Raw genomic sequence first — 72089 nt, 5'->3', positions numbered from 1 at the left:
CAGGACTGAGCGGCAGTCATATTTTGTACAGCTATGCGGTACATCTAGTTTGTGAAATTGTGCAAACGACAGCCTTTTCAAGGCATTTCAAGGAAGGAGTGGTAGCATGCAAGCTCCTTAATTGACCCAGTACGGAAGGCATCAATAAATTGTTGGGGAGGGTCATGCGTTTTTTCTCAATCACTTTGGAGGGTCATAGAAAAATTTCTTGCTGGCGAGGGAGGGTCACGTCTTTTTTGACTAACGCTCCCAAAATTCCTCCGGTGGCCCCTTAAATAAATAACGAACAGTCCCTAATAAGAGGGAAGAAGTAGAGGCGGAAATCATTTGTTACACCATGTATCAATCTGGAATAAAAGTAGTCTGGAAGCAGGGAATAAATAGTTGAATATACCATAATAATTTATTACGCCAGGCCAGACCTTCAAACTAGGAAACACACATTTAAAAAAAGAAACTAAAAGCAAACAAATTAGGCCTACACACGGGCAAAACAGCAACCAGCTGATGGCACCCCTAAAACACAGACACCCAGATAAACTTGACATAGGGCAAGGCAGTCAACATTATAATTAGGCAGCAAGGAATCACTGCAATCTTATGGAGCATATTACCTGAGCCGTCAATATCTACCCACACAAAATGCGGAAGTGTAGCTGCCAATGAGTCATCTAATGAAACAAAGGAGGACAGTATAGAGACCTGCTGCTGAAACTTAAAGGTGAACTGTATAGACCCTTTCAACAATAAAAACAAAAACAATGCTTGAACGTTCTATTTGGGCCCCAATCTACTTCCTCTGCATTAAGATAACATATGGAATGTTAAAAAGGAAGTCTTGTGGGGCCAACTATGATGCTGATAATGGAACTCTCTTGAAAGGGTCCATAAATACCTACAGCAAAGTCTGTGATCGATCTGATGCCAGTAGATGCACACCTCTACCGCCATTCACCTCCGTGAATGCGTTCGTGCTAGAGCGCCATAGAAGGAAAATGTCCTACAAGTGGAGTACCAAGGCTGGTTTAAATAGCCTCAATCTAACAAGCAATCAGCTCATCCCTCCCCCAATCAAGGTTGCCTGCTCGATTATGCTACTATGCAGTATTCCACTACACTAGCGTCATGGTAACCCAAACAGGACAACAGTGTTTTTTAAGGACATCCCACTCTCTATACCTGGCAATGAGTCACATTATCAACTGCCCTGAACGTAAATGGGAAAATATTCCAATTACAATGGGCTGTTAGCTTCATTCTGATATTTCAAATTAGAGCGCAACCAATTTTAAAGGGGGAATAAAGGGATTTTAAGGGCCGATATACCGACTTCGATGTTTGAGTGTGTGTGTGTGTGTGTGTTTGTGTGTGTGTGTGTGTATGGCGGTGGGGTTATGGATCCTGCCTTTCTGTTAAGATCTGACCACAAGTCTTTGTCGACATCAACAGGTGATGTCCTCATGGGCTAGGCAACGGGGAAAAGATCTCCTTGTGTGCCATATCCACCCTTGAACTGACCTCACCTCAATGTCTGCATGACGTACTACACTGTGCATGGGTACTCAATGTAAAAGTATAGACTTGAACAGGTACAATAACTTACCTGAAGTATATTTGTAGTGCTAAGCCTCAGACTGATTCGTGTTCAGTTTTCTCTGTAAGTGTTTTCAGGTATGTGTGTGGGTTTCACCAATTATCAGATGTGCTTGCAAGTGTTTTTCCAGTGATAGTATCTAATGTAAGAAGTGTGTAGTGGTTCACAATAAGTGTGTTGCAGAATTGCAAATAATGTGCAAAGCAGAAAAAGTGTATAAGCTATGTTTACACAGTGTTTAAGGTACTGTATGCTACAAGTTTAGGTATTGAGGCTTTGGTCTAAGCATTCATTTTTACTGTGTAAGCAATGGACAAAACTGCAAAGGGGGAAATGGAGGCCGCATGTGTATAAAGTAGCAGAAATTGGGTGACCAACCACCAGACTCTGAAAGTAAGGACAAATTGACAAAAATGAGGACACCCTCCAATTTCTGCTAACTGTATCTTTTATCGCCTCTTGTTTCTATGTCCGATTGTCATGTCTTTCTGTGTCTGTGTTCTGCGCCTATGCCTTTCTGTGAGAACTACACAATGATTGGCAGGGCAGACAGGGAAACTCCAAATAAAATGTCAAAAGTCAAATGTTGAAACTAGGCCTATGACAAAAACTCTTGTTTATGAAAGAGCATTTGCAGCTATAAGAAATGTTTAATGACACGTCATAGTGACCACATGAAAGTAGAGTTTAATGTGAAGAGCTTCACTGCAGGATGTTGCAAAAGACCAACCGTGCCATATCCATCAGTAATTCTTTTGAGGCGTCTAATAGTCTCACCTTGCTCAAATAAATTGCTATTGGAGATGAGACTGCATATGCACTATTTATAAATAGAATAAGGGTGTTGTAGGCTGCAGTGGGTTTTCTTGTCATGGAACAGCTAAATCAAGTGGGTTACACACACTCATCTGCAGTTACACACCTCCCATTCCTTTAGCACTTGGGCTAACCCACGACTAAACCCACACTTACAGCACTTTCACTCTGCAGCTACAATTTTGTATGATGACCCCCCCCGCCCACACACACACACACACACACACACACACACACATAGAGTCAAGTGTTCACGTGAGTGAAAGAACAAGTTCAGACCCAAGAACCACATACATTTTAACAGCATCGTTTATTAATAGGAGCATTCTACTGCGTACAGGATAGAAGCTAACAAAAGAGACATACCACAGTGAATGGAAAGGAACCGGTAATTAAAGGTGCATGTTAAACTTTCTCAGAATCCTTTGCGTATTATGTGAACTTCCGGCTGAAGGCACCGGACATACATCATGGCCTAGGGTTGTAGGACGTAGGTGGAGAAGTGCACTCAGTGGAGCCCTGAGGTATTTCTGACTACCTGACCACCAGCACCCCACGCTCTGGTTAACCAGAAGTTCAGTGAAAAACTTGTCAAGATGAGTATTCTAGTGGTTGACCAGCTCTCCCAAAAGCTTCAGAGCCTGAATGCACATGGAAATGTTGAGGCTATACTCTATAGTTAAAAAGAAGTATGGGTAGGCTCTTATGTTGGTAAAAAAGACAATGAAAACACATATATATATATATTCATATATAACATATATGAGGTTTATATATATATAAACCTTTTAAAAGCAGCCCACTTTTGCTATGATGACAGACTCTTGGCATTCTTTCAACTACTTGAGTTAGCACCTGGAATGACTTTCCAACAGTGCTGTAAGAGTTCCCATGCATGTTGAGCACTTGTTAGCTGCGTTGTGTAACATATGTAGTTTATTTTTGTTTCCATCAAATTAAGCTCTGATGTACCTAACTTGTAAGACTCTACCACACGAAAGATGTTTCACTGAAAATAAATGCCACATGGCAGGAGCACACATTAAGACATAACATTGCAGATGATTGAAGGATGCTGGATGTAACATGGTGTGATATTTAAAAGTTGAACCCAGTACCCAGTTGGGGTTCGAGTGCTGATTTATCTAAAGCTGTTTTTATCCAAAGCATCTTACAACAATCAAGGTACAATAAAGGTACAATAGGGGCACTAGGATATTGTTGTTGTTGTTGTTGTTGTAAAGTAATAATAATGATGATAACTTAGATTTATAGAGTGCCTTTCAAGATACATATGATCGCTTAACAAAAAACAAAAAAGGAGGGGTAGGGAAAGGGGGTTAGAGGCCAAAGGCCTCAGTGAATAACTGTGCTTTTAGGAGTCTTTTGAACACGTCTAGGGAGTGGGCACTGTGTTGAGGCCTGGGTAGTTTGTTCCATAGTGGGGACAGCAGCACAGAAGGCTCTGTCCCCAAATGTCTGATGTGGGGGGTGGTAAGCTGATCCTTGTCAGACGACTGCAGGGAACGTGACTGAATGTAAGGGTGGAGGAGATCAGTGAGATACTGGGGTGCAAGTGTGGGGTGCGCAACTTGACTGGCATCCAGTGAAGCTGCATGAGGATGAGTGTGACATGCTGCCAGGGTTTAGGCATGTTACACATAATGATAGCATGTGTCATTTGCATGTTAGCATCACATGAAATAGTTAAATATTGAGTGGGGATTTCCTCATGTTTGTCCATTGATCTGAATAGGTTAATTCGGTTGCACATGTCCTCATTCAACAGTAGGCCCTTGTAGTCATCCCTTTCATTTACACCAAGCAACCTACTCGTCAGGTGGTCCAGTCCAATTTGAAATCTGATGTGTTACTCAACTATATTTTAAGACCTGACCTGTCCAGGACCACCTGACCTTACTTGACCACCTGGCTGGAGTAGAAAATGACTAACCAGGTGCCAATTAAAGGAAAATTCCGGTATTTAGCACTTTGAGTCCCTTTTCTGGTTTGTTTTGGATGAACTAGAGTGGTGGACACCAAAATGTTGACAATTGGTCCTGTGAGTGATGAGTTTGAATAGCATGTGTTTGAGTTAACATCACAAAAATGATTGTGGCATTGTGCTAGGACAAATTCATAATTTAGACTTAAGTATTTAAAAGTATCCCTAATTTACAGTAAATGGAACCCCAATCTTTTATCAGACGCACAGCTGACAACAGCACTCCTGATGACACTCGACAACATTAAATAGTAGGGACACTTTCATGAACAAGTACTATAATGTGGGGATGGTCACAAGTCACGTTTTCCAAACTCGTGGGAGCATAGTGTAGTCTTTCAACAGACATACTGTAATGAAATTATTACAATGACCCTCGATGTACTCTGTGTCAGTGACATGTCCATGCTATCCTATTGCCCCTAAAAACACATTGACATTCAGGAATTCAGCAAATGTGTACATTATAGATAAATTAGCTATTATTTCTTTACTTTTGTCATTGTCCTTATCTGCAAAGGGCTCTCTAGTACCCTTGCCAATGATTTTAGTCATGTTTGCCAACATGTCCCTGATCAAACGGGCATTTATGTGAGAGAGTGCCAGTTTTCTTCAGTCAACTGATGACAGGAAATGACAGTGATATACAGTACAAATGGTTCTCTGTAGAAACCTGACTTTAATCAAACACATTACAATAATGAAGTAGCTTTCACAAAGCATAAAAATAAAATGTATAAAAAATATTATATACAATACATTTTTAAAATGCATTTCAATACCAAAAAAAGGTGTATGTGCAAAGAAAAAGTTTGGGATTTTGGAAACAGGTTTAACCCTTCAGTAAGAATATGCCAGCTGCTAAGATCTGCTTCCATCCCCCAAAGTGCAAATTTTAGGAAATCCCAGTAATTAATTTACTTTAAAAGATCTGCATATATGAACAGTATGCAACACGTTTCCTGAGGACACAAAACAAACTCAGGATCTAAACTTGTTTGAATGCAAAATTGTATATTTGTCACAAATGATAACTGATGTTATTTTAAGCAGCACTTTCACAAAGCGCTGTTACATAGTGTACATCTGAATTATGTTGTATAGTTAGAGCAGTGAGTCTCTTCTCCTGCACATAGCTATGCCATTGCTGTGGCATTCCTTGTTGACTCTGTGCCATTGGTGGACAGAACCTCTGTTGTCACTGTTGTAGTCTGTGTTGTAGCCTGTTGTTTCTTTGAGTCAATGTACTTCAGAGCTTTTTTCACCCAGGGCTTCTTAGGGCTGGAACAGACTCTGATACCTTTCACTGTGGTGAACCTGAAGTATTGAAGACACATCAATATATTAAAAGTGTTATCCTTTTCTTATAAGATATAGCCTATATTAAAATGTTTCATATAGATAGGCTATAGTACATTATATACAAAATGGTTGGCTCTGTATGAGTTCAAGTATGTATGATTAAAACTTTGTTTATAACTTACACAACAGCCTCAACTGGGCAGATTCCAACTGCCTGCCTGTGGTAGCCTACAATATTGGACTGGCGCAGAACTGTTTGGGTGGTTCCCTGACAGCATGCTGTGGATATGCCTGCTGGTAACAAAAAATAAAAAATGTATATTATAACATAAGAAAATTAAGAAAGTGAAGGCACACTATTCACAAGACACAAATTATATTGCATTGATTGAGGCCTGAGAAAAACAAAAATATATACAAGGTGTAATAGATAGGAGCCTCTCACCTCTCCCCAATGTGGCAAAGAGCAGCCCGGTGGCAATGCAGAGACAAAGCATTCTCAAACAGCGTTCCATCCTTGTCAGGCTGAAGACGTACCTCCTAATATGATCAGCTTTGATATGTAGCAGTAGTTTTTTAAGCATTCAGCAAGACAGGAAAAAATGCATCACAGAATTAGTCTTCCGACCTCAAAGTACCTTGTAGTCACCCACTAAGCCCCCCCTCTCAAACCTTCCACTCCCCTCTTCCTGTGGCAACCCACACAGCAGTGAGAGTTGGCGGTAGGTTACTGTGTGTGAAAGGCTCATGAGGCTCATGTTAAAATGTTCCTAAGCACAACAGTACTCAAAGAAATCAAATAAATGATTGATAAATGAAATTGATATTACACGATTACATAAGAAATTAAGATAATAGAAATTGATATTACACGATTACATAAGAAATTAAATTTTTAAATATTAACAAAAGTGCTTCTGAAGCACAGAACCCTGTTAACAAAACAACACATTACTAAAACAACACTACTGGGCATGTTATGTATGTCAGCACACCTTTATCTTGTCTCTTATCTCTTGTCGTGAGCAACATGGTGACAAGAAGCAAACAAGGCTTCCGCTTGTGTGATCAGGCTGCAGAAGACAAGCTCAACATGTGGTCAGCAGGGCCATGAGCGGAAGAGACGCACATTTTCTAAGAACCCACTGCACTTAGCACAGTATTGTGCGTTTGGTATTAATGTGATCTAATAGCGCTTGACGTATCAGAGACATCAGAGAATGACACTTAGTGAGTGAATAAAAGTGTTTAAAGGAACATATATGACAATAAACTACTGACCATCATAAGACAGAAGATTTTTAGATCATCAGATAGATAGATATTTTATTTACCACGGGGAAATTCCAGACTAAAGGTTAAAGTAAACTTGTAAACTAAAGGTTGGACCATAAAGTAAAGACTCAGAAAGCAGAATCCAATCCATGTTCAGGTGTTTGCAGACTAGGTCAAGACTGGACAGGCAAAAGCTAAGCTACAGCAAGGAGCAACAAAGGCACTCACAACAGAAACAGTTAACAGTCTAAAATCCCCTAATCACGAGTCATGAGTCTATGTGTAGTCCATCCCTGTGTATTAACCTCATAGCAGACAAACATTTAGCAACATCAATGTATAAACCTTGTTTAATAGGCAGGAAATGACAATATCAGGCATATGGGATGGCCCTTGTGATTAGGGTTGCCAACTTCCTCAACCCCAAATAAGGGACACTTCACTTCCAATGCAGGATAAGTATATTAAGTTGGTATAAACATCCTTCATTCCTGTGGAAATAGAAGCTTGTAAAGATGCTAGCTTGATATTTTCTGTTTGCAATTAAAAGCGAATTATGAACCGATAGCCACCTAGCTATCTGAGTGGAAAATGTTTCAATTGGCATAGCCTATTCATGTAAATGCTTAGTTTAAGGGAAACAGATTATTGAAGACTTCAAGACTCACCAATTCAATTCCATTACACAAAGGCAAAGACCACTCTTCATATTCTATCACAGTGCCTGCAGCCTATGTCAAAGTGCCTTCACATTTTATAAATGGTCAGTAGCCTAGTGTGAACTGGATAACTCCCGCAATCTCCTCGCATTGTTTTTGTTGTTCTCATGATTTCCTTTTAAAAGTTTCTTATATTAAAAGCTGAAATCAATTACCATCAATGACAAGCCAGCTGGAAACTCCAACCCTCTCTCCCTCTCGTTCCCAATTAAAATGAGTAGCATAACAATCAAGTTAGATCTGGTGCATAGGCTAATGGGGACTGAGAGGACCCAAAAAGTATCATTATTACTGTATGTAAGATGCTGTTGCTGCGTTTTGACATTGTAATCATTCTCTAAGAAGAGTGAAAAGCAGTTTGCAGTAAAGCTTCTCTGGCTAAATTGTGGTGCCCCTTCTGTCCCTTGGTGTTGTGGTGGTTGCGGCGGCACTGGGCACTTTGTTCCAGGGGCATTTACGGTAGCCTAGTTAACAAGCCCGATGAGCTATGATTGAAAACAACCAGGAATGAAGGGAAAAACCTGGACTAGGGAGCCTTGGCACGGGATCAGAGTGTAGCAGAGATAGATTCACTTGTAAATGTGCACAGTGCCATGCTGACTTCCAAAGAAACTGTCACCTATCTTGAATGTTTATGGGCCCCTTTATGTTACCAAGCTTTGCTCTTTTTTATGAATGTGCAGAAGGATAGACAGTGATGGCCTTGACTTGAGCAGGTGACATAATGCAGTGTATGGGCTGCTCTAGGTGATAGCAAAACCATGTGGCTGTATTTGTTCATTAAAGATGTCATACAGCTACTTTTATGTAACCTGACTCTCGCCAGATGAATTTCGTTCCGCCTAGCTCCGCCTAGCTCCACTCACATCTATCTGGGATTGCTTCCGTTGAGAGTGATTTCGGCATCAGATTTTATGGTAGAGCCAATCAGGACGCAGGGTGGGAGTTTCATAGATGTGAAGTAGCATAGAAGCGACTGTAAGACTGTTCTCAGCGTCACGGGTTGGCTTCGATGTGAGTGGTTGAAGTAGCACGTCAATAGATGACAGACAAGTGGCTTATCAAAGTCAAAGTCAAAGTCAAAGTCTGCTTTATTGTCAATTTCTTCACATGTCAAGACATACAACGAGATCGAAATTGCGTTTCCTACTATCCCACGGTGGAGACAAGACATATTTTACCAATTAGGTCCACAGACAAACATAACATTCAAGTAAACAATATAAAAAGTAAAAATATAAGAAGGCACATACAATGAAGAAATAAGAGCAGCAAAATTTGGTAGAAATTGTGCAATTGTGCATACAGTAGACAGTCAATATAATAGTGCAAAAGTCAGGCCAATAAATGGCTGAGGTAGTTTTGTTTGACCTAAGTATGCAAGTGGCATTGTGGTGCAAGTTATGTAAGAGCAGCAGAAGTGTGTTCAGAAGTGTTCAGGACAACAGGACAACAACAACAAGTTGCAAGTGTGCAAGTGTATAAGTGGAGTAGTGCAAGTGGAGTAGTGCAAGGCAGCCATTGTGGGTCTAAAAGTCCAGGATGTTATGTAGCTGAGGGGGGAGGGGGGAGGGGGGGGGAGAGAGTTCAGGATCCTAACAGCCTGGTGTATGAAGCTGTTGGTGAGTCTGGTGGTGCGGGAGCGCAGGCTTCTGTACCTCTTCCCAGAGGGCAGTAGATCAAACAAATTGTGAGCGGGGTGACTTGCATCACTCACAATTTTGGTCGCCTTGCGGGTGAGGTGGGAGGTGTAAATGTCCTTCAGGGAGGGGAGTGAAGCACCAATAATCCTTCCAGCTGTGTTCACTATGCGCTGCAGGGCTTTCCTGTTGTATTCAGTGCAGCTTCCGCCCCACACAGCGATACAGCTGGAGAGGATGCTCTCAATGGTGCCTCGGTAGAATGTGGTCATGATGGCTGGTGGAGCACTTGCTCGCCAGTGATGCAGTGTTGGTGGTCCAGGAGAGGTCTTCACTGATGTGCACCCCCAGGAATTTGGTGCTGCTCACTCTCTCCACCACAGCACCGTCGATGGTCAGTGGCAGGTGTTGGGTGTGACCTCTACGGAAGTCAACAACAATCTCCTTGGTCTTGCTGACGTTCAGCAGGAGGTTGTTGTCCCTGCACCACGTGGTCAGAAGGTCGACCTCCAACCTGTATTGAGTCTCGTCGCCCTTGGTGATGAGACCCACCAGAGTTGTGTCGTCAGCAAATTTCACTATGTGGTTGTTGCTGTAGGTTGCAGTGCAGTCATGCGTCAGCAGAGTGAAGAGCAGCGGACTGAGCACGCAGCCTTGGGGGGCCCCCGTGCTCAGTGTGATGCTGCTTGAGATATTGTTGCCAACACGTACTACTTGACGCTGTCGGCAGAGAGGCACAGGGGCTGCTCGTGTGGAGGTGGAGGGGTCTTCTGTGGGCAAGTGCTGTTTTGTGCTTCAAAGCGAGCAAAGAAACGGTTCAGATTGTTAAGCAGAGGGATGTTGCTCTCACAGCTCTGTGGCGCGGGCTTGTAGTCCGTGATGGCCTGAATGCCCTGCCATAGGCTTTGTGCGTTCCTGCTGTCTTTGAAGTGGGTGGTTATCTTGCGAGTGTATTCCTTTTTTGCTTCCTTGATGCCACGGAACAGGTTGGCTCTCGCTGTTCTCATGCCAGCTTCATCCCCAGCTCTGTAGGCTTTGTCTTTGTTTATCCAATCATATGCAAGGATTTTTGATAAGGCCCAGCCTTCTGAAACACCACTCCAATGGATCGATCCCAGATGGATGAGTGGAGCTAGGCGGAACGAAATTCATCTGGCGAGAGTCAGGTTAACTTTGATGTGCTAGAAACAAAAAGTGTTACAGTCAGAAGTTGACTGCAGCTGGATTGCCCCTACAAACTGAAAAATGGACGAATTTCTGAATTCACATCAGTGTTCATGCGTTTGCTCTCAAACTGGATCGGAAGTGACCTCAATGTGCTTATATGCCACATACTTCCTTCCTTTTCAGCCAGCTCAAACATTTCCGATTGACCATCATCTGTATTGTTTTAGGGCTGTTTAATGCTAAAGGATTTATGAGTGTGTCGAAGTTGAATAAAGAGTTGTACCGTGGGCATAAACAAGATGTGTAGTGTCAGAGTGAACAGGAAAGGAGCAGAATATAACAGAAGATGCTGTTGCTGACGCTCCACCAGAAATAAATGTACTGGCTGAAATGGCCCTCTGTGGCATACAGTCCATTCATGTTTTGTTCAGGTTATGTGCAAAGACGTGATATGTCCACTAGATGGCAACAACGTATTACTCACAGATGCTCACAAAGACATGGTCACGTGTCACAATCTCAAATGGCCCATGAGGACACTTCAAAGACACTCCCTGACAACATGTCTGTGTTCAGAATATTTCCTTGCAACATTCCATTCTCACTGTATGACACTTTCCAATTGACCGTTTATTTCTCTTTCCTAAGACCTAAGCTACTCAATAACAATAACATCCATCACTAAAGTTCAACAGAAGCTATTTCATCATGTGTGGACATACCAGAAGAGCCTACAGTGCTTGCAGGATATGCAACAGCACCATCAAAAGTCATTGACCTCTGATAGACACCCATGACACTTGTTCAACTATGTTGACATGATGCAAACTCTTTATGTTCCATTATAAAGAGAGGGGTGTAAACATACTAACACCTTTTATTTTTTTGCCTTGTATATTTTCTAATATACAAGGCCATAATAATGTTTTTTGTTATTTTTAAAACAAAATACTTTTCCAGTATTCTTGTTAATAATGATATGGTCATTTTGGTATTTGTTGTTGTTGTTGTTGTTGTTGTTTTTGTTTTGAGACATTTAATTTTTGTTCTGTTTATTTCTTTTATATCTGTAAAACACTTTGTACATTGTTTAGAAAAGCACTCTAAATAAAGATTATTATTATTATTATTATTAGTTATATTAAAGACAACTTGATACAACTTTGCACTGAATTTCTTTATTCCTTGCTTTACTCCCCCCCCCCCTCTCTCATTCAAACACACACATCCACCCACATATGTAGAAGTGAAAGATTTGTATCTTGCTGTGTTGTGGTTACCCAGATGTAGCGGTAACAAGAGCATGCATTGTGCATTCTCTGGTGTCTTCTGCACTTCTCCACCACACTGCCAGCCTTACATGCCTCGCAATGCTCTCATAATAAGACAGTAGACATGATGACAGTAAGACAATAGACAATGGATGTAAAGACAGTAAAAAGGGACAGGATATTGCGAATGTATCTCTTCAAAGGAAAAAAGTATTTACTTTTGATCAAGCTTGGCCTAAGAGCAACTTCATGACACATGGCATGAGACATGTGGCTTAGAATTGAGGACACAAGCAGAGTTTATATGTTTAACTACCTGTACTGCTTTGTATTGTAGAGCCCAAACTAATCTAATAATTATGGCTTAATTGCACGTTTGGCATCTGTTGTGACTGTAATGGTGTTGAAATGTTTTGGGCCTTAGTAGACTAATGCATTTTAGTTCCTTAAAGTCAATTACCTTTTTTATCCAATCAGTAGGGAAGATTTCTTTTGCAACAACATTGCTATTACCTGCATCATTTTAGTGCACCTGTTTATATGGACCTGGTTGGGTGTCACACCTAGTGAATGAGAACATTGAAATGGTGAAGGATTTATGTGTATGTCGAAGTTGAATAAAAAGTTGTACCGTTGGGCATAAACAACATGTTTTGAGTGAACAGAAAGGTACAGAATAACAGAAGATGTTGTTGCTAACGCTCCACTGGAAATAAATGTGCTGGCTGGATTGACCTTCTGTGAAATATAGTCCATTCAAGTTTTGTTCAGATGTGCAAGGACGTGATACAGTGCAACCAGAAAGTTTTCAGACCCTTTCAAGTTTTCCACATTTTGTTATTTTTCAGACTTATCCTAAAATGGATTCAATTCAATTCAATTTCTCATCAATCTACACACAATACTTCAACACTCCACAAAAAGGTATTTTTAGGCACAGGTGGACTCCAATCAAATTTTAGAATTAAGCAATATAGCACGAGTGAGAGTGGGGTTGATCATGGATATTCCCACGGGTGTTGTTCGGCCGTAGCCACGAGGCCGGAGGCCGAAATCACATAAAACATCAAAAAAAAGGGCTGAAATCACATTCATATCTAGCTTTGCTGCATGCATGTTACAAGGACACTGGGCCATGTTATGTAAGGGACATGGTACTGCAAAAAAACAGAAACATAGCCTACATTGCAGAACCACTCAACTTTATTAATTTATGGTGAATAAATGTTACACTACTGTGCACAGCCCATAGACTGTAAAAAATAGGCACAGCCCCATATGTTTTTCTGACATGATGCTAGCACGTTAGCAGCGGTTAGCTAACTATGCTAACGTTAGTTATCTACAAGTCTCCTCCAAGTGACAATCATATTATAGGCCCTACATCATGCTGGCAATGCTGAGAACAATTAGCATCCTCGTTTATCTTACTTACATTGAGTTGACTGTGTAGCTTAATCCACAGATGTGGTGAAGCACTGTTTCGTTATGGTTTGCTAAGGAGTAACCCATTGCTTAAAATAGTGGAGAGCTGGGATGAGAACATTGTGTCAAATCTTCGCATTGTATCGCGGAGTGATTTATTATTAGCTGTGCAAAGTCTGAGTTGAAATGTCCAGGGATATTCCAACTCATGGAACGTCTCTCGGCCAATCAGAAACAAATAAATAGTTCCATAGAACCCAATTGTTGTATAAGACCATTGATAGAAGTAGGATGCACCAGAGCTCAATTGCAAGCATCATAACAAAGGATCTGAATACTTATGTAAATGGAATATTTCAGTCTTTTATTTTTTATAAATGTTTTTTTTTTTTTTTGTGGAGTGTTGGAGTATTGTATGTAGATTTAATGAGAAAAAAATTAAATCTACCGGTTGCAATGTAGATGACAACAGAGTTAGATAAGTGATACAGTACATACTAAAGATCTTAACACTTGTAAGTGCCAACAACACAATAATTGAGTGCAAATGAGCTTTTTTAAATTACGAAAATAGACACTCTAACACACCTTATGTGGGATTTTAGGGACTATGATGAATAGAACTGAAATAGATGACGATCGAAAACTTATGAAAATGCACAATCTGGACATTTTATCATAACTTGGCTTTTGATGGTTGCCGCTTTGGCAGTAGGGGTTAAAGGGAAACTTGGCAACTATTTCAACATAATAAACCTATTTAGAGACTACTTGCTCAGACCAGCCTCAGACGAGACCAGGAAGTGACGTCAATTCCGGAAATAAGACCCACGTGAAGTTTATTTAGTTTTATTTATTTGGTGGCATATTCATGGTCCAGCGCATATAGCCTAGCCTACTACAGACAACCTGGCACTTCCAATGCCAACACATCATGTTGTAAACCTTTATTAAACAACAAAGCGAGCATCACAAACATTACTATTTGAACTTGAGTTAAACAGACGAATCTGCCACCAGGTATCGGAGGCTAAATCATCAGCTGAACACATCTGAAAAAGAATGGGGCGGTTACGTTAACTCCAGAGGCAAAGTAAACAGTTCAGCCAGGTTAACATGAAACATTGGCCCACGGGTACTTGCCCGGTATGCCAGAGGGCCAGTCCAGCCCTGTGTACACATTGTAATTATACTAGTCACAACATGTAAATAGGCCAATGTCAGAGTTCTTTTGTTGCTTTTCAAAAAAGGTTTTGTTGGTTCTGCCCATCTCAATCTCAATAAGCTACAAGCTAGGCAAATGGTTGGTTCATTAGTCTTAGTTACTGCACTCACAGAGATGAGAGGGGTATATATCTCATTTAACTCTGGGGAGATAGTGAATTAGCTAATTTCCCAAAATGTTTGCATATGTCCTTTTAAAGGAGAAATCCGGCGAGTTTTTACATAGATCTACTGACTACACTCTGGGGGCATGTTGGTGAGCTCCCATTTACATGCCCACAGAGTGTAGCGCTGTAGCTGCCTTGCTGCATTAGCTGCTGACTGTAGCAACTCAAGCTAGGTAAAACAGATTGTTTTCCGTTTTTTTTTTCCGTACCGATAGTACTCTGTGACCTAATGAAGTGGAGATCTATGTGAAAACTCACCGTTTTTCTCCTTTAATGTCCAATCTGAAAGAATGTCAGCTGTTTAAACAAAGTCATTCTTTTCTACCTTCAAACTGTTGAACTCAAGAAATAAAACAGTGGATAACATCAGAAGGAAAATTACTGAAGCTGGGGTTATAATATGGACTCTCCCTGTCAATCTGCAGTATGTTTGTTGCCATTAGGCCCCGAGTCTTATTTTGTTGAGGTTCTGTCAACATATTTCTTTTCATTACCACTGAAACTAGATGTACCGCAGAGCGGTACAAAATATGACCGCCGCCCAGTCCAGCACATTTTTCCCACAAAAATAAATCACGCTGAAAGGCCTATATGATTCTAACTGTCTCACTAAATTGCATTATCAACACTCAATTCTCACTGGTATCTGCTAGACAACAAGTACTAAAACATGATTAGTTCATAGATTTCACATGTAAAATTGATTTTATACAACCCCACCCCCATCTTGCCTGTTCATAATTCTGAGAAATTCTTGAATTGTGTGCATGTGTGTGTGCACACGTTTATGTTTATGTGTGTGTGTGTGTGTGTGTATGTGTGTGCGTGCTTGTGTGCGTGCTTGTGTGTTTGTCCCCTGGAGGCAAACATACGGAAAAAATTGGTCATCCTAGGCCCTACCGTTCTCAAGATATTCACAGAAAACTGTGTCTGCCCTACCCTCCTTTCGGGGGGTCCAGTCCAGCGGGGGGGCTACAGATCAAAACGAAAAACGATGGTTCCATGCTATCCATGTGGGGTTACATGCCCACCAAGTTTCGTGTACCCCGGTCTTTCAGTGTCCCAGGAATCCTTGACGGAAATTTGGACATGCGAAAAAGAAAAAAAAAATCTGACTAAACCTATATGACCGCCGCTTCGCTGCGTGGTTGTCATAATAAGCCTTACAGTAATCTGGATAGAGAATTTGGATAGGAATCACTCATAAAATATTAGCAGCCAGAACATGTGTGTGTGTGTGTCCAAAAGCTCTATCATAAAATGAAAGACATTTAACCCTCGTTTCATGCTTACTAGTTTTGAGTTCCCAGTCAAAAATTACTTTTGGCCTATAACTTAATATTAATATTGCTTAACTTATTATAACTTAATATAATTCTAAATCAATACCACATATTATTATCTAATGTTGTAATATATCTTTGTATCAACTTAATTCTCTTGAATATTACAAGTTTTCAACTTCCATGCCCCCCCACGCGTTGGCGCCGACCCTGGAAGAGGTTTATATTGGGACGTCTAACATGAGTTGACTGTTGACTGATCTGTCTCTTGCTTTCAGATGTTTTTCCAGGTAGGGAAGGGATAGACGAAAAAGGCTTTTAGAAAGAAGTATTTTGTAGTATTTTGAAAATACAAAAATACAGTATTTTATTTTTATATTTTTTTTAGCTGCTGTATTTTGTAGCTTATTTTGATACATTTTTAAGGTGGGTATTTGGTATTTTATTTGGAAATACATTTTGATGTATTTTAGCCCATCCCTGATTGCTATCCAAAGTGGGTTGATATACTCACAATGCATACTGTTAATGAGAATGCCTGACTCATTTTCCTATGACACTCGCTCTAAACTGAATAATGCTGTACGACTCCTCCACCTGCCGATTAATTCGGGTGGTTCCTCATAACACGTAGGCTACTAGTTTGAAAGTAGGTCAGACATGCTGATTCGGAATGCGATACTCACCAGCGTGTTAAACAGTCAAGCAAATTCCTATGCTACAGAGGGTCAGGCTGTGCTAGGTTTTCGCGACCAATCTAGACCATTGCTGGCAAACTGCCCAACGCTGTGTAATGCTTGGTCAGTTCATCATAACTTGCCATCTCCCATTTGATTTAGTTTCTATGGTGGCGATAACTAATCCTAGCCATTCATTGCTAGCAGCGTTACCTAGACTGCTACTCTGGTCAATAAGTAGGCCTACAATAGAAAGGCTATGCGGGTCAGAGCAAGACAATTTATTTGTCAGGTATAAGTTACTCCTCCAATACATTTTAGAAGTACATCTTAATGAATAATGCGAAAGTTACGAAAACAGGTTAAAGAAACAATTAGGAAATCATACAAAACAATCAGAGAATGAAACATACCCAGCTCAGAGGATGATGGCTACACACCTAGGGTGTGGGAATTCTGGCTACAGAGGCTCCTAGTATAATGTGTCAACTTCCCTTAAATAAGCTACTCAGTTTATGATTGGTTGCATTGGAGGTCAGCTGATTTGGGATCATATGAGGAGTACTGCTGATGAGACTTGAGACCGATTGTTGTAGTGAGAGTGAATCAATCAAGACATAACAAGGTATACATTTGATTACATTTCCTGTCCCTATATTATGTTTGAGTACCGACTGCCCACTACTGTTTTACTACTGTCCACAGCCTAATGTCTTACTATTGTTCTACTGCTACACTGTTTTTCATGCTATATTAGCACACATGTGTACAGTCGAGTTTTGTATATTATATTTACCCTTTCTGCTGTGTATATTGTGATGTCTGTAGGCTACTGAGACCTTGAATTTCCCCTTGGGGATCAATAAAGTCAATAAATATCTATCTATCTATCTATCTATATCTATCTATTAACTGATTTGATTAAATTTCCTGTCCCTATATTAACTGTTCCTGTGGACATGTGACAAGCATGTGACAGTAGGCCCACACTTAGTACCTGATCAAGAGTCCACATATGGTTTGGATTATCATTGGTAATTAGGATTCTTACATGACCCAAAACATTTGGGTCAGAGTGGCTTCCCACTCAACCCAGCTCGACACCAGTGGTGTAGTGGTAAAAAAAGAGGTGGGTATGAACTTTGTGATCACGGTAAGGTGGACTGCGTCATGCCGTAACATATTTTTAAAAAGCCATTCAGAACATGTTTGATGATGGTGGAGGTTATTGTCCAATGTTTATAACAATACCAATGGTTTTAAATGATTTGTAGAGTGTTGATATATTGTGAATGTGGATAATACAGTGTGATTTTTATTTTTTGCAATTGGTGAATAAACTCTTTTGAGAGGTGGATAAACTCAAATGAGAGGTGGATAAACTCAATTTCTGAAATTTCAGAGGTGAATAAACTGTGTTTACTTGCGTTTAACCTCCACTACATCCCTGCTCCACACAATTCTCAGGGCTGTTATGAGTGTAAGATGAGTCATAGAACAGGAATGCAGCCCTTGTCATGGCTTGGAGGGACTTTCCTGCAGTGGTTCCTCCTTATGACTGTGAGTAAAGGCCTCTATATTGGGAGCCGAAGTGTTATAATTACACCTGACGCAAAGACAGCTGTGCAGCTGTGGTCACACAGAGCTGTGTGAGGATGGAATCGTTCCAAAACTGGATGCTTCTGCTGCACCAAACAGCATGAATGAAACTTTGCCACACAGGAAGTGTGCATCTTCCTGTTAGACGTAAAGGGAAAAAGGGAACAATGCACTACAAACGATTTGAATAATTTCACAATTGACATCTTCATTCATGTTGATTCACAGTCCTACTTGCAATATCTGTTCAGAACTCAATGGAATGGTTCGTAGAACACTGAATGAATTTCATAAATTGCATTACGCTATCTGAATGACAAGTTCATCCATGTACCTCATTTATGTTACAATACTGACAATTATGTAAGCACATAATGTAATCTGAAAACTGCTGCCCTGGTTTAAAAAAATGCAACTGATCTCAGCTGGTATTCTGTCTATAATGAAGTGGAATGGAAATTTCTAAGTGACCCCAAAAATGTTCCTCATATGTATTTACTTAGTTTGTTGTGCTGTCCCTGGGTCAAAAATCTAACAAATAGGCCCAAAAAAGATCAGTTATACAACTGCAGACCATTGCCCCAATCACGTTAAATTAATGAAAGTGAAACCACATTCCAGTATCTGTGGCACTTTTGCCTTGAAAATTGGAAGTACACCAGACCAGTATTTCAGTAGAAAATAACTGTAAAATAACATGATGGAATGAGGAACAATTCCTAAACGTGATTCACAACAAAGAGGACATGCTTGTCTTGAATCGTTGGCCATTGAATCGTAGAGACTAATTCCCTATTAACATAATTCTGTACAACCTTAGGCAAGGGGAGGGAATAAAACAAAATGTTCAATATTGTTTATTTCTCAATTTTAACCCAAGAAGCTTCTGTACATGTGGTTTATATGGCATCAGTTGGCTAGATCAGTGTTTCTCAAACTTTTTCAGACCAAGGACCACTTAACCAAAAAAAAAACCCTCACGGACCACCTAGCTAAAAAAAGAGTAGTACCTACTTCAAAAGTATATTACACAATAGGCCTATTCACTGAACCACCTTGCTTATTGTCTTTGCACCTTGCTAATTGTGTCAGAGGATTAATATGATTTAAACTGGCATAGCTTACATAGGCAATATTGCAGAACTGTTTGGATTTACATACAAGTTGGTTCAATATTGCATCTATAGGCTACTATATTTTACCACGTCTGCTCACGGACCACTTGGGATAGCTTGCGGACCACCAGTGGTCCCCGGACCACACTTTGAGAAACACTGGGCTAGATGACTGGGAAGGGAACTCATGACTTTAGACTCCTTAAAAGCCACAGCAATAAATCCATTAAATATCCACGCAACCTCATGTTTTTGAATGACGGGGTATATTCTACAGACATGAGGGCATGTTTAGTCTGTTGTGGGGAGGACTTTCCAGGGATTCCAGGAAAAATTTCCAGACATCAACTCCACTGAAACCCCTCCTCTGCCTACACGCAACTCCACTGTTTTTACTCCACATGCCAACTTCATGCTCCCGTGGGACACTGCTGCCAGCCTGATATGCTGACTCTCCTCTTCAGGATCAAACTCAAAGACTGAGGAAATTATCTCATCTCCCACTGCTGAGAGAAGGTCACTTATCACTGAGCAGAGAGGAGGCCTCCAACACAGAAGATTACATCAGATCATTAGGTTGCTAGCCTAGGGGTGTAGGGGCAGTGGCTTGCATGATAATAAGGTAATAAGTAATATATCCATATATGTCTTGTCGGCTCAGGATTCAAGGAGATGCTACTCATCACTTAGTCTTTCCATTCATGACAAGGTGTGGGCTGAGTCTTAGAGTTCCCCATTTCAGGCAGTAATAAAAAGGCAGTTTTCCCCAACCTAACCAAACCACAGGAACTGAACTCAGACAGAGATCATCTGTAAGTCACTGGGTGTACATCGGAGCTACACAAACCACCATGCCATCAACGCCAATCATGCTGCATCTGCTGAGCCTCTTTTGGGTTGGAACACTACTGCTGAGCTGCATGCAAGGTAAGCTATCTCATTTATGTTATGCTATTATGACCATGTTGTGGTATTCGTCTGAAAATCATTGTTAAGGAATACTTGACAGCTTTTATTGCCACGATGTAAACGTCAATGTGCTCTGTTTGATTCATTTTTAAAGTGCATGCTCAGGATGACAAGGAGGTGACCTGTTGTAAGAAAACAAGTGCAGCACCCATAAAGACTGATATCACCAAGTGTATCATCCACCCCAAGACAAATAAGTGCACTGCTGCAGTCATGTAAGTGGTAAATATCAATGCTTAGCTTCTTTATCCTTCATATATCTCAACAACATGTTTTGAAATTGTTGTAATGGTTGTAATTTAGATGAAAACAAACTCTGATTCTGATTATCTTCTGCCTCCCTTGTCTTACAGATTTTTCAGTGAAGGGAAAGTTTTCTGCAGTGGAACACATGCAAAGTGGGTCAGGACCAAAATACATGAACTGCAAAAGGTTAGCACAATAGTATATATGCATGTAATTTGTCACCAGTACTGATTTCCAATATCTATCCATAATCAGGTCTGCGCTGTGATGCACAAGTATGAAAGTACTGATTTGTTTTTATTCTTCTGATCCATCTGCAGAAAGGAAGACCTTGTTTGGACTGGAGGAAAAATGTCACTGCTGTGAACATGTAAACAAGGTTTTTGTTTGCCTCTTTGTTTGTTTGCCTGTAATCTCCAGTGTCACTGTGACAGATTGAGAGAATCTGTTTTAGTCTCCAGATTATTAGCCACAGAGATTACTTGCACCTTGGGGGTCTGTACCTGCACTGACTTTCAGGAGGCTGCTTTGATTTTTGAACAGCTCTTAAGGATTTATTTGAATTTATTTTTCCTCCTGTGTGTAACTGGATGAGCAGCTCTTTCACTTATAGAGCACCAAAGCATTGCACGTTTCATGGCGCTTTACAGAGTCTTAAACATTCAGAGAGAGCCCATGAGAAACAGGGGCGAGGAAAAACTCCCTAAAATTGGAGATACATATAGGTAGAAACTTCAAGCAGATCCACGACTCAAGGGCCTGACCCATCTGCCTAGGGTCAGTTACAAGGCAGTAAGGTCTGTATACATGATAAATGAATAAGTTAGTTAGGTGTAAAGAATAGAACATGGTGTTTAAAGCCACCTGAGGTATATGTTACAAAGAGGTTAAGATGGTTTCATACATTTAGTGTCAGAAAGTTCATATAGTCCAGTGTAGGGAATGAATTGTCCATAGGGATTAGGAGTTATAGGTCACTAGGCTGCGCGGGTCAGACATCCAGGTAAGGGGACAGCAACAGGTGATGGTAGGGCAGTCATAGGGATGGGAGTTCAGGTGCGATGGGGGCAAAACACAAGGATGGCTGATGACTGGTAATGGTTTACCTCACTATGGGAAGCACCAAAGAGGTATGTTTTGGAATTGAGGGAGGAAGATTATTCCAGAGGAGGGGTACGCGGTAGCAGAAAGCTCTGCCTCCTACTGTAGATTTTTAAATTCTTGGTATTACAAGAAGTGCAGTATTCTTTGATCGTAGGGGTCTAGGTGGCTTATATGGGACTAGAAGACCTTTAATATATTCAGGTGCCCAGCCATTTATGGCTTCGTATGTTAGAAGTAATATTTTGAAGTCAATATGACTTTTAACAGGTAGCCAGTGTAAAGATGCTAGGATGGGATTTGTAGTAGTCATGTTGTTTTTATTATTTATGGTCTTATATAAAAGGTCACTTTGACTACAAAAATTGTGTACATACATTTACTTGAATGACATATATTTCTGAAAAGTCTGAAAAGCTATATAAAGTAAAAAGCTGTGCTAACTTGACATTTTACACATTGATATGTTATTTATGTTCGTGTCATCCTTCTATATTTATATTTCCCTAATAAGATGACTGTTACTTGGTATATTTAACTGCCCAATGAAATAAATAAATGTTGAACTGAATGTTTTCAATACTGTGATTTGTGATGGGAGATAAAATAGCACTCCACATACACTATTGGAATGTAAGTAAGTTAGGAGCAGTTGGACTCATATTTATGTAGGAGTGTAGGTGTGGAACTAAAACTCAGAGTCAGAAACACAGTCATAAAAAGTCAACACCCCCAACTGTATTTCATATTGTTTTAGATAACTCCATTACTTTGCATTGATGACTTGATGTATAAGACATGGATGTTGCAAGCAAAGTAGAATCACTAAGTTGACACCTCCCTAACTGGGGTGCGTTTCCCAAAAGCATACTGTAGTTGCTAACCTGTTAGCAACTTATTTGGTTGGCAAGTTGTGCCAAATTTCCCAACTTTTTACTGTATGGTTTCATTATAATAATAATAAGAACACATAGAGTCACGTACAAGTTTCCTGTCTAGCTAGCAACCAAAGATTGCCTGAGATATATGGTCAGTACCTGTTTGGCGGCTTCGCCCCCAATTTCAATTGGCTGTTAAGGGTGAATGGTTTTAGTATGGCTACAAAAAGCACAACTTTTGTGAGGTTTGGCCTGAAGATCATCTGTGTCGAGATTTGTGAAGATCGAACAAAATTTGTGAAAATCTTTTAGTGCTTTTGATGGAATCCGATTGCGAATCGATTACGTTGACTTCACAAGTTGGCATGTTTCAGACTCCCACAATATTAACAGACATCCCTAGTAAGTTTTAATTCCAAATACATCACAGGTACAAGCCAAAATATCCTCCTAATGGAGTCATGAGTCCATGTTTCAAGTTTGGTTATGATCATTAAAAGGTTGCTGAGATATGAGCTCTCTTCCTGTTTGGCAGCTTCGCCGCCATTTTCGATTGGCTGTTACGGGCGAATGGTTTTATATATGGCTACATATATGGCTACATTTATATATGGCTATAAAGCACCACTTTTGTGAGGCATGGTCTGAAGATATGTCTGTGCCAATTTAGGTGAAGATCAGATGAAATGTGTGACCTGTGAAAACGTTTTAGTGTTTTTGATTAAATCCAATAGGTGGCCGAATCAATTACGTTGATGTCACAAGTTGGCCTGTATTGGTCTAAGGATCTCCCGCAGTATTACCACCTGTAAGTTTAAATTCTAAACAAATCAACAGCTAGAGGCCAAAATGTATTTTTGCTCATTGCAGCGTCTCCTAGAGGTCAAAGGTCATCACATTTCTTGAGTGTCTTCCTCATGGGGTAATGAGTCCATGTGCTTAGTTTGGTTTTGATACATGAAAGGGTTGCTGAAAAAATTAGCTCACTTCCTGTTTGACGCCTTTGCCGCTAATTTCGATTGGCTGTTACAGGTGAACGGTTTTAGATTTGAAGACAAAAAACACAACCTGTGTGAGGCATTGTCTGAAAATGATGTGTGTCAAGTTTGGTGTCGAACGGGACAAAATTTGTGATCTGTTAAAATTTAGTTTCACTTTTGACAAAATCAAAAATGGTGGAAAATCCATCATGGTGGAAATTGACGGCATAGGGCATGCGTTGTGTGTTACACGGCATGCATTAAACTCAGCTTGGTCCAAGGATTCCAACGATACCTGATCGGGTGGTGCTACAGCGCTCGAGGTGCTGACATGAAACTTGTTGAAATTAATTTTGGGACTGTCCCCAATCAGTGTGCCAAATTTCACAACTTTTTACCAGACGATTCTATGGGCTGCCATAGACTCCCATGGCGGAAGGAAGATGATGCATAAGAAAAGGTATACACAAAGGGGCTTCGCTGCTTGGCCCCCAATTAAGTCAAGATGGTAAACCCCTGCTGTGTCATAACAGTTGGAGAGGTTTGTCTAAAAGGGAGCTCTGTGGCTTTTACCATGATTCAATCTAAATATTTGTGAAATAACACATTGTTGGTTTGACTCTGATGAAGACCTTATAGTCACTAGCACCATTAAAGCTTGTTAAAATGATTTGTGTGCTCCGATCCTTCAGGGCCGTCGGACTGGGGGTAAAACTACTGATTATAGGGGCCCAAGGAGAGAGAGGGCCCTTGAAAAGTCTGGAATATATTTTATTTTACCTGGATATTTTAATTTCCTAATTAAATTTCATAACATGGGGGCCCATCAGGACTGCCTATGCAGAGGCCCAGGATCTTGTGCTCTGCCCCTGCTTTCCTTCCCTGGGTTCAGTCCTTCGAAGTGGCCTAGGACCTGCTGCACATTGGTGGACATTGGTGTGTTCATTGTAATAGGTGCAGTCTGTAGTTCTAAACCTATGCACTTTTTGTCTGATTCAGCTAATTGGTCATCACAGATGGATTTGGACATTGCTGCCCAATGTGTATCTGACTCAGAGACCATTATCACTAGAAAGTAGATCTTCATACATTTCCATTAGTGCTGTCAAACGATTAAAATGTTTAATCACGATTAATCGCTGAATTCCTATAGTTAATCACGATTAATCACATATTTTATCATATGATTAAAATTCTATTATTTTGCATTTCTGAACTTTCCAGGAGTCCGTATAAAGCAATTATTGTTTATCTTGATTGGGATTCAAATGAAAGTAAAGCAAGTTACTTTATTAACTGAACTTTAAGACATAGTAGGTCTATTTGATTATTTCAAATCAAATTTCAAAAGATGTGCAGCAGACCTGAGGCAACACAATATATTCTTCAGAAATATAGCTGATTTAAACTGAAATAAATGCTACTGCAGAAGTGCATGCACAAAATGTAGGCCTACACAAATTATAAAGGGCATAACAGAAAATATTATATTCATACTATATTCATTATCTTTGAGTTCAGTTGAAAATAAGGAACTTTTCAACATGAGTGCATTGCCATTTTATAGGCCTACAGTCTATGGTGCACTGTCACTTGCCACACACATCAACGCCGAAGTTTTTAATTATTTCAAATGGGCAAGCCGCAAGCTTGTCAAAACGTTAGGCTAGCATTACAGCTGTTTAAAGCATACATGAACGGTATGCTAGAACAAAACTAAAGTTCAATTTTAAATATTATGTTGTTTTGTATTTATGTGTCACTTTGGACAAAGGCGTCTGGTAAATCCATAACCATAACCATAAAGGTAACTTTAGCCTTTATAGGGCTGTATGAAGTTGTAAAAATTTCACAAATTCTAGTGTAAGCTCTACCATGCAAAGAGAAGCAGATATTTTATCTAGACATAATACAGAAATTCTACCATCTTATCTGAGCCTGAGGCCTGAGCTCATTTAAAATGGACTGATATATAAAGTGGAAGGGTCCTGTGGTTAGACCAATCAACATTTGCAATTCTTTTTTGGAAATCATGCGTCTGGGCTAAAGAGAAGAGGGACTTCAACAACCAACGTGTCCAACTGCAACTTGTTATAGTGCTCAGTTAAAAACCCAGCATCCATGATGGTCTGGAGGTGCATTAGTGCCTATGGTATGGGCAGTTTGCACATCTGGTAAGCACAATCATTTATGAATAATGTACACAGATTTTGAGCAAAATGTACTGTCATCCAGACAATGTCTTTTCAGGGAAGACCTTGAATATGTCAGGAAAACATTGCCAAAATTAATTCTGCACATGAAAACAGTATTTTTCCTTAGATGAAGAGTCAGTGCTAAAATAGACTGTCTGTGGTCCAGACCTGTCAAATTGGATGTATGATGGAATGAAAAACATGATTAAGAAGATCCCAGAGTGTTGAGCAGCTGAAATTCTATAGAATGGGTCTACATTTTATTATCAAAACTCTATGAACTGGTCTCCTAAGATCTTAAACATTTAGAGAATGATGTTAAATGAAGTGAGGTGAAGCAACACAGTGGTAAACAATGCCCTTGTCCCAACTTTTTGCTGTCATGCTGGCAATGATATGTTGTCTTTTGACTATTCTCAATTAAACATAATTTGTAAATCAATTTTTAATTCACATTTTACAAAACCTCTAGTTGATACATTTTGTCCTTTACCAGTAAGGGAAAGCTAACTCAACCACCTAAACTATATATTTCACAAGCCTATCATCTAAATTTGATATAGCACAAATTAAGACATATGCATTATAGCCCCCTCTGGCCCTCTGGCTATAATCAGTGTAGCGTAGTGTAGTGATTATAAGGAGCTGGGCCAGTAGCCTGAAAAGTTGTGGGCTCATGTTTGATGTTTACTGTACCTTGAATTCTGAAGAAGACATCATTTTTTCATCTTCAGTCTGAAGAATTTTACATACAAACATGCTTTGACTGCTACACTTGATACAGCTATTCATAACTCACAGTCTAAATAAAAGTTTTGACTTGAGGACACACAAGTATATTTTGCCAGGTGAGAAGTTGCCTCTTGTGGCCATTGATGGAACTGTTGTTTATTAAGCAGAACTCTACTAATCAAAATTATAAGATTTTATTAGCATGAATTTACAGCTCTTTAGCTGTAGCAACTGTTTGAACTGGATTGCTAGTTATAGTGAATCAGCTCTAAGCTATCAGGTAATAGCTTGAACTTAAAGAGCTTAAAGTTGGATCCTTGATCATGTGCATGCATGAGCACCCCTTAGGCACTCGTCCAGCATCAATTACCGCAGCTTTGAGGGACAGCCAGGTGCTACAAAATGGCTTGTTCTCAAACATTGTAACTTGAACAGAACAATTGGGTAACACTTTATAATAACTGTACACAATTCATAATTTGTAAACTATAAGTAAATGGTTTGTTTATCATCTGTATTGCTCATCCATTATTTCTCATTAGTAAAGCATTTGTACACACAGTTATAAATGGTTTGTTCATAGTAAATAAGCCTACAGTATATCTAAAATATGTTTATAAATCACTGAAAATGAACGTTAAGGGTTGTTTTAAGGACATGTTTGTGCATGTCACAATTGTGACCGTCATCATGTTCACTCATGCTAAGAGAACGCTGCACAAAGTTAACATATTTCAATTGCATCCCTCCATACTAGACACCTTAAAGATTATGTGTAATAATCTTTGTCCTATGTTTACATAAACATACTTTTCTAAGCTTTAGTTTGGGAGCTTTTGGGCAAACATTTTCTGGTCAGGGTGCAACCAAAACATAAGCAGCTCTGGCCATGTGACAAATTACACTACACATTTGGCACTGCACATATTTAACTGAGACCCTTTCAGGTTTCTAGTTTTGGGAGAAATGTATTGATAATTCATCCAGTAACAGTTTTAAAGGCACAAGAGCAAGATTTTTTTGTACGGTCACTATTGGATTAAACGGGTTAATACACAGGATTAGATGTTAAAATCCATTGTGCCAAAATCCAAGGTAAAAACACATCCAGAAGCCCCTGCTCAAGTTTAACTTTAAAAAGCACATACCCACAAATCCGCCAACAAATGGTCACAAACACAAGACAAATGGCCCATCCAACAGCAGTATATGTCATTGTGGTTATCAAGTGGGCACCCTCATTCACCGATGTTTCGTTAAGTTAGGCCCACGACACCTCATGAAGGCTTAACAGTGAAACCAGCGTCCTGGAGACACTCCCCTCCATGCTGCCACCATATTACCACAGAAACTAATAAGTAACAAAAGCTTAATAAATGATGAATTGTTATTTGTACCATAACAGTTTCAGTAACTAAGAAAAGTTATTTTCAGAGAAGTTCCCAACTAAAGCTTCAAATGTTGGTTAAATCCCTGTACTATTTCACTGACCAGAGACGTGCTGCTTACATGAAATTCAAAATGAACATATATTTTCCATGAAATGGTGAAATTTGTAAATTTTCCAACATTTGATGTTGTGAAGTATGTCCTTTTTGCAGCTAAATATGGATTCATCACTTTCTGTTTAATTCACATTTTACACAATGTCCCAACTTTTTATTTAGGGTTGTATTTATGTGAACCCAACAACATATTGTGTGTGTGTGTGTGTGTGTGTGTGTGTGTGTGTGTGTACACACTGTTTTGGAAACCCCTTTTGAATAATACAGGTTAAGCAATCTACGAGTTCAAATCATTACATTTATTACCACAGAATTGCACGCTGGTTACATAGGTTCACAACATAACAAACAATCCCCTGAGAAATTCTAAAATCACTCATGCATTCACATCAATGTTACAATCAAATCATCAAAATATTAAATCCACCTATCACTTATTTTATCATTATATCAAAAAACAAACAAAATAATACACTCAGACTTAACAATACTTGTGGTCTATGACAAGTGGTCCACTAGTATCGGAAGATGATCCGGAATGGGTGCGATATGCTCTCTCCATGCAACTCACCATTCTGGCATTGTGCAAATTGGGCTGATCATTAGCTCAGCCAAAGGAACACCAACCTCCACGTAAAGACATTTATTTGCAAAATGTCACTTTTGATTCAGTGTCCAGCCAAAAGCCAGGGTAGATGGGCTTAGAAAATGTAGCCTGAACTGTGTGCAAAAGGGTCATTATGTCAGAGACACCGTAGAAGGACAGAACCCCCGCTTTGTAATCCAAAAACACCCCTATCCTGGAGGAACCGGGAGTTGATGGCAGTATAGTTTCCTCACCATTGTATCTGAAGAAGTAATTAGAGGCCGAGCAGCTTAAACACCAAGACTGGTCATTGCATCCAAATAAGGTCTCGTCACCCCATCCTTTCCTGTCAATGTCTTTGTAAGAAACGGCAATATTTACACTTTGTCCTGACCACTCAACCTCCCAGTAGCTACGTTCACTAACAGTTTCTTTGCACAGCACTTGTTGCCAGCTGTTAAATCTCTCAGCATGGTCTGGATATGTCTGTAGTGACAGGTTTCTTGAAACCACTCTGTTGTTGTTTTCTAGAATAAGTGATGGATGACTTGTGTTGGAATCCATTGTGAAGTGACTGGAATCTAGAACAGATGAAAACAGTGAGAAAACAACAGACCTTTCACTAACATAAGGAAAAACCATGTGTCACGTCACATGATGCGAAAGAATATGAGCAGTGAATACATGTACATATGTGTGTGTGTGTGTGTGTCTTACATTTTAAGAATTCTTCCCTGGTCTTGGGCTCATTGGGTAGGAAAATCTTTACATCTCTAACTATAGAAGACAAAAGGCCAAATAAGCATTTTCAAGCCTTCAAGTAGTACTTTTTGTTAATGTCAAATAGCAAAAGTAGTACAATACCATGTTTGGACAGTGATGCCAAATCTTTCTGAAGTAAATTCACAAATCTTTTCTTTAATTCAGAGACACGGTCCTTCACTTCTTGAAAGGACATATTCAGAAGCACAGTTGGTCTGGACGAAACCTCAGAATTGGCGTTGGCCCGTAGTGATAGGAAACTCTGAAGGAAAATACACAAGGTTATCATCTAATGGACATTTCTGGATAAATCAACTTTGTCACTGACCGTACCTGCAGAAAATGGATGTGATTGTCTGTGTGTGGAAGTTGTTCCAGCTCAGCGTCTCTCTTCTTCAGCCCTGCAATCTCCTGATCCAGTTGCTCCAAGAGTTCTTCACCTTGAATCACCTCAGCCCTCTCCTGATCTCTGATCAGTTTTATTAATTCAAAGCGTCTTCTCTCAATTGCACTGATCATTTCTCTAAAGGTCGTCTCACAATCGTCTACTGCTGCCTGTGCAGAAGTCTTACAAGAAACACAGGAAAGAAGAGTTAAGGTGTTTTAGAAATGAAATGATTAATTTTGATTAATTAATTTGAGAAAAAATAACTGATTAAAAAAATTAGTGCAGATTAATCGATCGATTCCGTATGACCTTTGACCCCGAGCCATTCTAGTCAGTAAAAATTAGACTGTAAAAAGAAGGAGAGAGAAGAAAACGTGCTGCCTGGATCATTGATTGGAACATATACTTACATATACTAAAGAATGGCCTGATGGTGTTGATAAAAAATAAAGTGTTCAAAATAAAGTCTTCTGCAATGTCTGCAGCAAGGAATTTGCATATCACCGGAGTTCATCAACTCTATAGTCGCACATCAATGCAAAGAAATAAGTGTTGACATTGAGGGGAGTGTTAATTAATTGTCATTGTGTCCCCTAGGTTATATCTGTGGCCTGAAATGCCTTTTATGGGAAAAAAAAAAACTTCTTCCCGAAGCACATTTGAATTTATTTCCTCAGCATATTAGGTCATATCATATATTATTATGGCAATTATTTGAACAGTGAAAATAATAATAAGAGTTTTTGAACTGTAATGTCACTAATGCTGATTATTCAATGATTGAATTTAAATATTTAAAATACTTTCACAGAAAAAATTATATATGCGATTAATTTAGATTAATTAATCACAGAGTATGTAATTAATTAGATACATTTTTTTAATCGATTGACAGCCCTAAAATAAATAAATGATGTGCTTTTATACTTAATTTTTAGCCTAGTCAGAATTTGCATGGGACTCATGGGTTGTAGCCCTATCCTATTGTGTGCAGAGGGAATTTGAAAGACAACCGTTTATCCCGCCCTCAGGTTGAGCCCTGCCAATGGTATGTCCCCAGACCCAACATTTGGATGTGGGTCTGGCTCATCAGGCTACCCGAACCATCCTTCTTCTCCACAATTGCCTTAACATTGTTTTCTGGTTGATTTTTTAAGTTATTGCACTGTCAATATCTTCTACAACAGACGCGATGGCAAAATCTAAATGTCTACCTTCTAGCAACAGCATTTTTGTTAGGGAGAACTGGGATGAATGAAATACTTTGTAATTAAACGTCATTTACAAAGACATCGTACCATACTGAAAGGTAATATTTTGTCCTCTGTCAAACACAGTTGCATTTTCAGCTCTGAACAAAACTGTTCAGGAGTTCTTCTGGACCGAACCGCTCTGGTTCGGGCATAGTTGCTCCACAACGGAAAAAGTCCAGACAGAACTTCCCGACCTCAATTTTTATGGGCGGGGCTAAGTTCGGCTGGCTTCCAGGCTAATTAATGTCAGTAATTTTGTACATTTACAAAATAGAAGCAATTGTTGACTAAAATGTGTTCTCTTATACTGACCTTGATATTCTTCAGGACTGATCTCAGCTTCAGGAACTCCCACTCTTTTGCCAGTATGATTTGTTGGGATTTCCTCTGTGCCTCTGGTATCTGTTTCTAAAATAAAAGGTTGAAAACAAAAGGGTCATTCTGTGTCAAATCAGATAAGATTGTTGCTAATATGTAAGATTGTTGCTAATATGTAAAGTACCAATATTGTACCAAGTCCCATTCACAGAATAAATGCATGCAGTTGCAGGTGTTTTGGCAACACCAAACCAAAATAAACATTTACAATAAACAATAGATTTTAGCGCCCCCTCAGGTGAAACACAGCAAAGCAATTTGCTCCTTTTATAATGGTGTTACAGTAGGCTATGTTCCCCAAAACACCTGTAAGTACATGCATTTATTCTGTGAATGGGACAATACTGGTACTTTACACACTAAATGTCCATATACTAAGCTATTTCCACATAGATTTTTATGGTCCGACTCTGGCTAGCTACCCCACATACCATTTCAGTTGTATGAAAATGACACAAAACAAACACGCCTTGTTTTATCCTTATTATTGTCATGGCCTTTTGTTTTGGAGACTTCAAATTTTGGGACAACATCAACAAAGGATTATATTTGTAAAGTAAACACTGATTGATGGCAGGTGTGTCTCAATAAAGGAGTTTTGAGACCTCAATATCACTTTTTTTGCATGTTATTTTCCTAAAACTAGGAACTTCTATAAAACCAATGAGACTGTGGTACAAACTTTTAATGATTTAATCATACTAAGAACATATTTGTCTTCCATTCTACAAAGTTTGGTCAGGCTAGGAATAATACTTTTTAAGATATGAATGTCCAAACCTCCAAGATAAGGCATTTTACAGAGTGTAAACAATCAAGGGCAAAAAGACTGAAAACAACAGAATTGAAAAAAAAAAGAGAAAAATGGCAGGTTTTAGTTATGGAACCTAAACATTGTGCAGACAAACTTTAAGGAAAATCGGAGTCGGTGCTGCAACCATTTTCCTGGATTTTGTCTGATTTGACACATAATGACTCAAAAATAATTGTCCTGGCACAAGATTAAAGTTTTAAAACATTGGACACCAAATGTGTGTATTATCTTATTTTAGGGTGCTCTGAAAATGAGATCCAAAATGATTTTTCAGATTTGTGAGGTCTGCTGTTCAAACACCGATAAGAGTTTCCTTTCTGTTTATTGTTTTTTGAGAGTGTTTCTACTTATCTCAATGAGGGGAAAAGCATATTTGTATGCCGAGTACAAATATGTCTTCTGAAGGCCTCAACAGAGCCCAGCCATAACTCCAATAAAATGTTGATCGACATTGAGGGACAGCTTTGACCAAGCAGGATCATCCAAATCAAACGTGACGATTTTGCTACATACTATTCCTATTTATGTAACAGCATGGAAAATGTGAGCCTCCTACATGGTTTAATTCTTGAGGTGTGGGCTTGTGAACTTTGACAAAACACAGGCAGAACCAAATCGACACCCCCCTTCCCCCATAAAACTGGCTGTAACTTGGAAAGTATTGAAATTACATAAAAGTAATTGTACAGTGTGTCTCCTGGGTAACATAGGTACGCCTGGTAATTTTTTCAGATTTTTTTGAGATCTAAGTGCGTGGGCCCTGGTTGAATTGACATGGAATGACCCAATGGGAAACTTGGCAGGCTTAGCTATATTTCCCCCTCTGCTGGAGAAGTTGTGCATTATGCTATTTCAAACTGAAAAAGGTAATGATAAAGCACATGGATTTGTTTACAAGCTAGGGAAAGGGTTAGCATAAATTTGGCAGAACAATGTGGATGTTAGAAGATAAGAAACACAATTTAAAACGAGTTTCTTGTTTCTCACTTCCCTTACCGGGACTGTAGTCCCAAAGTTGCAAGGTTGGTTTTCCGCCTGGAAATGCTAGGGGAAACGCTATGTCACCATTTTCACTGGAACAGGTTATTTGGATCCAAATGATTTCTAAACTGGTTCATTAAGTTGAAATAGTTACCAAGTCCCCCTTTAATACCAAACAACAATGCCAAATCAATATAACACACAGGACAGAGCAACAAAGCATAACTGGCTGGTTACAGTCAGTCACAACACATGCTGCATGATGAACCGATAAGGCACTATGGTAGACCCCAATCTGTGATGCCACCTCATGTTCAATTGAATTGATCTGTTGCTGTGCTGTAGCAGAAGCCTATCACGTATCACCAACATCACAGCTGTTTATCAACACGATTACCTTTGTGTGCTTCATGTGGAATATAACATTTAGGCCAAAATTATTTGCAGCCTGTAGCCTACAGAGCTACTCTCCTTACATTATTTTGGTGGCATCTACAGTATGAGGATAGGCTACCTGTACTGACATTGGGTAAATAATGTACATGTTTTGGTACCCAATGCATGAGTATGAAGCTAATGTTCCTTCACTTTTAACCGAGAAAAGATCACTGTCTCACCTCTTTCACTGCCCGCTCTGTTGATGCTGACACCATGTTATGTCCACTGTGTTCATCCATAGCACACAGCACACATATACATTTTTCCTCAGTGCGGCAGAAGACCTCCAATAACTTATCATGATGAAAACAGATTATATCCTGCATTTTCCTTATGGCATTAATAACCCTGTGATTTCCTGGATTGAGATCATTGTGAAGTTTGAGGTGAGTGCCACAGTACGAGGCCAGACAAACCAAACAGGATTTGACAGCTTTGCACTTTTTCCCAGTGCAGACGTCACACTCCACATCTCCAGGTCCAGCATAACACTGAGCAGGAGGAATAGCCTGGAGTCCCATGATCTTCAGTTTGTCCACCACTTCAGCCAGCATTGTGTTCCTGCCCAGAACTGGTCTGGGTGTAAAGGTCTGTCTGCACTGTGGGCAGCTGTAGACTCCCTTCAGCTCTTCCTGATCCCAGCAGTTTGAAATACAGTCCCTACAGAAGCTGTGACCACAGTTAATAGTCACAGGATCTTTCAGTAGTTCAAGACAGACCGGACAGCTAAACTGGTCTTGGGTCCACAAAACGTTTGCCTGTGCCATTTTGGATCAATATATCTGTGTCTTCGATCCTCTGTCTCTCTGTTCACACGTGTAAGTCAGATACAATCAGTTTCGTCTTTCTGAAAAAGGTTAAGAAGTGGGAGTGGCCTGCATTCATGGCACCTGGGAATGACAAGGACCGCCCCCGTGATTACTTTGTTTTTCCCACAGCAAAGTGTTCATGTGCTTTGCCGTCGGAATGTGTGACAAACACGGATGACACAACAGGTTAAAACATAGTCTACGCTCACTAATCCTAAATAAACAACTGTATTTGCTTAAAATATAGTGCAAGACGCTTGTCAGGTGACAAAAACGGAAAATTCCCAAGTTCACATTAAAACTGTTGGACATAAAAGGCCACATGGACTACAAACGAACTACAACGTGACGACAAAAATGATGACGAGCTACTGTAACTGCTAATAGGTCATTGCTATGCATCTCCTAAAATGTAGGCTATTGTCAGTTGCCTTGTCAACCCACAAAGGCAAATAATAGTAGCCTAGCCTAATATGACAACATTTACTTTTTTTTATTTACCAAAAAGTCTGTAGGGGAGACCGGGGCTGGTTGGAACAGGGGCAGGTTGAAACACTGTTAATATCCAGGCTACTAGAGGGAGCTGCAACAAAATTCCAACACTAAACTGACGGCCTTATTGAGTAGCGTAAACTCACGTATGTAACTGGTCTCCAGGTCATTAACCCTTTAGGTGAGAACAACATTTTAATTTTGTAGTGTCAAAACTTAGAATATGCACCTCCCACTAAATACATCCTAGAAGGGTAATAGTTAGGGATATAAAAAAAAATATTGATTATAATTGTTTGCTAGGGGACTCATCTATAATTTAAAATGAAGTTTGAAAACCTGAGGTGACTGATATTAGCAGGCTAACAGCATTTGTGCAAAAAAGTTTGACCTAATGTGGGCGGGGCAGGTTGGCACACTGATTTTGGGGTTGGCTGGCACATACATTCCCTATGGCTATTTTGTGACAAATCTATAAACTTTGTATTTTATGCATAAAACATCATCAATCTTTATTTTAACATTGTTATTGTAATTACTGAACATAGTTTTACATTTGGAAGCATTTCAGACATTTTTAAACATTTGAAGTTAAAAAAAATTCGGTAGGGACCAAATTGGTCTTGATGGTGGGCCCTACTGAAGAAAAACACACAGGAAAGACATCAGCAAAGCCTTACAGGCAGTGATATAGATGAGCACTTCAAACAAAACCAAAAGGAGTACTGCAAAGGACTATAACATAGGTGTTCCAACCAACCCCGACTACATGTGCCAACCAACCCCGTGCATGGGGCAGGTTGGCACACATGCACAACACCACTTTAATCATAAATAACTCAAAACAAGGGATCATTTGTTGACATTGAATGTATAAATTTTGTAGATGAGATCCCAAGCTTTCAGTTCATAACAATTTGACCATTTCAACGCATTGTAAGACGGAGAAATATAACCGAGAGTGAAAAGTGTTCCAACCAGCCCCGGTCTCCCAATACAGGCTAAACCATGTAGACTAGGCATTAATTCAAGTATAGCTTAATCCAAGTAGGCAGCTGTTTTATTTGTCGTCTTCCAAAAATACAAACCGAGGACCCTCGTGCCCATCACTAAACTCGTGCATGAGCTGTCATCTACTAATCAGCATGTAAAAACCAGTCAGGATTTGAAGGGTTAGCTTCAGTCACATTGCTGGTTTTCAATGAGTAAATGTGATGTACTTGCACCTGAGTACATGTGTGTGTATTTTATTCTTATGTCAGGAAATCCTATCTAGTCATGGGCACAAGCGCTGGTAGAAGGCTAACAAGTTTTCCTGCAAAGAATACAAATGTGAAAAAATATATGGCAGAGTTTTCTGAGTCGTATCAAAATTGTTCAGAAGTGCTGTTTTCAAGGTAATTGTATGTAATTCATACCAGCTGTAGAAATGCCTGTTATGTCCTGGAGAGCATCCTCTAGTTTCTCACTGAGCTGAGAAAGTCTTACTATAACCTCATCAAGTCTTCCTCACCTCATCAGTCTAAAGTCCATCTAAAGTCCATCTAAATCTGGTCAGATCAGATCCAAAGCAAAATGTAAAAAGATCCATATAAGCTTATGAACATACAGTATTTATGTTGATGGGCTTAAATCAAGTGCATTTTCCATTGCTTGGCAAGGATATAAATTGGAACTATTTCTGGGGGCAGAGGAAAAACTGACAAATATCTAAATTAACAATAGAAAAAACGTTTGATGTCTTTAAATTTGATTAGTTGCAAGTGGAACTGTTGTAAGCAATATGGCACTTGTGATTGTGGCTTTGGTAATGGATATCCTACCCATGGCTGTGGTTCAGCCATATAGGCTATGCATCATATTCTAGTTGTGATTTTCACTTATTGAAAGCTGCTCCAGCTCAGCATCTCTCTTCTTCAGCTCAGCAATCTCCCGCTCCAGTTTCTCCATGAGTTCTTCAGCTCGACTCACTTCAGCCTTCTCCTGATCTCTAATCAGCTGTGTCACCTCAGAGTGTCTTCTCTCAATGGAGCGGATCATTTCAGTAAAGATCCTCTCACTGTCCTCCACAGTACTCATCACTGACGACTGTCAAACTCCTTTTAAAATCGATCATCATGTGAATTAAGATTATAATAATGCATTTTATTTGTATGAAGCCAGTCTTCAGCACCTCTTTTTTTCTCTGTGAGCTTATTCTGAGTTCACATACAGATTTAAAATCATAACAAACAGGAGAACCAATCTAGAAAAAGAGAAAAAAATGGTTGTAAGAATATAAGCATAATAGACTTACTTACTTACTTTTTTAGCATTCATAATTTCACTTTATGTATTTCAATCAATTTCAAGCAATTCAATATTTTCTGAATTTTAGTACTGAATGGGACAATAACATTTGTCGTTTTGCATACAGTACATGATCTCCAAATACAAAGTTTTGCCCTCAGAACCAAAAGGCTTTTTTGCTGAACAGTAATAAGTTGCTTCCCTCTAGTGGCCATTGGTGGAACTGTCACTGATGAAATCAAACAACCACAAATGTAAAAAAAAAACAATAGTTATTCAACATAATCACATACTCTGATCGTGAGACTACTCATGTTATCATGTGGACATTGAAACTGCAGGGCTTTACATAAATCAATCCTTACTGAAATGGGCCTACAATATCAAATCTTATTAGGGTCATTATACCTCATTATAACCACCAGTGTTCAGGCTCTCTCCTGAACACATAGCTTACATCTTTAAATGCATAAACCCAGATGAAAGTGAGGCCAGTATTTTTTCATGATTTCTCTCACAAAAAATAAACAACTTTTTTCACAGTTTGTTTCATTAGGGCTTGGACCAAAAAACAACAAAAAAATATTACATTTGTGTTAGAAAGTTAAAGTTGACTGGTATTTATAGCAGATACCTCTATCTAGCCTATCTATGACATGGACTCGCAATAGGCTAGAACTGCAATTGTCAGACAGTAACATTACCACTGCTCCTCCACACCCATTATCATATGACAAGCCAAACAGGACATATTTGTTGATTCTGATATGTACAGTATACATTAAAACACCAAACACCTATACAACAAAGTCCGGTTTATGAAGTGCACTATCTTCAGGATGTACAAATGACAAATTATGAATGCATTAGACATGATATACAGACCATAATGAATCAGATAATTAAAAATGAATAAACATGAATGTGAGCCGATCTCAAAAAATACCAAAACATAACTGGGGTGCCGGGGAATTCTGAAAGAGCTTGTATCCTTAGAAATGATGATGTTTTTATTATGCGTAGTCCTGCTTTATTTGACAACAAATACATGTCTGAACCAAATCAACGTGCATTTGACTGAGACAGGTGATTGCGAAGGCAAGTCAGGGTCTGAAATGAAGCCACATAGTGAGGTAATGTTTGGGTCTATCCAGTATGTATGGAAAAGACTCATCACCCCTGATGACATCCAAACAAAATGGCATAGCTAATGGCATAGCTTCACTTTTCTGTCATAATATCTGATACAAAAACCAGGATAAAGCGGTTGAGTGAATGTGGTCTGGACTTTGTGCAGGAGGGTCATTTTGTCACCACTGATGCCGTAAAAAGACAGAATTCCAGCTTTGTGATCCACATACACTCCAATCATTCTGCTGGGAGTAACATTGAGTCTAATCCACTCTCCATTGTGTATGAAAGAGCATGCATCGAAAGGGTAGTCTATACTCCAAGAGTGTTTATTGTACCCAAACGGAACCTGTTTGTTTTGTCCCTTCCTGCAAATCTCTTTGTAGGATACTACTACAGAACCACTCCACCTCCCAGTAGCATCTTCCAGTCACAGCCTCCTTACACAGCACCTGTGCCCAATTTATAAATCTTTCTGGATTGTCAGGATATGATTGCTTCTTCTGTTTAAGAGTAACTTCCTTATTACTATCAGGCAAATGAAGATTCTGTTGTGCTGTGTTCTAGATTTAGAGTGAGTCTGGGATCTAGATTGAGTTGACACAAGTCTGAGGAGGAAAAAGATATAACAGTTATTGAGATAATAATCCTTATATTTGTCTTTCATTAATGAAGCACTACTGTGTAGTCTAGAACCTAAAAATAAAGTGTGCACTAAATGTACTGTAATAGCACTTTGAAAAATGGGTACAAGTTAGTTCTACCTTGAATATAATTTATGTTCATACTGTTTGAGTAATATGTTACTTCTTTTTAATGAATAGTATAGTAATGTGTTACTTATTTTTAAAGAAAGTATTGTAGTACATTTATGTGTTAACTGTTTTTATCAACATTTTGTAATGTGTTATGTCTTGCTAATCAACATATACTGCACTAATATGTTGTTAATCGACGTAATGTGTTTTGCTTATATTGAGTTACTTCCCGTTAATGTGTAAACAGCTCTGTTGTAGTGTCTTCTAGCTGTAATTTGCATTATTCTTACATTTTAGATAAAAACAAAATGTACCTACAGTGCGAAGGTGGAGTAGTACAAAATGTTCTATGTGTATTCATTACCTCTCATTGAAATCTGTTCTACTCCATGCTTAAGTACATCTTCTACTTTATCTTTCAACTGAGATACATTTCCCGTCACTTCTTCAAATGACACATCTGAACAGAAACTGAGGTTGGATGATGAATCCTCTGGGTCAGTGAAGGAACACAGAGACTGAAAACTCTGCAAAAGGAACACAAGCTGTTATTGAGGAAAAGACATGACATGATTTTTGTGTAATTTCTTTATCATATCTTTGCCTAAAGATTACCCGGAGAAAGCTTGTATGATCCTCTGTTTGTGAAAGCTGCTCCAGCTCAGCATCTCTCTTCTTCAGCTCAGCAATCTCCCGCTCCAGTTTCTCCATGAGTTCTTCAGCTCGACTCACTTCAGCCTTCTCCTGATCTCTAATCAGCTGTGTCACCTCAGAGTGTCTTCTCTTAATGGAGTGGATCATTTCAGTAAAGATCCTTTCACTGTCCTCCACTGCTGCCTGAGCAGAGTGCTGTTTGGAGATACAAGAGGACATTTCAAATCATTTGCCACTCTGGTTCATAACTGGCATAAAGGTTTAAAAGGTTTTCAGCCCTATAGGCTGAAAAAGCTAGAGGCCTGGGTAGAAATCGTGCACTGTCAGCCGTGGCCTACTGGTTAGCGCTTTGGACTTGTAACCGGAGGGTTGCCGGTTCGAACCCTGACCAGTAGACACAGCTGAAGTGCCCTTGAGCAAGGCACAACCCCTCAATGCTCCCCGAGTGCCGCTGTTGTTGCAGGCAGCTCACTGCGCCGGGATTTGTGTGTGCTTCACCTCACTGTGTGTTAACTGTGTGCTGAGTGTGTTTCACTAATTCATGGATTGGGATAAATGCAGAGACCCTCATGGGATCAAAAGAGTCAGGGATGGATTACTGCACGGGCCTACCGGGCCCAGGCCCAGGGGCCCAAGGGGTCAGGGGGCCCTGAAGCCCAAGCCTTTGCATGGAATTATTGCCTCAATATCAATGAAGGCTATGAATCTGATTGAATTTAGTATTGGCCATCCTCAAAATGCACCAGAACACAGGAAATCACATCAAACAAACTAAAATTGTTCTGGGGAAGGACCCCCAAACCCCCCTCCCACATATGCAACAATTAGTGAGGGGCCCTAATACATCTGGGTCCAGGGCCCCAAAAGTTCATAATCCGCCCATGAAAAGAGTATATATACTTATACTTAATAGTCTACAGTAAGTATCAAAACTGTACATACAGTAGCATGCCTGCTGGACTCCCATCTCTCTGGGCCCACATTCTGCTCTGGACACCGTGGAATCTCCAGACTGTCCCTCTACCTTTCAGATTGGAACTCACCTTAAGAGACTTAATGGCCTCTCTCATCTGCTGCAGGTGCTTATGTCTCTCTTGGATTGTCTGCTGGGTTTTTCTGCAGCTCTCCTCCAACTGTTTCTGTGAAGAGGTAACATTAATCCATTTGCAATCTCACCACATATAGATATTTTAGTAACATATTGTGTAGGTATTTAGTGTTAATACAAACACACCCTCTTCAAACATAAGCCAGGGGGTAAAGTTCACTATCTGGTTTGCAAGGCATGGCACATATCATTTTAAAGTGCATTTCATACACAGAGGCAATTCAATGGACAATCCATTGTTTATTGTAGTCTTACCTGTTTTTCAATTCGCTCGGACGCAGCTGAAACCGTATCATGTCCTCTGTGTTCATCCATGACGCACAGCACACATATGCATGTCTGATCAGTGCGGCAGAAGACCTCCAGTAGTTTATCATGACGAGAGCAGATCAGATCTTCTAGTTTACCAGCAGCATCAACCACTTTGTGTTTCTTCCCTGGATTGAGATCATTGTGAAGTTTGAGGTGAGTGCCACAGTACGAGGCCAGACAAACCAAACAGGATTTGACAGCTTTGCACTTTTTCCCAGTGCAGACGTCACACTCCACATCTCCAGGTCCAGCATAACACTGAGCAGGAGGAATAGCCTGGAGTCCCATGATCTTCAGTTTGTCCACCACTTCAGCCAGCATTGTGTTCCTGCCCAGAACTGGTCTGGGTGTACAGGTCTGTCTGCACTGTGGGCAGCTGTAGACTCCCTTCAGCTCTTCCTGATCCCAGCAGTTTGAAATACAGTCCCTACAGAAGCTGTGACCACAGTTAATAGTCACAGGATCTTTCAGTAGTTCAAGACAGACCGGACAGCTGAACTGGTCTTGGCCCAATACAACACTGGCTTCTGCCATTTTGGATCACTCACTGTTCTATTCTCCTACAGTCAAGTTGGATGCAGAACTGACTTTTGTTTCTGTGGAAAAGGCTGGGCACTGAGCAGAGGGAGTGGCCTCCAGAGAGAGTGTGTGTGTGTGTGTGTGGAAGTGGGAGGGGCAGCAGTGCAGAGAGCACAAGAGAACAACACTGCCTCAAGTGGAGTGTTGCATTATGGGGGAAAAGAACAGCTAAGTAAAATATTACATAGAAAGACAGATGTAAGTGTCTGTATTTGATTGACCAAAGATTCTTCCCTCTGCTGAGTTTAAGAACTTATTATGACCGCCGCGCAGCGAAGCGTGTAGCCATGGAACCATCGTTTTTCGTTTTGATCTGTAGCCCCCCCGCTGGACTGGACCCCCCGAAAGGAGGGTAGGGCAGACACAGTTTTCTGTGAATATCTCGAGAACCATAGGGTTTAGGAGGACCATTTTTTTTTGTAAGGGGCCATGTCAACCCATTCCATAACCACTCATTTCATGTATAGCGCCACCTAGTTAAACACAAAAAAGTAAAAATGAGGTGTTGTAATCGCAGGTATCTGTGACCTAACATAGTCAAAACTGCACGAAATTGGAAGTGTAGGATCATTATGACACCCTCTGAATGCACACCAAGTTTCGTGGAATTCCGTTCATGGGGGGCCACACAATAAATTAATTGTAACCAACTGGCCTGTAGGTGGCCGGAGACAGTTTTCTGTGAATATCTCGAGAACCGTAGGGCCTAGGAGGTCCACCTTTTTTTTGTATGTTGGTCTTAAGGGGGCATGTCAACCCATCCCATTACCACTTATTTCATGTATAGCGCCACCTAGTTAAAAATTAAAAAGCAAAAAATTAGGTGTTTTCATCACAATATCTCTGGCTGACATGGTCAAAACTGCACTAAATTACAAGGGTAGGATCATTATGACACCTTCCGAATGCATGCCAAGTTTTGTGAACTTTCGTTCATGGGGGGCCTTACAATAAAACGATTTATGTGTACATTTAGTGACCGTACACCAACAAGGATTCCTGGGACACTGAAACACCGGGGTACACGAAACTTGGTGGGCATGTAACCCCACATGGATAGCATGGAACCATCGTTTTTCGTTTTGATCTGTAGCCCCCCCGCTGGACTGGACCCCCCGAAAGGAGGGTAGGGCAGACACAGTTTTCTGTGAATATCTTGAGAACCGTAGGGCCTAGCTGGATGACCAATTTTTTCTGTATGTTTGCCTCCAGGAGTCATGTTAACCCATTCCATGTGCACACATGTGCCTAAACAGATACATACGCACACACATACATTCACAGTAATCATACGTATGACACATACTCACACAGTAGACTTATGTACGCATGCATGCACATGCACAAACACACATACGCAGACAAACACACAAGCACACACACACACACACACATAAACATAAACGTGTGCACGCACACATGCACACAATTCAAGAATTTCTCAGAATTATGAACAGGCAAGATGGGGGTGGGGTTGTATAAAATGAATTTTACATGTGAAATCTATGAACTAATCATGTTTTGGTACTTGTTGTCTAGCAGATACCAGTGAGAATTGAGTGTGGATAATGCAGTTTAGTGAGACAGTTAGAATCATATAGGCCTTTCAGCGTGATTTATTTTAAAATGTGCTGGACTGGGCGGCGGTCATATTTTGTACCGCTCTGCGGTACATCTAGTTTTGAGGAAATATCAATCAAAAGGTATTCATTAAATTAGCTTGAATGTGTATGAAATTTGTCCACAGCTACCCACAGTTCTGTTCTTTGCCCACCTCAGTCTACAGACTTTGCCAAGTCAGTAATATTCCAAGACAGGTGAGTATGGTGGCAGATTACTGTTGCTGCCCAGCTCCTAGCAGCAGGGCAGATGTGTAGCCTGCCTGGGCACTAACCAGCGTAGGTGTGTAGCCAGCCTGACGCCTCGGTGACACCTCACACACTCTCCATGATGCTCAACTGGATGAAGTGCCTTGGCCTCCTTGTAGTGCAATTGTGGCACCTGTGGCTCACCCTGTCTGACCTCCCAGACAAAGAGAGGCCCCCCTTCCTCCTCGATGCTGAGGGCTTCTTCGGGCAGGGCATAGCAGCTTTTTGAGCTACAAGAAGGATATGCTGGCTCTCCTGTTGCTGTTCCCCCGCTGAGTGGGTATGGCAGTATGGCCACCTGCACAGCCAGCTGTGAGCACAACACACAGGACTCGCCCATACCGCCGCTCAGCACCCAAGGCCAAGTCCACGCCAGCCCCATCATGCTCAGAGCCCCAACCTTCTCTGCCCCCACCGGCTGGACCCGCAGTGAATGACGAAAAAACTCCCACCTCTCTTTTTCCAAAGACTCCGCTCAGCCTCACTTCTGACAATGACTGTAAAATGGAGCCTGAGGCAACATCCTTTCTTGCACTGATGCAGTGCTACTTTCCCGATTTTACAGGGTGGACAAGTCGCGAGAAGTTTGCTATTTACAATAGCAGAGTAACATATACATACATCATAACTCTAGAGGGAACTCTAAACTCGCCAAAAATACCTAAACCAAAACTACCAAAAAGTGTCTGCTAAATGAATAAATGCAAATTTACCTTTTACAACTTTACACAATTTTTAAATGTGTTGCCAGGCATAAAAAGTCCTCACTTTAGATGAGCTCACTAAATATCATTAATTAACCACTCACGTCTCTCTTCTTCAGCTCAGCAATCTCCCGCTCCAGTTTCTCCATGAGTTCTTCAGCTCGACTCACTTCAGCCTTCTCCTGATCTCTAATCAGCTGTGTCACCTCAGAGTGTCTTCTCTCAATGGAGCGGATCATTTCAGTAAAGATCCTCTCACAGTCCTCAACACTGACGACTGTCAAACTCATTTTAAAATCCATCATGTGAATTAAGATTTTAATAATGTATTTTATTTGTATAAAGAACAGCCAGACTTTAGTACCTCTTTTTAGTGTGAGCTTATTCTGAGGTCACATACATATTTAAAATCATAACAAAAAAGAAATCATAAGAAAAAAAACATTTTAAAATAATAACATAATTCTCTCTGTAGCTATTTAACAGATGGATGGCACTGCAAATTCAAACAGGAAAGGAGAACCAATCTAGAAAAAGAGAAAAAATGGTTTGCCAGAATATAAAGCAAAATAGACTTACTTTTTTAGCATTCATGATTTTACTTTATGTATTTCAAGCATGACTTGCCATACAGACCTTTAAACTCTATGTATGACAAGATTCACAGATTAATTTCTGTTATAGCTCACTTATATAAGGAGAGTAAAATGCTTGGTTTTCAGCTCCTCTACAATGTAGTGATACCTAAGAGTATTGTGTATATTCCAGAGGTACTTGACATGTCTGTGAAATGTTCTGGATAGGTAGACTAGATAATTAATATCTGTCCAATCCAGCAATTCAATATTTTCAGCATTTTAGTACTGAATGGGACAATAACATTTGTCGTCTTGCATACAGTAGGCCTACATGGTCTCCAAATACAAAGTTTTGCCCTCAGAACAGAAAGGCTTTTTTGCTGAACACTAATAAGTTGCTTCTTTCTAGTGGCCATTGGTGGAACTGTCACTGATTTAAAAAAAGCAACCACAAATGTAAGAAAACAATAGTTATTCAACATAATATCATATTCTGATCATGAGACTACTCATGTCATCATGTGGACATTGAAACTGCAGGGCTTTACATAAATCAATCCTTACTGAAATAGGCCTACAATATCAAATTGTATGAGGGTCAATATACCTCATTATAACCACCAGTGTTCAGGCTCTCTCCTGAACACATAGCCTACATATTTAAATGCATAAACACAGATGAAAGTGAGGCCAGTCATTTTTTCATGATTTCTCTCCCAAAAAATAAACTACTTTTTTCACAGTTTGTTTCCTTAGGGCTTGGACACAAAAAAGAACAAAACAATATTACATTTGTGTCAGAAAGTTGTAGTTGACTGGTATTTAGCAGATACCTCTATCTGTATCTATGACATGGACTCGCAATAGGCTAGAACTGAACCCGGGTCAAGCAATTGTCAGACAGTAACATTACCACTCTCCTCTACACCCATTATCATATGACAAGCCAAACAAGACATATTTGTTGATTATGATATGTACTGTATACATTAAAACACTAAACACCTATACAACAAAGTCCGGTTTATGAAGTGCACAATCTTCAGGATGTACAAATTACAAATTATGAATGTATTAAACATGATATACAGACCATAATGAATCAGGTAATTAAAAATGAATAAACATGAACATGAGCCAATCTCCAAAAAATACCAAAACATAACTGGGGTGCCGGGGAATTCTGAAAGAGCTTGTATCCTTAGAAATGATGATGTTTTATTATGTGTATAGTCCTGCTTTATATGACAGCAACTGTCTGAACCAAATCAACGTGCATTTGACTGAGACAGGTGATTGCGAAGGCAAGTCAGGGTCTGAAATGAAGCCACATAGTGATGGTATGTTTGGGTCTATCCAGTATGTATGGAAAAGACTCATCACCCCTGATGACATCCAAAAAAATGGCATAGCTAATGGCATAGCTTAACTTTTCTGTCATAATATCTGAGACAAAAACCAGGATAAAGCGGTTGAGTGAATGTGGTCTGGACTTTGTGCAGGAGGGTCATTTTGTCACCACTGATGCCGTAAAAAGACAGAATTCCAGCTTTGTGATCCACATACACTCCAATCATTGTGCTGGGAGTAACATTGAGTTGAGTCTCCTCTCCATTGTGTATGAAAGACCATCCAGTGAAAGAGTGGTAGTCTAAACTCCAAGAGTGTTTATTGTACCCAAACAGTTTGTTTTGTCCCTTCCAGATCTCTTTGTAGGATACTGCTACAGAACCTCCCCATTTTGGGCTCCACTCCACCTCCCAGTAACATCTTCCAGTCACAGCCTCCTTACACAGCACCTGTTCATAATCGTCAAATCTCTCTGGATTGTCAGGATATGATTGCTTCGTCCTTTTAAGAATAACTTCCTTATTACTATCAGACAAATGAAGATATGGTTGTGCTGTGTTGGGATCTAGATTGAGTTGACACAAGTCTGAGGAGGAAAAAGATATAACAGTTATTGAGATAATAATCATTATATTTGTCTTTCATTAATAAAGCACTACTGTATGGTCTAGAACAGGGATCACCAAATGGCGGACCGCGGTCCAAGTCCGGACCGTGACGTGATCCTATCCGGACCCAGACCATAACAGCCTGATTTAGATTTTCACGTAAGATTTCAAAGCTGCGCTAAATGTTTCGTTGGTCAGGATAACAGCATTTACTTCAGGAGCTTCAGGAACCATCATTTCGCTTGCTGCTACTCAGCCAGTGAAATATGTGAATTCTGATAAAGTCGAGTCAGTGAGTAAAGTAGCCTACTATGGGGAAGAGACTGATAGCCTGAAACGAGCGAGGAGAGGAGACGGGACAAGAAACAATCAGATGGATATCTAAGTTAATGATAAGTAAGTTATTTTCAAATCATCAATTGCTCAAAGAGGAGAAAGCTAGACAGCGAGAACAGAGCTTTATATAACGATACGGGGGCAATACCACGCAAAACTGTCACGTCCGTAACGCCAACTAAATATGGATCTGACAGTTTTGCGCGGAATTGCCCTTAACCTCTTCTATATATTCTGAGACAGGTGATTTTAAGCGCCAATTTAAAGCACCTCTACTAGACAAAGCATATATTTTGAGCAAGCATAGGGTAGGCTAGGCCCATTCAACAGTGAACTGAGACCACAGAATATTTTACGATTTAAGAAGGCAATATGATATTGATCCACCACAATCTAGTTAAGCCTACATGCATTCACTGCCCAACAACGTGATATTCCTGGGTTTCCAGGATTTCGGGTCAACATAAAAAAAACTAAAAAAATTAAATTAAACTTGCTGATTAATGGGTTCAAGGAACCAGCTGTGGAATTTCTATCCTTGTCTCAGCTCAAATTTCACATTAAGATCTTAAAAATAGCCAAAGCTACTCAGTTTTTCTCCCCAATTACTCTTATCTTGCCTTATTTGTCCTCATTTCGTATGTTGCCTTTAAGGCTATTTATTTTATTTCACATTAAACATTAGGCCTAGGCCTACAATCCTCTATTTCTTGAATTTGTATGTATGTATGTATCTATCTATGTATCTATCTATCTATCTATCTACAACTAGGCTCCATCCATCCATCCTTATATTATACATACATACATATAGCCTACATAGCCTAAACACACAAGTTAAACATTATGATGCTCCGGACCTTTGCTTGAGGAAATTTTCCGTAATTGGACCTCGCTGAAGATTAATTGAATACCCCTGGTCTAGAACCTAAAAATAAAGTGTGCACTGAATGTAATAGCACTTTGAAAAATGGGTACAAAAGTTCTACCTTAAATATAATTTATGTTCATACTGTTTGAGTAATATGTTACTTCTTTTTAATGAATAGTATAGTAATGTTTTACTTATTTTTAAAGAAAGTATTATAGTACATTTATGTCTTAATTATTTTCATCAACATTTTGTAAAGTGTTATTTCTTGCTAATCAACATATAGTGCACTAATATGTTGTTAATCAACGTAATCTGTTTTGTTTATATTGAGTTACTTCCCGTTAATGTGTAAACAGCTCTGTTGTAGTGTCTTCTAGCTGTAATTTGCATTATTCTTACATTTTAAGAAGTCTTGTCTGGTCAAGAGCTCATGGGTAGAGGATATTTGTATGGCTTTTGCTGTAGAGACAGAAGAGATCAGTTATCAGACTGGTTTTACTCAGATAAAAACAAAATGTACCTACAGTGCGAAGGTGGAGTAGTACAAAATGTTCTTTGTGTATTCATTACCTCTCATTGAAATCTGTTCTACTCCATGCTTAAGTACATCTTCTACTTTATCTTTCAACTGAGACACATTTCCCGTCACTTCTTCAAATGACACATCTGAACAGAAACTGAGGTTGGATGATGAATCCTCTGGGTCAGTGAAGGAACACAGAGACTGAAAACTCTGCAAAAGCAACACAAGCTGTTATTAAGGAAAACACATGACATTTTTGTGTCATTTCTTTATCATATCTTTGCCTAAAGATTACCCGGAGAAAGCTTGTATGATCCTCTGTTTGTGAAAGCTGCTCCAGCTCAGCATCTCTCTTATTCAGCTCAGCAATCTCCCGCTCCAGTTTCTCCATGAGTTCTTCAGCTCGACTCACTTCAGCCTTCTCCTGATCTCTAATCAGCTGTGTCACCTCAGAGTGTCTTCTCTCAATGGAGCGGATCATTTCAGTAAAGATCCTCTCACAGTCCTCCACTGCTGCCTGAGCAGAGTGCTGTTTGGAAATAAGTAAGTATAAGTATAAGTATATATACTCTTTTGATCCCGTGAGGGAAATTTGGTCCCTGCATTTATCCCAATCTGTGAATTAGTGAAACACACTCAGTGTACAGTCAGATACACAGTCAGATACAAGAGGACATTTCAATTATTTTGCGACTCTGTTTCATAACTGCCATAAAGGTTTAAAAGGTTTTCAGCCCTATAGGCTGAAAAAGCTAGAGGCCTGGGAAGAAATCGTGCACGGTCAGAATAATAGCTTAAGTATCAAAACTACATAGCATGCCTGCTGGACTCCCATCTCTCTGGGCCCACATTCTGCTCTGGACACCGTGGAACCTCCAGACTGTCCCTCTACCTTTCAGATTGGAACTCACCTTAAGAGACTTAATGGCCTCTCTCATCTGCTGCAGGTGCTTATGTCTTTCTTGGATTGTCTGCTGGGTTTTTCTGCAGCTCTCCTCCAACTGTTTCTGTGAAGAGGTAACATTAATCCATTTGCAATCTCACCACATATTGTGAGATATTTTATTAACACATTGTGCAGGTATTTAAAACACACCCTCTTCAATCATAAGCCAGGGGGTAAAGTTCACTATCTGGTTTGCAAGGCATGGCACATATAATTTTAAAGTGCATTTCATACACGGAGGCAATTCAATGGACAATCCATTGTTTATTGTAGTCTTACCTGTTTTTCAATTCGCTCGGCCGCAGCTGAAACTGTATCATGTCCTCTGTGTTCATCCATGACACACAGGAAACATATGCATGTCTGATCAGTGCGGCAGAAGACCTCCAGTAGTTTATCATGACGAGAGCAGATCAGATCTTCTAGTTTAGCAGCAGCATCAACCACTTTGTGTTTCTTCCCTGGGTTGAGATCATTGTGAACTCTGAGGTGAGTTTCACAGTAAGAGGACAGACACACCAGACAGGACTTGACTGCCTTTCGTTTTCTCCCAACGCACACGTCACACTCCACATCTCCAGGTCCAGCATAACACTGAGCAGGAGGAATAGCCTGGAGTCCCATGATCTTCAGTTTGTCCACCACTTCAGCCAGCATTGTGTTCCTGCCCAGCACTGGTCTGGTGTAAAGGTCTGTCTGCACTGTGGGCAGCTATAGACTCCCTTCAGCTCTTCCTGATCCCAGCAGCCTGCGATACAGTCCATACAGAAACTGTGGCCACAGTGTATAGTCACAGGATCCTTTAGAAGTTCAAGACAGATTGGACAGCTAAAATGGTCTTGGCCCCATACAACACTGGCTTCTGCCATTTTGGATCACTCACTGTTCTATTCTCCTACAGTCAAGTTGGAGGCAGAACTGACTTTCGTTTCTGTGGAAAAGGCTGGGCACTGAGCAGAGGGAGTGGCCTCCAGAGAGAGAGAGAGAGAGAGAGAGAGAGAGTGTGTGTGTGTGTGTGGAAGTGGGAGGGACAGCAGTGCAGAGAGCACTGTAAGAAAACAACACTGCATCAGGTGGAGTGTTGCATTATGGGGGAAAAGAACAGATAAGTAAAATATGACATAGAAAGACAGATGTAGGTGTCTGTATTTGATTGACCAGAGATTCTTCCCTCTGCTGAGTTTAAGAACTTATTTTGAGGAAATGTCAATTAAAAGGTATTCATTAAAGTAGCTTGAATGTGTATTAAATGAAATTTGTCCACAGATATCCACATTTCTGTTCTTTGTTGTTATCAAATTCATATTCAAATTATTTTATTTGTTACATACATTTATACAAAGAACAGTGTAATGGAATGCTTAGTCTTATGACTTAAAATGACTGTGCAGTGTGTGGGCTATATTAATCTAGAAATGAATATAAAAAGAAAGGAAATTAATAGAAAATAAACAGAAGATAAGAGGAAACATGTTACTATGATAAATAAGTATGCATGAATGTCAAATATGCTTTTGTGGTGTAAGCTGATGGGCATGAGTAAGTCAATTGAGGTATTGTCATCATGTTATGGGCTCCAGGCTTGAACCCACCTCAGTTTACAGACTTTGCCAAGTCAGTAATATTCCAAGACAAGTGAGTATAGTGGCAGATTACTGTTGCTGCCCAGCTCCTAGCAGCAGGGCAGGTGTGTAGCCTGTCTGGGCACTAACCAGCGTAGGTGTGTAGCCAGCCTGATCAGCTCAATTTAGTAAATTGTGCGCACATTTTACTATTGTGCACACAATTTACTAAATCGCATGCACGTTTTACTAAATTGTGCGCTGATTTTACAAAAATTAAAATGAGAGCACAATTTAGTAAAATGAGCGCATTATTTGGTAAAACATGTGCACGATTTAGTAAAATGAGCCCATAATTTAGTAAAATGAGCTCACGTTTCCTGGATATACACAAAGAAATATCTTGCAATGACCCTTCCAGGGTTCCATACTTTTTTGTTTGGGGGACAGGCCGCCCCACTTTCTTTGTTTCCAGATCTGTTTCGACCTCACTCTGACCGTCACTACGGTCTAAAAAAGGAATGATCACCTTCGTTCTGCCTATCACCGAGACCATATGTCAACAAAGTCATGCCCATGACCTCCGGAAGCAGAACGACTCGAGCTTGTAAATAGCGGAGATTGCTCCCGGTTCAGTCTCTCACCTTGATCGCCTCATCTGAGACCTGTGATACGTGAGTACGTACTTTCACTGCTTTCTTGCTTTGACTGTGTTTGTTAGTCTGCATGTGGCAGTAACCTGTGTTTTTTTCAGGAAACTTCGTTTAACTTTGTTTAACTTGTTGACGCCTTTCCTGAGTTCACCCCATACCGCACGGCGGAGGGGCTAGTGTGAGCCTGCTGCCTGCGTTCGCGCACTGCTGCAGGCCGCTGTTTCAGTGTTATTTTCCTTTTGTGTGTGCCAGGTTTCCGGGTTGTTGTTTGTTAACTACTGTGTACCTTATCTGGCTGTTCGCGGCTAGTTGGGCTTGGTGTGAGCCTGCTGGGTGCGTTCGCGCACCAGTGTGGGCCACCGTTATTATTTCTGTTTACTGCTCTGGCAGCCAGAACCTGTGTGGGCCTGATCAGCGCGTATGTACTCGGCCGCTTAGGCGCTAATGTTACTGTGTGCTTCTTGTTAGCTTTGTTGTTGTGTGCTAGGGTACTTGCAAAAGTTAAGTTTAGCTGTTTGTGTCTGCTAGGTGCAGTCTTGCACGAGGTGCGGGCTGCTGTGTGTCTTTTCTCCAGTTGTCCACCTCCTGGAGGATGTCGACAGCCCCTGCAGCGCAGCCTGTGACCTTCCTAGGGAGGAACGGCTCCGCCGGGCTGACCAGGCATGTGGCCACGTGCGTGGACGGGACAGGCGGCGCTCACCCGACCGACCATCCCACTCTCATAGGCATGGCCGTAAGCATACGCACACGCGTAAACGGCAACATGAGTCCCCTTCCAGGCATGATCAGGTGGAGGTCCCTGGACCTGCTAAGCGCTCGGCTCCAGCTGCCGTGACCGAGGGTAATGGCACGGAGTCGCTTCAGATTCTCTCAGCTCTCCAGGCTCTGGCTAGGAGGATGGACAGGCTGGAGGGTCTCCAGGGCACGTCATCCCCTTCTCTGCCCCCTGGCCAGGAAGGTCTCTCCCCATCCAGGCCTGAGAGCCATGGTGCGGATGTTGATCTGGGTGATGTGGATGTGCTGTCGCTCCATGCCCCTCGTTCTACGATCGATGACGTAAGCGGGGACGGCCTCCTGGATGAGCTACATTCAGACATGGTGGAGCCAACTGATGAATCCACAGTGCCAGGGGAGGTCCCCAACGCCCTGGCTATCACTCTGGCGGCTCTGCGAAAAACGATGAGCCCGGAGGACCATGATGCAAGGGCCCTGGTGGATGCCGCACTGTCAGCCCACTCCCAGCTGACGCGTGATGTGGGGAGTGCTATGGCCTCTGCGGTGCTGTGCTGTAGACAGGTGTGGCTTGCCCAAACCTCTCTCCCTGATGCCATCAGGACAGACCTGTTATGTCTCCCCGTGGTGCCTGGGCATGTGTTCCATCCAGACTCCCAGGGGGTGCTGGACAGAGTGGAACAGGCTGGCGCTTCTAGAGAAACTGGTCAGCGTGTGTGCCACAGGCGGGCTCCGGTTCCCCACAGGGCAGCATCAGGTAAGTATGGGCGGTGGCGCCCGAACACCACAGGTAAGTATCAACTATGCTGCCCCACGGGACCGGCGCTTTCGTGCACCAGACCAGAGCTCAGCCCCAACTCCCTGGCCCAGAGGACAGCAAAGACCTCGACGGGGCGCAGGCAGAGGTGCAGGCCGCGGTGGCGGTCCTGCCTAGGGATCCGGGGCTGCCCGTCGATTGCCCTTCCCAGCTGTCCAGGACCTCCTGGGAAGGGATTGTGCCAGACTCTTGGGTTGTGGCTACGGTGACTCACGGTTACCGCCTACAGTTTCGACGGCGGCCCCCTACGTTTTCAGGGGTCAAGATGACGTCTGTGAAAGACCCCCTTTTTTTTTTTTTTTGGTCTCTTTTTTTAAAAATTTTTTATTTGCAAACATCATTGACATTACAGAAAATGCAACACTACGACATGCACATGAATACTACATACGACAAACAGATGTACATTACATAAACACATACTGTAACTTAACAAGACATCACATTGACTTGGCTTCCACAAAAACAACATAACATTAATAACAGAAAGGCTAAGGATGATTTGCGTCCAGGATGATTACAGATATGATTATCAGGGATGAAATTGATGACCGGAATGAAAAGAAGGGGGGATGGGGGGGGGGGTGTGGATGGTAGCTCTGAGAGTGTGAATGAGGTGGTGTTGGGATGGGGGTGGGGATGGGGGGTGAGGGGTAGTGAGTATGTGAGGATGTATGTGTGTGTGTGTGTGTGTGTGTGTGTGTGTGTGTGTGTGTGTGTGTGTGTGTGTGTCTGCATATGTATAAGGCTGGCTTGCTGTTGGGCCAGGAGGAGGGAAGCTGGAACATAGAGAGGGAGGGTTTCAGAGGAGAGGAGTTGTAATTATTCTATTAATGATAAGTATATAAGTGAAAGACCCCCTTTTAAATTCCATGCTTGTCAAGGAGGTCCAGGAGTTGCTTCTGAAAGGGGCCATCTCAGAAGTACCGCTGCACGCACGGCACACTGGGTTTTATTCCAAATATTTTATTGTGCCCAAAAAAGACAGAGGTTACCGGCCGGTCCTCGACCTCAGGCCCTTGAACCAGTACCTCAAGGTGCTGCCATTCAAAATGGTCCACGTTGGAATAGTGATTCGTTCCATCCAGGAAGGGGAGTGGTTTACGTCTCTGGATCTAAAAGACGCGTACTTCCACGTCCCTATCTGCCCAGCACACAGGTCCTTCCTCCGCTTCGCCTTCCAAGGCAGGGTGTTCCAGTTTCAGGTCCTCCCATTTGGCCTTTCACTGGCCCCCAGAATTTTTACTCGCGTGGTGGCAGCCGCGCTAGCCCCCCTGCAGGTCCAGGGCCTAAAGATCCTACCGTACCTGGACGACTGGCTAATTTGTGCCCCATCTCAGGTGCAGGTGGTGCACGACACCAACACGGTTCTGACCCATATCCAGGCCCTGGGTTTCACGGTCAACTGGAAAAAGAGCAACTTGCAGCCCCGCCAGCAGGCGGATTTCCTTGGTGTCCTCCTCGACTCGGTCAGCATGACAGCGTCTCTCACTCCACGGAGGGCAGACAGCTTGACCGAGGCTCTGACAGGCTTTCGGCTGGGCAGACTGGTCACCGCCCACAAAGTCCAGAGGCTGTTGGGCTTAATGGCCGCGGCAGCTGCGGTACTGCCATTGGGCCTGCTGAAGGCACGCCCCCTGCAGTGTTGGTTCAATGCCTTTCAGCTCCACCCGAGAGACGACAGGCATGTGAAGTTGCGGGTGTCTCCTGCTTGCATCCGAGCCCTGCGTCCTTGGAGGGACAGGAGGTTCTTACTCCAGGGTGTTCCACTGGGGGGCCTTCCTCACAAGAGGCAAGTCATCTCGACAGACGCTTCTCTGACAGGCTGGGGAGCTGTCTGGGAAGGGCTGTCAGCGAGGGGCGTGTGGCCTCCCTCCTGGACATCAGAGCACATCAACGTCCTCGAGCTAGAGGCCATCCATCTCGCCCTGCAGAGGTTCCTGCCAGGGTTGCAAAGCCAACATGTTCTGGTGAGGTCAGACAGCACCTCGGCGGTGTATCATGTCAATCACCAAGGCGGCACGAGGTCCTGGCGGTGCCTCCAGGTGGCGGAGGAGTTGCTGTCATGGGCATAGCCGCGTCTGGCTTCAGTGAGGGCAGTACACGTTCCAAGCGTGGAGAACAGGGCGGCCGACATTCTCTCCAGGACCGGGCCACTCCCGGGGGAATGGAGATTGAACCCAGAGGTGGTCAGCCAGGTCTGGGCTCAGTATGGTACTGCACAAGTGGACCTGTTTGCGTCGGCAGAAACGACTCACTGCCCAGAGCGGTACTCTCTCGTGGGACAGGGAGGCAGTTTGGGCCTGGATGCTCTGTCACAAGACTGGCCGACAGGCTTGTTGTACGCTTTTCCTCCATCCCCTCTTGTACCTCAGGTCCTGCGGAGGATCAGGGAGGGCCAACACACAGTTCTGCTGGTTGCTCCACGGTGGCCGGCGAGGCCTTGGTTCCCAGACCTTCTCCGGCTCCTGCAAGGTCAGCCATGGCAGTTACCCTGCCGGGCGGATCTTCTGTCACAAGCAGACGGGCAGATCTGGCATCCGAACCCAGGTGCCCTGCGCCTGTGGATTTGGCCCCTGCAGAGTCCGTCATTGAACAGCTAGCGGAGTCTGTGCAGGAGACTCTGAACAACGCCAGGGCTCCTTCTACTAGAGCTTGCTATGCACTCAGGTGGAGGATCTTTTCGGATTGGTGTGCCAGCTTGGGTCTTGAGCCAGCGGTTTGCCCTGTGCCACAAGTTTTGCGCTTCTTGCAGTCCTATTTGGATCAAGGCAAGGCGGTCAGTACTGTGAAGGTTTATGCCTCGGCCATTTCAGCCTTTCACCAGGGTGCGGATAACAGGCCCTTGGGTAGGCATCCACTGATTGGTCAGTTTTTAAAAGGGGCCCGCCGGTTGCGTCCAGTTAGCACTTTGCGGGCACCAAACTGGGATTTGCCCACTGTTTTAATGTCACTTACTGAAGGCCCATATGAGCCCATTTTAGATGCAGATCTGCGATCTTTGTCTCTGAAAACTAGCTTTCTCCTGGCTCTTTGTTCGGCCAGGCGCATCGGGGAGCTGTGTGCCCTCTCCGTCAGCGAAGACTGCCTGAGGTGGCAGGCAGGGGGCACTGGCATGTCACTTTGGCCTAATCCAGCCTTCCTGCCTAAGGTTCTAAGTCAGCAGTCTATCAACTAGGTTCTGGAGCTGACCCAATTCCAGCCGTCTGCTGCCTCACAGGCAGAGCGCGACAAGTTGCTCACTCTGTGCCCAGTCAGGGCTTTGAGAGCTTATCTGGCCCGTACGCAGTCGTTGAGGAGGGAACACACTCAACTTCTTGTCTGTTATGGGGTGGCGAAGCAGGGACTACCGCTTTCCAAACAGCGGCTGTCGCATTGGCTGGTTGAGGTTATTTCCCATGCCTACCAGGCTCTGGGAATGCCGGTACCTTCGGGTACAAGGGCTCACTCCACCAGGAGTATGGCTACGTCTTGGGCTGCCCTTAAGGGGGTACCAGCAAGCGATATCTGTGCAGCGGCTTCATGGGCGGCGCCTTGCACTTTTACCAGGTCTTATAGGGTGGACGTCACTCGCCCAGCTTCGGTTGGCGACGCTGCCCTCATGTCCGTGACCGAGCGAGGTTTTAATGGTTAGCTTAGAGCTCCTCGCGACTTTTTTGGTATGTGTCATCCCTTTTTTAGACCGTAGTGACGGTCAGAGTGAGGTCGAAACAGATCGTAAGTTACGCATGTAACTATGGATCTGTGAGACCGAGGGATGACCATCACTATCCTTGTCACTCGGACCATCCTGAGGCACTCAAGGTAGGAGACTGAACCGGGAGCAATCTCCGCTATTTACAAGCTCGAGTCGTTCTGCTTCCGGAGGTCATGGGCATGACTTTGTTGACATATGGTCTCGGTGATAGGCAGAACGAAGGTTATCATTCCTTTTTTAGACCGTAGTGACGGTCATCCCTCGGTCTCACAGATCCATAGTTACATGCGTAACTTATGTTTTCAGAGCCTGGGCTGCCTACAGGCTGCTTACAATGTAGGCCTACTTACATAATTGGTTGCTAGCGGATTATGAGGAGGTGACTGCTTAATGTAATAAAGTTTTATGGGATTGAAATCACGTACAATCACTGACTGCACCTTTAATGTTTCTGTTTCTGGAAAAATTAACAAACAGGCTTTTGATTTAGCCATCTGTCCCACGATTTCCTCACCATGGAGATGCCATAACCCATCTTCTTCACTATCGATGTGTTCTGCCCATGAGAGCTGACTATCTATTATTGTACCCAGTAATTTTACTTTATCTACCTGTTCTATAGGTTCCCCAGACAAGTTCATACTTATCTTTGGTGTGGTTGACAGTTTCTGACTCGATCCCAAGATAATTGATTTGGTTTTTGAGATGTTCAGTACCAACTTATTTCGCTTTATCCAATCAAAAAAAATATTTAACTCACCTCATAAAACATTGTCCAATTCACTGATAGTTTCTGCAGCATAATACAATGTGGAATCATCAGCATACATTTGTACAGTTGCTTTACACAAAACCGATGGTAAATCGTTTGTGAAGATGGCGTATAAGAGGGTCTATGTAGCAGTCCACCCCTTTGTGGTGGATCAGGAAATATGCAATACCACAAGCATCCAGCAGGGCTCGCTACAACCATTGGTATTATGAGGAAATGGTTTGTGAATCTCCAGTGGTGCCAGTAAAAATGACAGTCAACGAGCTCCAAGACATGCAGCAACCCAATGCAGAAGCCAAAATGTTCCTTTTTTACGAAGTGCTGTATTTAGTTTATTCTCTCTACTTGGAAATGTTGTTTCACTGTATACACTAACAAATATTGATAATTATTTGCCTGACTTTGTCTTTGTTCTACCCTTATAATCTAATCCAAGTACAAGAATAATATAAAAAAAATTATGATGAGTTTATTGTCACTTGTGGGAACTATGCTATTTCATTCCAACCAATTCGACTTATGCTAAGCTAAGGTAATGATGGAGCATCAGATACACAGAGATGAAAGGGGTATGAACAATGCAACCAGAAAGTTTTCAGACCCTTTCAAGTCTTACACATTTTGTTATGTTTTACACCCGTCTTACATCTTTTCACATCAATCAACACATAATACTCCAATACTCAAAAATAAAAAAAATCAGGTGTTTGGAGTGTTTTGTATTATGTATAAAAATAAAAGACTGAAATTTCCCATTTACAGTATTCAGCAGACCCTTTGTTATGATGCTTTCAATTGAGCTCTGGTGCATCCTACTTCTATCAATGGTCCTTGAGATGCTTCTACAACTTGATTGGAGTCCACCTGTGCCTAAATTAATTCATTGGACATTTTTAGGAGAGGTACACATCTGTCTACGTATATGTATAGTCTCACAGTTAATGGTGTATGTCAGAGTGAAAACCAAGCCACAAGGTTGAGAGAATGGTCCGTAGACTTGCAAAACAGGGTTATGTGAAGACACAGATCTGTGGAAGGATACAAGAAACTCTTTGCAGCATTGGAAGTGTCCAAGAGCACAGTGGCTTCCATCATTCTCAAATGGAAAAGACTGGAACAAACAACAGTCTTCCTAGATCTTGCCGCTCAGACAAACTGAGTAATCCGGGACTAAGGGCCTTGGTCACTATGAATGAGATCCAGAGCTATTTTGCGGACATGGCAGAAGAGCCCTTACAGTTGGACAAGCATCAGTGCAGCACTTTACCAATCAGGCCTTTATGGTAGAGTGGCCAGACGGAAGGCATTTTTTGCCAGGTGTTTGCCAAAAAGCACCTAAACAATTCTCAGACCATGAGAAGCAAAATCCTCCAGTCTGATGAAACGAAGATTGAACTATTTGGCCACAATTTCCAACGGCATGCGTGGAAGAAACCAGGCCCTGAGCTGCACTGATGCTTGTCAATCTATATGGGTTCTCCCATGTTTCACTGTGTTATTAGTGTGCTTTCAACATATACTGTATATCATTGATGTCATTATACCATTAGACAATTTTTATATACAGTCATTTATACAACAGTATACAACGTTCATATTCATGGTGCTGGCACATGATTTGGGCCTGCGAAACAAATACGTGACAGACACGTGTGGACACCTGATTTTTGATTCCTGCTTTGCTCTCTGAATTTGCTCGCTTACTAAATTCTTCAGTGCAGCTTAGAAACAAGCCTTGGTTTTAATTAGAGAGAAAAAAAGGAAATCAGGGTAAATCAGGGTTCAAACCCCGACCAGTAGGAACGGCTGAAGTGCCCTTGAGCAAGGCACCTAACCCCTCACTGCTCCCCGAGTGCCGCTGTTGTTGCAGGCAGCTCACTGCATCGGGATTAGTGTGTGCTTCACCTCACTGTGTGTTCACTGTGCGCTGAGTGTGTTTCACTAATTCACAGATTGGGATAAATGCAGAGACCAAATTTCCCTCACGGGATCAAAAGAGTATATATACTTATAATACATGTATTTAAAATACATTTCAAATACAAAATACTATTTTGTAATTTGTATTTTATTGAGATGGCAAAAATGCCTTCGTATTTTGTATCAAAATACTTCAGTGTTGATACTTTTGTATTTTCAAAATACACGGCCACTAGGGAATTTTGGCGCTGTTTCACACTTGCTATGGGCGTGTACATATTGCACTAGTCATCACAACACAAAAGGCCCAGTGCTGCAGATTGCTTTTTTTTTTTTTTTTTGTATTTACATTGATAGAGGTTGTGCACACACCAGTTTCAGGTGTATACAAAATTATTCAACTGTGATGAAACTCACCATAAGTGTGGTAGTGATGCAGTTAAATAACTTACAGTATGTAAGAAATGTATTTCAATTGATCATAAAATGGCCCTGATATGTCACTAGACATTAAGAAATCATGTTAATTTCAAATACTTAGAAATGAGTAGTGGGCAATCTATTACACCAATAGAGTAAACAAGTATACTTAAGGAAGGGTTCCATGAGTTACCAAACATTTTTCAGGGTAGAGGTTTATATTGGGATGTCTGACACACACATATATATATATTATTCATGATTTATGCATTACTTCATTTGTGCATTACTTCATTTGTTAATATCTCATGATCTTCATGAATTGAGATGAGTTCATAATCTCTCATTCCTGACCTCATGCATGAACAACACATCAACTAAAGCATTATAGGTACGATGGGTACATCATTATGATTTATGATTTATTAAGCTACAATTCTAGACTGATCTAGTGCTAGGTCCGGACCATCAGTCCAATCTATCCCAACTAAAAGTACCTCCTGATGCTTGACTCTCACTGTAGGAAACCATGCAAGCCTGTGTTTTCTATACATTTCCAGAGTGAGAAGGAAAAAAAGATGACATTGCTCAAGGATATTACATAATTCATATTGGTTTAGATATAAGATTTTATCTTTTCTCCTGCACTCTGTGAATGTTCTTCATCTCAGATTTACACTACAATAGTGAGAGTTGTCTTTTTGTCACAGATCACTCATTCCTTCATGTAGAAGGTCAGCTACCAGTCATCACCTCGACTATAAACAATGTTGGACTCGGAAAAAATCACTGCATAGCTTTTGGCAATGTAAAGTTCTCACAACGCTTCCATTGACACCTGCCAGCTAGTGTTCGAGCCGAGGGCTCAGTGACCGTATGGATCGCCTCATCTCCAGCCAACTTGGAGCCGCCTCCAAGCTCTCCCTCAAAACACAAAGGAGCGAGGGGAACAATAATGTCCTGTGCCTCTGAGCTGCACTGAAGTTACTAATCTAAAAGAGCCATAAAGCGCTGGCACAGGGCCTCTATCGTGGAGCCAGCGAGCGAGCCGGTGGGCGGGCGAACGGGGGGTGAGTCACGTCACCACGGCAGCAGAGGCAGAGACAACCTCGTGCATGCATATACACAGAGACTCAAATCCTGAGTTTTGTTTATCCAGCTCAAATCCAAATTCAATTCAGCAAACATAAATAAAAGCATGAGGACCAGCTCAGCGCTGCCAACACATGTAGAGCCAGCATTAAAGGACAAGTTCGGTATTTTACACTTAAAGCCCTGTTTTCAGATAGTTTATGATTAAATAGAACGTTTAAGATTGAAATTTGGACACATGCTGCTGTCCTGAGAATTTTCGGTTTCTGTGGTAGCGACCCCCCTCCTCCACAACGCTGCATAGGTGCACTGGAACAATCCTTACAACAACGCATTAAACTTTCGTTTACAAAGACGTGAAACTCACCGAGTGGTCAGGGATGTTCGCTGACATGCTCACACAAAAATCGCTGCTAAAGATGCTTTCCAACAGGTGTTTTACCATGCGTTGTAAAACTGTGGAGCTATTTTTCCAAACGCCTCACACCCATACATTCTTCAGTTGAGAGCTTGAATAATAGACACTCCAGCCCAGTTGGTGGCGATAATGCACCTTACACCGTCTAGCAAATTACAAGCAAACCACCGGCATTTCATTGAATACACAGAAGAAGCAGAAGATCGCTGTCTTCAAGTATTTTGCAACAGACAGCTAAAAATGAGGCGGTTTTGTGCAGTTCCGAATTGCGGGAAAATTCATAGCAAAAAAAGTTGTCACAGACTTCCTTTTAACGATCCAGAAAGGATAAAGTTGTGGCTGGAATTTCTGGGGTTGGATGTGAGCACACCTGTTGAGAATCTGCAGAAAAGTGATCACCGTGTCTCTGTGGTCTGCATTTTACTGAACTTCGCTGGAGGTCGAAAGAAATCACCCAAAAAGCTCTTTCGCCTGAGAAATACAGCGGTTCCCACATTACCTCCTGGGACGACAGAGTTGGAAGAACTTGGGGTAAGGTTGACATTTGTAACGTAAAGTTTGTAACAGGCGGAAAATGAACTTATTTGTTATGTCCATAACCTGTCATGTTCACATCATAAGCCTAAACCTAGCCTACATGAATAATTTGGCTACATGATTTTGTACGTTTACTATTTTTTTTTGGCTGTGGAACTTTCATGATGAAAGCCTACGTGAATCATTACGTTATCATTCACATTGTGTAAATTCCAAGACATTTTAGCATTAGCCATGGTTGGACGTGACAATAATTTAGATAGCGTAGTAGCCTACGATACCGTGACTGCATAAGACTACAGAAAGAATACAAACAACTCCATATCCGTTTCCGGCAGCGGAGTAATACCGTACCTCACAGCACATCCAATACAAGTCAATAGAGTTGGACAAAAACTACGATAAAACCTGTTGGAAAGAATCTTTTGCAGCGATTTTTGTGTGAGCATATCAGTGAACACCAGCAGCTGCTCCACTTAGAGAGGCTGTGAGCGATTACAGATGATGCCAGATTTGTTGATATTCGAATCAAACACCAAACAAAACACTGAGACCGAACTCACCCCTGCCTTCACCTCCCCCAAACCCCCTTTCCCCAAACTCCTGTTCTCCCTTTTTGGCGGTATGTAGGACAGGCTTGCTCCACTTTGTTCGTTTCCAGTTCACTGAGCCATGGGTTGTGTTGTGTAAGAAGACTGTTTTTTTACAGTGAGAGGACAGCTGGCAGAGCGCGAGGAGATATTTGCTGTGTGACAAAAAGTGTTACGGGTTAAAAATCAGCACTTAGTACCAGAGCAGAGAGGGCCACTGCAGCTAGAATGCATAAGAAATCCAAAGGCAAGTCCTCAGTCGACTCTGCCTTGATAAATAGTCATGTATTGAATATTTTCTTCAGCAATGGGTATCTTTCCTTACAAATAAAAACACCTCCTGCACCCAGCTCCAACCAAATAATATAGTCCTCAGCTAACATCATGGGCCGGTCCCCCACCATCAACCCCACCCCCCAACCCACGCAGCAGCAGCATGTGTCTTTCAGCTTATGTTCTGAACAGGAGCCATTAACATTAACATGTCCCCCAGGAGTGCTCACCCTCACCTGGGCCCCAGTGCTGCTGCTACCTTCAAACAGCCACTATATAAATGAGGCCTCCTGGGAGTCACCCTACTAAGGGGGGGTCGGGGGGGGGTATCTCGCCCTGCGACTCCACCTGTGTACGAGGGCTGGAAAGTTACAATAATATGACTGCTACAGAGGACCTGACTTGACAGGAAACGGCAGGGAAAGTGTCCCAGGCCAGTAAAGTGTGTTGTAGTGGTTTAACTGGGGTAGCCACTAGTAGAGCTAGATGCTAATGATCCTGAGCCATGATATGGCGGGCAAAGTCTGAAGTCTAACCAAAGCTATTTTTTCTTCTATTTTCATATTTGATACCATGACCAAGAGCTTAAATATAGGCAGGCCAGCACTCCCACACACTACATGGTAGCTTTAGTAAGTTCATACAAGAAGGGTTCAATGATCAGGAAGCACACTGGTGCAAATGTATGTATAAAAGCATCTGCTGAATTACATTAGTGTCATTACTGTATTTTCCTGACTATTAATCAAGGTTTATTGATTTTGATTTTTTTTTTCAGCTATGAGGTTAATGCAATGGATTGGGCTATACATGGGAATGCATTTATTTTCTTCATTCTTTATGATTAAAGCATTATCTGATTGTAATTCATGGGGCTATTGGACACTGCGGTTAATACATGGGCACTATAGGTACTCTATAGACTTTCACCTTAATATAACCATTACGAAGCCAATTTGATGTTAAACAAACTTGCAATAGGGGAATCATTCACCATAGCCATACAGCATACATATAGCGAGTCGCTACCAGGAAAACCATGCAACTTCAAGAATGGAGGACCAACAAATATTGCGAGAATCGAGAAACATTACCTTGTCACTAGAAATAGCTCTTTGGAGATAGTTTTTGCCTGTTGTTAATCCTTCTCCTCCACAACAAAAGCATTTGCATTGTGTAAATATATCGTGACTCTAGAGGGAGCCAAAAATACCTAAACCTGCATAAAACACTGTCCTGCGTCTAATACACAGGAAATGACTGCACCTATACACGAATCCGGCGAAACTACCGGAAGTAAGCGGGCGCCATTACTGAGCTGTTGCTGGGTAGCATTGCGCCAGTGCCTCCTATTGGATTCGTTGCGTCCACTGGGATAACAGCCCGCGATTTACGACTGTCTCACTATTATTTTATGTCGAGTGGGAAAACATGTTCCGTTTTCAATTGTTCCAATAGCAGCAATAAAATTACCAGCTGGAACAAAAAAAATGTGAGATACACAAAATACCCTGGGTGGACTGCCCCTGTCTGGTAGCCTAACGTTAACGTTACCATACGGTTTGCACAGATAGCAGTTAGCTGTACCTTACCCTTTCCTTTTGAAATGTAAAAATTAGATAAACAATGGTCACAAATGAAAAACATGAATTTGTTTATTTGATATCCATTCATTTATTTATTGTTGCCAAATGGACAGATATTTTTATAGTTTCCTCGTTAGCTAGCCTAGCTAGCATAGTTATGACGTTAGAGCTAGATATCAGTAGTTAAGTAGATATAATATCAACCTAGTCCTAATTATGTCTTTATTCCCTCATTCTCTACTCTACTCATTCTCTTCTCTACTAGCTATTTTCATAAATAATCAGTAAGATCGCTTGTACCTTCATCTGTGACCGGAGGCCACTGTCTAACATCATCAACCCAACAAGCCATAGGGGAGAGCCGGGACGATTGAAACACGGGACGAATGAAACAATCCAGTTTTCTCCGAGTGTAATGATGATAGACAGACGTCCTTCGGCCAAATATCTTCCTGCTATGTCATTTTATCACGGAGTTACTGGCGATAAACGAGTTTTGAGGCGCAAAAGTAAACTTCATAGCGGTTACATTTTGTCGATTATCAATGAGTGTTTTTCATTTAAAGGTTCGACCTAATGCTCATTCAGTAGACCATTTGGTGTTCTCCACAATCCCAGACTTTCATATCGCATGCTTGTTTACATGGAAAGCAAAACAAGCTATAGTGACATATGTCTGTGTCGGGACAAGTGTTTCAATCGTCCCGACCAGGCTGTAACTCCATGCATTTTAATTGAATGCACAAATATCTGTGTTTAAACAATCATTTATGGAGGTGAGACATGGAAAAACAGTTTTAGGAAGATGAAAATACATTTGGGCCCACCAGGTAGGGGGTCGAGTTTCCCCATGTTATCCTATGGAGACTGACAGCTGGTGGGTCGTTAAGCCTACTTATTTGGATGTGCAGTGGCCTAACCCACGTAAAAACCTAGTGAAATGACATTTTCACAATAATATAAACATGATATAAATGGGAAAGCTTTCTAGCTTCTAGCGTTTTAGCTAAAAACATGGCAGAATCATCCACAAAGCATATTTCAAAAACCGCTTCATACAGTACGCTTCACGATGATGGCAATGAATTGTTAACAGACATGCACAAAGACGTATAGCCCTGCAACAATCTATCTAAAATAAAACCTTTTGGGAGGACCATACATGCTATGTAGTAAGATTTTGAAGTTGTGGGACGTTTATATGGCTTAAACTGTATGTTTCATTCACATTATGTTGTTTCAACTGTCCCGACCAGGAGGGACGAATGAAACAATATGCACGTCCCACTTTTGCTGTAATAATTCCTGAACGGTTTTGTTCAAAGATGAAAATGCATCTGTATTTGATAGAGGACAGATGTAGGTTACTAGTGACCAAATATTAGCTTTCAGTGTGGTACTATCGCTTTGTAAATTACGTTTAATTAAAAAGTGTTTCAACTGTCCCGGCTCTCCCCTACTGCCTGGCTGTAGCTGTCATTGTCACTACTTCTTTTATAATGTCGAGTGGGAAAACATGCCAAATGGACAGATATTTGTAGTTTCCTCGTTAGCTAGCCTAGCTAGCATAGTTATTGCTAACGTTAGCTAGCTACAGTAGTTAAGTAGATATATCAACCTAGTCCCAATTATGTCTTTATTTCCTCATTCTCTACTCTAAGCTATTTGCATACATAATCTGTAAGATCGCTAGCTTCATCTGTGACCGGAGGCCCCTGTCTAACATCATCAACCCAACAAGCCACACTGCCTGGCTGTAGCTGTCATTGAGGGTGCGTTATCACGGAGGTTTGTTTACATACCAGTAACAGCTCAGTAATGGCGTCGCCACAAGATGGCAGCCTCCACAGAACGCTCGTCGGATTCGTGTATAGGGAGGGAAAGTAATCTCATCGCCATCTAGTGGTTGCGTTCCTAAAGTTTAGCGGAGGGGATGGGATTTTTTTTTAGAAAAAATATATCTCGGTGCACATTGGGATCTTAATTTAATGCCTTCCATATGTTAGGCACTGGGGTCACCTCTATTGCTTCAAGTGGTCATACCTTATTTTTAGGATCAGTTGAATTGTTTTGAGTTTTTGTCGTAACATGGTGATAACAAACTACAGTTGCATGTGACGTCACAGGTTTGGGCGCTTAATCTCTATCTGATCAATACAGCAATTTGCTTAACTGGCTTACATATTTTTGTAATAACGGAAGGTGATGTAAACCGCGTGGTGATAACCTTTATGTCTGGATAACTGGTGTTGTGCTTCTACTCACATGAAGAGCTGGCAGTAAGTGTTAAGTGGCAATGCTAACCAGGCTAATAAACAAACCATGCTACCGTGAGTAACGTCGAAGGGTAAAGTCACGTGGCTTTTTTGTAGTTCGTTTATGAAACAAAAGGAGCAATTTCGATTTTTTTAAATGAGGCAAAATATGGTCTGATATTTTCACAGTTAGAAGATTATTACTGTATAGACACTGAAAAATATTTTTGGTGGATAAGATCGCTGATTTGGCTTCACAGTATTTTTTAAAAAAATAGGGTCTATGGGACTTAACATTGGAGCTGCTCTTCGATAGGAACGCAAGCACTTGGGGCGCTGGTTTTCACTTTCCCTCCCTATTGGGAGAGCTGTCCAGGATTCAGGAAGGCCTTACAGAAACACACAAACACATCAAAATCATTCAGGAAGGCCTTGCAGAAACACACCATCACATCAAAATCAAGTCAACCCCTCAAGGTTTCAAATGTTTGTAGTTTATCAGAGTCAGGCCCACCTCAATTGTGCCACTCTGGCTGTGCCAAACCTGGCAGATATCAGCTTAACCCTGCATGTTAAAGTTGTCTATATCCAGGGATGGGCAGTATTTCTAATACATGTATTTAAAATACGTATTTCAAATACAAAATACATTATACATTACATTTGGCTGACGCATTTTTAACCAAAGCGACTAACAACATGGTAACAGTTACATTTTAAAGCAATTCTTTTAACAATTTTAGGACAATTTAAAAACGGTAGAGTACAGTAAGAATAAGTGCATCAGTGAGTGCTGTTTTTAAACAGTTGAATGTCAGTTCAAGACGGCTGGTAAGTGCTAGCATCAGCAAGTGGTGCTATGAGAGGAGATGTTGTCTAAAGAGCTGGGTCTTCAGGAGTTTTTTGAAAATGGAGAGTGTTGTGTATTTTTGTATTTTCAAAATATTGTAAAATACTTTCTGTGAAGCACTGTGATGACATCTATCTATAGAGCACAAAATCTCTGTCTCTGTATGTCTGTGGCACCCTTGCATGGTCAAGCCCCTGTGATACCACTCTCGGCCACTAGGGAATTTTGGCGCTGATTCACACTTGCTATGGACATGCCAATTGCACTAGTCATCACAACACAAAACGCGCAGTGCTGCAGATTGGATTTATTTTTTATTTTTTACTTTTTATTGTATTTACATTGATAGAGGTTGTGCACACACCAGTTTCAGGTGTATACAAAATGATTCAACTGAGATGAAACTCACCATAACCCTGGAAGTCCAGAGACAGAAAAGTCAAAGACAGGATCAATCGTCAAAATGTCGATGTCCACCACTCTAGTTCATCCAAAACAAACCAGAAAAGGGACTCAAAGTGCTAAATACCGGAATTTTCCTTTAAATAACTTAAAAGGTTAAAATGCCACCTAGTTTAAATTTCTAAATAAATCATTCATTTGGATTGTTTGTCTTTGAGTTATTGTCACTGATCCATAGTGGGCAATCTACTACACCAATAGTGTAAATAAGTATACTTAATAAGGAAGAGTTCCTTGAGTTACCAAACATTTATCAGGGCAGAATTTTATATTGGGATGTCTAACATGAGGGGTCAGCATATTCAACCTGTTGACTGATTATGAAGGAGTCTCTTGCTTTCCGATGTTTTTCCAGGTGGTGTACAAGTGAAGGGATAGACAAAAAAGACTTTTAGAAAGAAGTATTTTGTAGTATTTTGAAAATACAAAAATACAGTATTTTATTTTCATACATTTTTTGGCTGCTGTATTTTGTAGTTTATTTTGATACATTTTTAAGGTGGGTATTTGGTATTTTATTTGGAAATACATGTTGATGTATTTGTGCCCATCCCTGTCTATATCACACCACCAGCACAGCATGGGGACTTTAAAGGTTCTTGGGGTTACATCCTTCCCATGGTACATGTGGAAAAGATGATGTGTCATGTCACGTTCCCATGTCTGTTCTAGGGACTTTCCTCCATTTCAGATGAAAGATGGCAGGACTCTAACTCATCTCCCCCTCTTCAATGGTATCAGCCGTGGTGTTGACAGAGGTCAAAGTCCATGGTGAAATATAAGACATGTCCTGCACGACAGAGACAGTGGGACTCCCTGTCACAGTGGAATTTCCACATTGGTCAGTCATTTCACACAAAACAAGGACACCATGGATCCTCACCTGCCAGGGATTACTGCTGCCAGCTTTCCTTCCTTTCTTTAGCCAACCTGGTGGCTGGTGACTCATACAGTTATTAGTAGTATGACATTTTGTCATATATAATATACCGGTAACTTTTCACAAAAAGTGTCCACTATAATGAAAACAAGTACACAAATTTGCACAAACATTCAGCAGTTACTCCCACCATGCAGGAAACACATACACACATGGCAACAGACAGACACATACACAAACACAAACAGCAGCAACAGAGGTCTTAGTCATCCCTGACATACAAATCCCTGTCTTAAATTTTCATTAAAAGGAAAATGCTCAGTCTGAAAGGGCTACATCGGCTGCCCAGGGCCAAACACACACACACACACATACAGTGGCCGTCCTACATACTGTATCATGAGTCACCATCTCCAGAGCTCCATGTGTTTGGGCTTACTGGTGTGTGTGTACTGTAAGTCTGTGTGTGTGTGTGTGTGTGTGTGTTTCCCTGGGAGTAATTTGGAGGAGGTCAGCAGAAGGGGAGAGTAGAGGAGAGATAGAGATAGAGTCAAAGAGGGAGAAATAGAAGCAGGGAGATATGGGAGAGCAGATGAAGGTGGAGAGGACCAGATGTGGAGGATGGAGATGAGCACAGCTCTGAGGTATGGACACTGTGTATGGAAAGAAAGATGCCATGAGAGAGATACTGTATGAAGACATAATAATATGTAATAACACCACTATCTTCTCCTTACTGGTGGTTTCCATTGTATTTAAATTACACAGAATGACACCTTTTGCTTGTGAATAATTGTTCCAGCATGTGAGTTAGTGTATCTGTTTCATTCCAGTTTGAATGGTGTATAAATTATGTGTCCGAATGCATCACTGTGATGGGTGAATAAAGCGTCTGCTCTCTGTGTTAGTGTTCACAGGGTCAGAATGACTCTCTCGAGGCCAGCTGGAGTCAATGCTTAAGGAGGAGATGAAAAGGGACGAAGAGAAAGAGAGAGAGAGAGAGAGAGATAACGCACTCTTTTCTTAAAGAAGGAGCAGAACACAAGGTCTGGCCCTGTTGAAGATGGGCGACCAAAGGTAGCATCCCATTCCCTCTCTCTCTCTCTCTCTGTGTCTCTCTCTCTCTCTCACACACACTCAGAGAGCAGCTAACCTGCGGTGGGAAAGTTCCGGAAACAGAGGTCTCCTTTCAGTGGCGGAGTCCGATAAGGTGTCTGCTCCACGGAGGTCCCTCATCAGACTGGTGTGTGTTACATGGGGGACACTGTCTGATTAAAATGTATGTGTTTTGCCTTTATGACAGAGCATGCTCCTCTTACCCACCTCTTTTCAGTGGATTGTCACTGACAGTGAGGGGAGAATGGGGTTGATGGCCTGATTGGGTCTGGGGATATGGCTATGGGAGTACTGGTTGGTGCTGTACGATAAGCCCTAAAACACAAAAACACTAACTCACCACACAACATTTGAAGCTGGAGAATAGCATCTTGGACCTGGAGGGTATTCCAAGGCAGCCGCGGCCTACTGGTTAGCACTTCGGACTTGTAAGGAACGGCTGAAATGCCCTTGAGCAAGGCACTTAGTAGGGCTGCACAATTAATCGAATTTTAATCACGATCACGATTTTGGCTTCCCACGATCAAATTTGCGTGATCGAGCGATATTTCAAATGCGTGCTCTACCCATAGAACCAACCTGGCAACCCATAGAACGCTCCGCTACAAAACAAATCAAGCACTCCTTAAACCTGTCTGACCATGTGCCTGCATGCAGCCTACCAATGACAGCTGTTCCCTGCACTGTTCAGCCTGATGCACTGTGGACTAGTGACATTATGTTAACTATTAGTAGGCTAGTTAGACTATACAATAAACAACGATCAAAAATTAAATGTGTGGCACAGCAGAAGGCCAAGAGCTTGTCCCTCGAGGCGGATCATCCATTGTTCGAAAATATTTCTGATTTCAGGCAAGTTAAGTTAACCAAAAATATAAGCAAAGCAGGGCTCTCAACTCATACCGTGAAACACATCACATGACGTAAACCACACATGCCTTTTTTATCACGTTAACTTTTAGTCCTTGTTTGCTTCCTCCGATAGCCTACTGTAATAAGAGTTGAGCTAACGACGGGATCCGTGAATTTTATTCATGTATTTTATAAGCTACATGTGCAACCTACAATGTAATGCGTTTCAAGACACAGCCTACTCAAAACGAGTGAACAATAATGAAAATGTAGCCTACACGTCAGTGTTTTACATATCAACGAATGACTAAACCAGGGGTGTCCAAACTGCGGCCAGCCATGCACTTTAATCCGGCCCGCCGAGCATTTATTAGTTTATCATAGGCCGCTCGCTATTTTTTTCCAGCGATAGACGACGTTGTGGTTAACTTTAGGCTACTACAAACTGCTTTACACTCTTCTTAGAGAACGTTTACAATGTCAATGTCAAAACAGCTTGTCACATCGAGATACATAGTATCTCCATTGCAGCAGATCTAACTACGTTATGCTAGTCCATTTAATTGGGGACGCATTTGAGCGTGGGAGAGAGGGCGATGGCAACAGTAGTTCCCACTACTGACCATTTATAAACCGTGAGAGGGCACAGCCATAGGCACAGCACTAGCCATAGGCTATTTGAGTGGAGCTGGCAAAGAGTCTTAAAATGACAGTGCACCATTTATAAATGAATTAAACAGTATTAAATTAACAGTATTTCTTAAGAAATTATTTTTCTACAACAAAATTATTTTGTCATTTAAATAATACAAAACATTATTATTATTATTATTATTATTATTATTTGTGTGTGGCCCGCTGGCCAATTTTCAAAACCCAATGTGGCCCTTCAGTCAAAAAGTTTGGACACCCCTGGACTAAACGATTACAGTAAACTCATGAACAAGAAGCAGAGCTTAAGTAGCTAATGGGGAGCGTTGGGAGGATTCCCGGTGGGCCGTTAACGTTTTCCCAAATATTAACAAAGTAGCACGCACAAAACATTTGTTTGGAAGTTTGGAAGTCGCAGTCAAATCTATATTTGCAGTAATTTAGGGGAGTAAATGTGAGGGGAAGAATTTGGGTGAGCCAGATAGCAAGTCCAATATGTTTAGGGAAAAAATATTTTTGTCACTAAAATTAATTAATAATCGTGATAAAT

The 72089-nt window shown here is 41.3% G+C and overlaps 3 protein-coding genes and 1 long non-coding RNA gene across 7 annotated transcripts in view; 1 reads left to right on the top strand and 3 right to left on the bottom strand.

Annotated features, from left to right (window-relative positions):
• Positions 1–28163: 28163 nt before the first annotated feature.
• Positions 28164–34344, bottom strand: LOC121688184 (E3 ubiquitin-protein ligase TRIM47-like). 2 transcript variants are annotated; one of them, XM_042067621.1, is made up of 6 exons: positions 33665–34344; positions 31187–31282; positions 29567–29800; positions 29336–29495; positions 29189–29248; positions 28164–29052 (listed from the first exon to the last, which is right to left on the bottom strand). In XM_042067621.1, the coding sequence occupies exons 1-6, from the start codon at positions 34250–34252 to the stop codon at positions 28529–28531; spliced, it is 1662 nt and encodes a 553-aa protein (XP_041923555.1). In that variant the 5' UTR covers positions 34253–34344; the 3' UTR covers positions 28164–28528. The 2 variants fall into 2 exon arrangements, with proteins under 2 accessions (XP_041923555.1, XP_041923556.1); XM_042067622.1 differs by lacking the exon at positions 29336–29495 and having other exon boundaries at positions 28910–29052.
• Positions 34345–36912: 2568 nt separating this feature from the next.
• On the bottom strand, positions 36913–50378 carry LOC121688183 (tripartite motif-containing protein 16-like). The gene is given in 8 exon segments (XM_042067620.1): positions 36913–38579; positions 46471–46703; positions 48335–48394; positions 48506–48668; positions 48754–48987; positions 49370–49465; positions 49684–50090; positions 50093–50378. Coding segments are annotated over 8 exon segments (1671 nt in total). The 5' UTR covers positions 50274–50378; the 3' UTR covers positions 36913–38282.
• Positions 38506–41587, bottom strand: LOC121688185 (E3 ubiquitin/ISG15 ligase TRIM25-like). Its single transcript, XM_042067624.1, has 5 exons — positions 40982–41587; positions 40662–40757; positions 39580–39813; positions 39329–39491; positions 38506–38814 (listed from the first exon to the last, which is right to left on the bottom strand). Exons 1-5 carry the CDS (start codon positions 41570–41572, stop codon positions 38738–38740), a joined length of 1161 nt encoding a protein of 386 aa, XP_041923558.1. The 5' UTR covers positions 41573–41587; the 3' UTR covers positions 38506–38737.
• An 11384-nt stretch (positions 50379–61762) lies between the features above and the next one.
• Positions 61763–72089, top strand: part of LOC121688722 — a 12896-nt gene continuing 2569 nt past the window's right edge. Inside the window, exons 1-3 of one of the 3 annotated variants that reach the window (XR_006024673.1) lie at positions 61763–62018; positions 68713–69564; positions 69829–69997. This is a non-coding gene — a long non-coding RNA (uncharacterized LOC121688722). Of the gene's footprint in view, positions 62019–68712; positions 70164–72089 lie in introns of all 3 variants that reach the window. The other 2 variants (XR_006024672.1, XR_006024674.1) reach the window with 2 other exon arrangements.

The sequence above is a fragment of the Alosa sapidissima genome, chromosome 17, assembly GCF_018492685.1.
Source record: "Alosa sapidissima isolate fAloSap1 chromosome 17, fAloSap1.pri, whole genome shotgun sequence".
NCBI classification, from domain to species: Eukaryota; Metazoa; Chordata; class Actinopteri; order Clupeiformes; family Clupeidae; genus Alosa; species Alosa sapidissima.
The sequence above is the reverse complement of the archived record's forward strand: the minus strand, read 5'-3'. Positions and strand labels throughout refer to the sequence as shown.

What these genes read in the sequence shown, in the direction of transcription:
- LOC121688185 (XM_042067624.1), bottom strand. Translation starts at nt 41,572, where the DNA reads ATGGCAGAAGCCAGTGTTGTATTGGGCCAAGACCAGTTCAGCTGTCCG. An exon ending in ATCATACAAGCTTTCTCCGG is followed by an intron (nt 39,492 to 39,579) that starts GTAATCTTTAGG and finishes TTCCTTTTGCAG; the next exon opens with AGTTTTCAGTCTCTGTGTTC. An exon ending in AGAACAGATTTCAATGAGAG is followed by an intron (nt 38,815 to 39,328) that starts GTAATGAATACA and finishes TTTCCTCCTCAG; the next exon opens with ACTTGTGTCAACTCAATCTA.
- LOC121688184 (XM_042067621.1), bottom strand. Translation starts at nt 34,252, where the DNA reads ATGGCACAGGCAAACGTTTTGTGGACCCAAGACCAGTTTAGCTGTCCG. An exon ending in CAGTCCTGAAGAATATCAAG is followed by an intron (nt 29,801 to 31,186) that starts GTCAGTATAAGA and finishes GTTTCTTGTAAG; the next exon opens with ACTTCTGCACAGGCAGCAGT. An exon ending in CAGGGAAGAATTCTTAAAAT is followed by an intron (nt 29,053 to 29,188) that starts GTAAGACACACA and finishes CATCTGTTCTAG; the next exon opens with ATTCCAGTCACTTCACAATG.